General features: G+C 41.6%; 3 protein-coding genes across 5 annotated transcripts; 1 reads left to right on the top strand and 2 right to left on the bottom strand.

Annotated features, from left to right (window-relative positions):
• Positions 1-21,399: 21,399 nt before the first annotated feature.
• LOC131256132 (EG45-like domain containing protein) lies at positions 21,400-23,811 on the bottom strand. The gene is made up of 3 exons (XM_058257181.1): positions 23,676-23,811; positions 22,060-22,336; positions 21,400-21,585 (listed from the first exon to the last, which is right to left on the bottom strand). Exons 1-3 carry the CDS (start codon positions 23,788-23,790, stop codon positions 21,579-21,581), a joined length of 399 nt encoding a protein of 132 aa, XP_058113164.1. The 5' UTR covers positions 23,791-23,811; the 3' UTR covers positions 21,400-21,578.
• A 10,543-nt stretch (positions 23,812-34,354) lies between these two features.
• On the top strand, positions 34,355-36,025 carry LOC131256472 (EG45-like domain containing protein). The gene is made up of 3 exons (XM_058257353.1): positions 34,355-34,466; positions 35,657-35,936; positions 36,019-36,025. The coding sequence occupies exons 1-3, from the start codon at positions 34,355-34,357 to the stop codon at positions 36,023-36,025; spliced, it is 399 nt and encodes a 132-aa protein (XP_058113336.1).
• A 1,361-nt stretch (positions 36,026-37,386) lies between these two features.
• Positions 37,387-58,612, bottom strand: LOC131256853 (tRNA-specific adenosine deaminase TAD3). Of its 3 annotated transcripts, XM_058257908.1 has the most exons (9): positions 58,382-58,592; positions 58,233-58,284; positions 58,044-58,114; positions 51,439-51,560; positions 49,012-49,094; positions 45,444-45,549; positions 41,121-41,612; positions 38,782-38,891; positions 37,387-38,213 (listed from the first exon to the last, which is right to left on the bottom strand). In XM_058257908.1, the coding sequence occupies exons 1-9, from the start codon at positions 58,440-58,442 to the stop codon at positions 38,021-38,023; spliced, it is 1,290 nt and encodes a 429-aa protein (XP_058113891.1). In that variant the 5' UTR covers positions 58,443-58,592; the 3' UTR covers positions 37,387-38,020. The 3 variants fall into 3 exon arrangements, with proteins under 3 accessions (XP_058113891.1, XP_058113894.1, XP_058113893.1); XM_058257911.1 differs by lacking the exon at positions 38,782-38,891 and having other exon boundaries at positions 58,382-58,612; XM_058257910.1 differs by lacking the exon at positions 51,439-51,560 and having other exon boundaries at positions 45,444-45,485; positions 58,382-58,601.
• Positions 58,613-64,340: the final 5,728 nt, after the last annotated feature.

The raw sequence follows: 64,340 nt of genomic DNA, 5'->3' as shown, positions 1-64,340 counted from the left end.
ATAGCTTTCCTTTTCCAAGGATCAACCAACTGGTAGATAGCACGGTCGGACACGAACTCTTTAATTTTATGGATGCTTATTTTGAATACAATCAAATTATAATGCATCAATCTGATAAATCTAAGACCACTTTTGTCACTGACAATGGACTTCATTGTTACTGCATGATGCCGTTTGGGTTAAAGAATGCTGGGGCGACCTATCAACAATTAGTGAACAAAATGTTTGCTCGGCAGATCGGCTGAACCATGAAAGTATACATTGATGACATGCTTAACAAAAGTATACACGCGGCCGATCATATAGCCAACCTAGAAGAGATGTTCTTAATCCTTCGATAGTTCCAAATGAAGTTGAATCCGAGCAAGTATGCCTTTAGCGTAAGCTCAGAAAAGTTCATCGGATTCCTTGTCAGTCAACGAGGGATCGAGGCCAACCCAAGGAAAATTAAAGCACTGCTCGACATGGAGTCCCCGAGAACAATCAAAGACGTACAAAGACTGACCGGATGAGTAGCCGCACTCAACCGCTTCCTCTCCCGAGCTACCGACAAATGCCTCCCATTTTTCAAACAACTGAAGGGACGGCAAATGTTGGATTGGACGGAAGAATGCGAGGCAGCATTCCAGCAATTGAAGTTTTATCTCGGATCCCTACCTCTCTTATCAAAACCTGAGCCAAGAGAATCTCTGCTATTATACCTGGCAGTATCCGATACAGTTATTAGCTCGGCTTTGATACGGGAACACGAAGGAAAGTAATTGTCGGTCTATTACATTAGCAAAACACTATTACCAACAGAGACAAGATACCCGCCTCTTGAGAAGGTGGCCTTGGTCTTAGTTGTCTCTTCGAGACGACTTCGGTCATATTTCCAAGCACATACCATTATCGTTATGACCGACCTCCCACTGCGATAGATCCTTCAAAAGCCAGAGGCATCCGAGCAACTAACAAAATGGTTGATCGACTTTGAAACTTCCGATCAAATATACATGCAGTATGCCTTAAAACTTGAATTCCAAGCCTCGAACAATACAGCAGAATACGAAGCCTTGTCGCTCGGCCTCCAATTAGCAACCAGTTTGGGTGTGACTCATCTCAACGTCTTAAGCGACTCGCAATTGGTTATCAATCAGGTCATTAGTGTATATCAGACACGAAAAGAGCAGCTGAAAGCATACATGAAGAAAGCCAAAGAATTGATCGAAGGTTTTCAGCTATGTATCGTCACTCGAATACCTCGAATAAAAAATGTTAAGGCCGACTTCTTGGCAAAACTTGCCTCTGCCGACGAAGATGACATACCAAGGTCCGTCCCAATCGAGTACGTTGTTAAACCGAGTATCGATGATCCGGTTAGCTCAACCGTACATACAATCGATTCGAAACATACTTGGCTCGACCTGATCGTCTGATATCTCAATAGTGGAGGGTTGCCCGAGGATCGTACCGAGGCTTGACGTCTGAAGATCCAAGCCTCTCGTTATACCATACATAGATCCAAGCGTCTCGTTATACCATACATAACGGAGTGTTATACAAGAAAGGATTCTTTGCCCCTTTGTTACGATGCCTAAAATCCGAAGAAGCTAATTACGTACTACGAGAGATCCACGAAGGGGTCTGTGGAAATCACTCAAGAGGACGATCGCTCGCTCACAAGGCTTTCTGACAAAGGTACTACTGGCCGACTATCCAGCACGACGCTCATAAGCTCATCCAAAAATGCGACAAGTGCCAACGATTTGTGTCTATCCCAAGACAACCCCCTGAAGAGCTGACTCCAATGGCCGGTCCTTGGCCCTTTGTACCATGGGGAATCGACATCATCAGACTGCTCTCTTTGGGAAAGGGTCAGACCAAGTTCACTATCGTGGCAGTAGATTACTTCACAAAATGGGCCGAGGCTGAGCCATTGGCTAGGATCACCGAACAAAAATTCACAGACTTTGTTTAGAAAAACATTGTCTATCAATTTGGGATACCTCGAACCATTATCTCCGACAATGAGAAGTAGTTCGACAACAGACAGTACCGAGAAATGTGCGATAATCTCGGGATCAGAAATGTTTACTCATCCCCCCATCACCTTTAGACAAACGGACAGGTCGAGGTAGTCAACAAGATTATTAAACAGCATCTCCGAACCAAGCTCGATCGAACTAAGGGCGCGTGGGCTGAGGAACTTCCTAAGATCTTGTGGGCATACCGAACCACCACTCGAACAGCCACAGGGGAAACTCCCTTCTCCCTTGCTTATGGATCGAAAGCTATCACCCCAGTCGAGATAGGATTGCCCTCGGCCCGAGTCAGCTCATTCAATGAGCAAGACAATGAAGAACTCCTGGCACTCGGGCTCGACCTCTTGGAAGAACAGAGGGAAAGAGCTCGGCTGCGAATGATGGCTCGGCAGCAACAAGTGGCTCGGTTCTACAATGCCTGAGTCAAGGTCAAACGATTTCGAGTCGGGGACATGGTCTTTCGAAAAATGTTCCTAAATGTAATGTCCCGTCCAACCAGAACAGGGTCCTGAGGTGTCCACGTAGGATTTGCCGCAGGACCATCCGTTTAAACCACACGTAAGCGAGTACCATGAATAAATTAACCCAGGACTAGCCATTAGGGTGGACCAATCTGGTTATGGTCAAATCAAGTGTGGGCTGTCAAGTCAGATAGCCGTTGACACTTGGCAACAGCCCGTGCGGGCCATGCATCGACCAAGGAATGTCAGAAAAATCTAAAAATTTAGGGAACCATAGATGTCACTAGGCTTGGGGTCCATCGCGGACTGCGGACTCAGTGGACACCTAGAAATTAATTATCCACACCATTCTAGTGGCACTTGCCAAGTGCAACTCACCTGGGGCCAGAATTGAAATTTGGCACTTGTAAATAAAACTGAGATACAAAGATTTTCAGCCATCGGATCTCTTCTACATTTACAATGTAGGACTAATGTATTTTTCTACGCCCGTCCACAAAACCTGGGACCTGATCGTGAAACGGTGACCGTTGATCGCAAATCGGGCCCGTATGGTCAAATCCCATGTCCGATCGCCTCCAAAATTTGCACGACCCTTCATCGGGCTATGGGGCACCTATCCTATAAATTTGAGGGCAAGGGGGGCATCACAACCACCTCAACAACCAGAATGGATCTCGTAGGGCCATATAAAGATCGGAACCGTACGATCGAACTTCGCAACCGTTGGTTTCCAAATTTTGCATGGCCCCTCATCGAGCCATGAGACACCTACGCACCAGATTTGGTAGCCAAGGGGGTGATAAGTCTACCCCAAAGCCAATAGGGAGTCCTAGAGGGCCATTGTGGGCATTTAAGGAAACTTAAGGCCAGGGGGCCCAAATTTAGGAAATAAAAACCCTAACTCCTTATCTCATAACTGCCACCACATCTACCACCACCAAGGGAGTAAAGAGAGAGCAAATGAGTAAAGAGAGAAGAAAGAGGGAGTGAAGAAGAGAGTGGGTGAACCTTAGATCGAGGTGGGGCCCAAGGGAGCCGAATCTTGCAACTATATATCCCTTGTTCAAAGGAAAACCTCCACCAAAAACGCAAGGATCGCTCTGTTAAACATATATGTAAACCCCTTACCTCTTTTTCTTGAAACCCTTGAGTTGAGAAGGAATTTGCATGGAATTCTAACATGCAAATGTTTGCTTTAGGGATTCCGGCCGATCGACCCCAAAAATCCACATTCCTAGGCCATCTTCCAAGTCTTCAACAATCCATAGGTGCCGACTATTATCCTTAGGTGTCCTAGCACCAATTACATTATGAGTCTAATAATTTTTATTGCTTGGATGATATATTTGAAAAAGCTAGAGAAAACCTAATATTTGGACGTTGTTTGGGATTGTATGTTTTGTTTAGCTCTCATATGATGTTGTTCGTGCCTCTCACATGATTGGTTACAATGGATGATTACATGTTCATGTCTTGTATGATTTTCTCATATGGTGTTGCTTTATAACATGTATGATTCATTAACTCTTGTGTATTTTGGTTCTACGAGATGTAGGAATGCTTAACTTCCTCACTAACCCACACAACACACATGCACCTTTGTTCATGATAATGTTAGCTTTGCTTGATAGGAGAATTTAAATCGTATGTAGAGTGGTATGAAAACATGGTATTGTTTATACTTGTTGATACATTGATAGTTAGTATGTTATGGATCACCATCAAAACCCTTGGGTTGGTTAGGAACATGAGGAGGGCGAAGGTGGTCCCATCAATAGGACTACCCTGAGGCTAAACCCATGGGTTTGGGGTGAGTGCAGGTGGGCGACAGTAGTTAGACTACATGGGTCATCCATACCCAATGTCATCTATCGCGTGCTTGCCTGAACTTGTGCGGTATAGCCTATTTACTGGCCAACATTGCTGTTAACCTTTATTGCCTACATATGTATAGAACCTGGAATACCCTACAACCGTTGTAGCCCATCAATAACCAATTGAAGCTGATCGACCGACTCGTGAGCTGGGCATGATAGAATGGGACACTGTGTCCGACCTGTCGGCCTACGCTAGGGTGACGAGCCTCCCCGTAGTGACTGCGAGCGATTTCTTTTCTTAGCACTCCCCATGCACTTGAAGTCGAGGATGAAGAACCCGACGGGATCACGGATCGTGGAGCCCTAGCCTCGCACGTTGAGGTGTAAGACCCGTATCTTAGTCTGTACTGTTCCGTAGCCTTCTGCGGTCCTTCCAGTCGAATTCCAGCAACCTTCGCATTGTATCCTTGCGTGCAATCCTAAGCCGAGTCCTGCATACCGAAGACGGCTCAACCCAAAACTTGTATCTTAGCGATTGCGTCGTCGTCGTGACTCTCGCACCGAACCGATACCCAGGCTGGAAGATGTGGGCCCACGTTCATTTCGAGGAAAACGCCGTGCGTGCAAATTTCGAGAGAATCTCTATAACATGTCTCATCAATCAATCAATCAATGTCAAGTACAAGTCAAGTCACTCCATACCCCAAGTATAGCAACCCATCCTTTCCCATTCCTAAAGTCAACTCTCCCTCTCTCTCCACCCATTCTTTTCTTCAACCCATCACTCCACCCATCACCCATCACACATCACTCCATCACCTCTTATCAACCCATCACTTCTCTCTCTCCCTCATTTCTCAAAAAAATCTCTCCTAAGCAAAAAATTCCTATGTCCAAGCTCCTCTCTCCCAAGCAACAAGTGTGACCCACTTTCCCTACCCTCTCATCTCACATCTCAACCGTTCATTCATCATCTACCACCATCAAACTTGAAGGCAAAGATCTAAGGAAGTTAGGGGAGCAAGGACAAGGCCTAGAGGTGGGTGATCCACCGTTAATTCTTGTTTTAGGGCCCACTTGTTGGTGGGACCCATTTTGATGTATGTGATGTATCCATGAGGGGCCCATAGAGGCGGGGTCCCTCTATCACCTCTCTCTCTCTCTCTCTCTCTCTCTCTCTCTCTCTCTTTTATATGATGTCTTGTGGCCACTACGGTGCAAGACGATCTTGACCGTCCGATCGTGAGGCCCACCTTGCAACGGGTCCATTGGACGGCTAAGATGAAGGAAAAACACAAGTATCAGATTGATCCAAATCAGGTGGCCACATTCATGTGGGACCCACCTTGACTAAAATGTGGGCCACATACATGTGGAGCCCACCATGATGCTGAGTATATCCATGCCGTCCAGCGTCTCTGGACGCTGGATGTGAGGCAGGGGTGGCTAACATGGAGTGCGTGTATTGACATGGGTGAGTACTAACAAGCTAACAAAAATAAAAATATAATATTCATATTGCACTTTTAGGGTGGGCTACTCATATAGGCCCCACCTTGATGTATAAGTTTAATCCATGCCGTCCATTCCATTCCTCAGCTCATTTTAGGCGTTGAGCCGGAAAATGAAGCCAATTTGATTATCTAGCAAGCCATAGTATAGAAAATAGTGGTTCTTACCATTAAAACGCACTTTGAAGTCTTTTATATGCCAATATACCTTAGATATTGGGCTCATTTAGCCTATAATGAGCCTTAGGATCCAATGGCTGGAGTGGATCTGCCCGATGCAAGCCCCACCTAGGAAAATCTGCAGAAATACAGATATTTAAAAAAAAAACAAAGAAGAAGCAGCAGCAGCAGCTGCTACCGCCGCTGCCAGTCAGAGGACGCTAGCAGCGTCCTGCTGCATGACGCTGGAGGCAGCCGTGGGCCCCACTGTGATGTGCATATAACATCCACGCCGTTCATTTATTGGCTCCCCTCCCTGGATGTGGGCCACCTAAAAATCAGCCATATTCAAAGCTCAGGTGGTCCACGTCTCAGAAAACAGTAGGGAATGGACGTCTGTCATTGAAACCCCTTCTGGGTGTTACAGAAGTTTTGGATTATTATGAAATTTGTTTTCCCACTTCATCTGGGTTCGTGTGACCTCGTTAACGGTTTGGATGGCATATAAACATTATGGTGGGCCCCACATGGGACCCATTGATGTATGCATTATACCCCACACTGTGCCAAGGTGGGACGGCTAGTGTACCTCACTCTAGCTACTGGAGTAGTGTCACCAAGTTCTGTGGGTCTCACCAGTGACGTCCACGCCATCCATGGGACCCACCATGATGCATGTATTGCATCCAAACCGTCCAACCATTTGAAATAAAATTTTAAGGCTTGGGATTAAAAAAATAAGACAGATCTAGGATCAAGTGGACCACATTATAGAATATAGTGGGTTTGAACATCCACCATTAAACCCTTAGAAATTTTAATGGTGGAAATCCTTATCACCTCGTATATTTGGGTGTGGCCCATTTGATATACGCGTGGCCCGTTGTTGAGGCCCACCTTGTTTTGTATAAGGCCCATTGTTGAGGCCCATCTTGATGTGTTTGTGGGCCGTCCGTTGAGATTCACCTGGATACATATAAGGCCATGTGACGAGGCCCATTTGATGAATTTATGGCCCATCTTGATTTATTTATGGCCGTCCATTGAGGCCCACCTTAATGTGTATAAGGTATGTTGTTGAGGCCCACTTTGATATATATGAGGCCCATGTGATTAGAGGCCCATCTTGATACATTTGTGGCCCGGTGTTGAGGCCCACCTTGGTATATCAGAGACAAATGTTATGAGGCCCATTGTGATGTATGCAAGGAACATGGGTTATGGCCCATTGCAATGTACATAAGGCCCATTGATGCGGCTCATTGATATGGCCCACTTGATGAACATAAGGCCCATGCTTTGTGGCCCATTTGATGTATTTGGGCCCTTGGGTCAAGGCCCTACAGGATGTACATAAGGCCAATTGCAATGTGTGATTCATGGCAGGTCGTGCCTTGGGAGCAATGTTGGTTTGACGTCCACATTATAAGGATAATGTTGGTTAAATGTTCGCATTGTCACTCTCCCTAAGGCCCATTGATAGGCCATACTTCTAGTGTGTAGGCCATCTAGGTTCATCTTCATTATGAACAGAGCTCATCACTATATAACATGTTTAGTATAGATCCATGATTCATGATCATATGCATCATATGTATGCCTGATATGAGGAGTGACTGATCATAGCATATGCCGACGGGCGGATTGTTTATGGGCTCCCTAATAGGCAGAGTTGCCCCACATGAGAGCGTAGTACGCGCATGATTGTTGCATATTTGGTAGGGTGATTCATGCACTTGCATCGTGTGATTGTGATTATTGTATGCCCTAGCAACAACAAGGCCACAGCCTTTATAGACACATCATGGATGGCCGGATTGGATACTGAAAATATTGTTTCTAGCATCGGGGCGCCATAGATGTCCCTGGGTGAAAATTCTTAAATCCGATGGTACCAGAGGATAACTCCAACGTCGAGACTGAGTGGATACATGAGCGCGCGAGGACCGTATACCAGTAGGCCGAGTCTCCCACTGTGTCGTGGTCGGTTGGAAAGGGGTATGACCTTACCCGCCTGAGTGAGGAAAAAATTTTTAAGTTGAGTTTGACCAACTTGAGGAATCGGTCCGCTATCGATGAGCCAGGCCCGATATTAGCAAGCGGATAGTGAGGTCTCTTCTACTCTCCCAGTTGTGCGTCCGGATAGGGGCAGCAAGCTGGCGTAAAGTGTACTAGACCCCAGTGATTATCCAGACTGAGAACTGTACTGATTTGATGCTCTAGTGAGGAGCTACATTGACATGGGGATGTAAATTGGCATGCTTGACTTGCATTATGCATCGCATGGCCTTGATATGGTCGATAGCATTTATATTCTACACTGCATAGCCTTGGTACAGCTGATTACCTTCATATACCCATCGACATGACTCTGCATTACTCTGACCTTGCATTCTGAGCACGCTCATATTGCACACACACTTACACCACCCTCTAAGCTTTTTATAAGCTTATGCACAATTGATGCATGCAGGTGACGCCAGGACGCAACCATTGTCTCGTCACAGTTGGAGCGTACAACCGATCTTCTAGAGTTTTTGTTACTTTCATTATATTGTATTTTCCCTTTTATACGCCTTATACTCAAAGTTTTTTATCATAGTGGATTTTGTGATGGTGTTCTTGTGGTTATTGTTCGTGGGTTATGCTTACGGTTATACTTATAAAGAATCAAAATCATATTTGAAATCCTCCTTGTAGGATCTGGATCCCTGGATTGAAATTTGGTGTATAGATGCCGGGAGCCGAGAATGGGGTACTACGGAGGCTGTCGGCACCGGATTTGGCGATTGAAAATTTTGTGAGCCCGGTTTCCGAGTTCGAGGCATGACATGAGGGGCCTTGGCATCACAACCAGTTGAGGGCATTGAATGTGGGGTGTGTCAGTTTTTCCAACCTGCTGGATGAAAGAAATTAACTAAGAACTCAGCTAACATTATCACTTCGCATCGCACTAGTTAGGGTGGCGACTCGGTAGTCAAGTTCGCTATGAGGGAGGGTTAATATAACTGATGCTTGTTATAAGTTAAGACTAATAGCACCCACTAAGTTGATCACTCACTCCCACTCTAGGACGGTGTTTTAAAACACCAACCGGACTCTCCCGTAGCTGCAGGTGACGAGGAGTACGAGGAGCCTAGCGGCACGAACCTAGATGAGGAGGAAGAGTTGTCCTACTTTCAGTTGATGGGCAGCTCTCCATCGGCTTGACAGGTGGGATTTAGATCGCGGAGTTGTGGACTCAGCTCTATTCTTTTTTGGATATATCGTTCTTTTTTGTGGTTTTGTTGGGCAACACCTTGTGCGACCCATTTATATTTTTGGACCTGTATATATACTTGATCTCCTTCATTTCAGTAGACTTGTATGGTTGTGCTTCATGTTCCAGAAAATTTCAAGCTGCGCATTTAAACCTGATTAAACGTATATTAGTGAAAATCGGTTATAGGTGACCCTGGGAACTTGGGAGTCGAGTGTATGCACAACTCCTGATTTTCAGGGCGTTACACTAAACACCAAGGAAGTTGGTGCAGGCACACTGGGACCCAATTGGGAAGGACCCTATGTCGTCTCAAGCACCATCTGACCTGGAACGTATCGATTGGAAGACCTAACTGGACAATTACTACCTCATCCTTGGAATACCGAGCATCTAAAAATCTACTACCCTTAGGTCGGCCGGGTGAAGTGTTTGAGAAGAGTTAAAAGAGCGAAGGATGAAAAATATGTAAACTGAGTCGAGTGAATAAGAAAAAACCTAGTATATACATTCATCAGTGAAAGTGTTACTTCGGATTACATTTGATTATACTTCAGCATTACATTGAAGGAATAACAAAAATAAAGGCAAAAATAATTAGTCGCGACACGTAAGATCCTCTCTCGGTTGTAGATGCTCTGGAGCCCACCTTGAAGCTTGGTATGCTTGAAATGCTTGAAGCTTGGTGTGCTTAAAGTACTTGAGACCCAGAATGAAGCTCCAAGGTTCATCAGGAGCTAACTCAGGAGGTGGCCTGGACTCAACTGCCGCTGCTTGGAGCGACCCCTGGAGCTGCCACAGACTCAACCTCGATACCAGTCGCAGCGTCAGTAGACCCAACAGCCTCAGCTTCCAGATCCTCAGACCCAGAGGCACTTTCATTGAATCCCGAGAGATCAAGTTCGGGAAAAGATTGCCTCATCAGTCGGATACATTCAGCGTACCCTTCCTGATACAAGCGATCCCTCTCTTCCAAAAACTCTTGGGACTCAAGGAAAGCCTTTATGGCCTGGTCTTTAGCCTCATCTTTGGCCTGATCAATGGCTGCCCTGGCCTCAGCCTTGACCTGAGTTAGCCTTTCCTCGCAAGAGGCATGAGTCTGACGAAGTCGCCGACTCTCCTCTTGAGCCTCTTTCAATAACGAGGTTACGTGGGCACACTCGGCCTGAGCATCATCGGTGGCCTTCCTGGCAAACCCCAATTCGTCGGTTAATATGCTGACCTGAGTCATGGCGACTTCAAGCTGTGCCACCACTTCCGCAACTCGCTTCTCAGTGTTGATAAGATCCTGGCTGCCCCTAAGCACGCAAGGGGCAAACTGCAAAAGGAAAACTTGAAGTCAGAACTAGATCGCCGAGATAAGCGCGAGACTCGAAACAAAGCTCAAGATCAAGGACATTACTTCGAGCAACACCTTCGCCGTCTGAGCGAGAGTCCGCCTCGAGGGAGAGTTGAAGAGGCCAGTAAAGTTTTTCTCACCCCCATGAGAGATGGCCCAAGGGACCATGTCCGATACAGCCCACTGGAAGAGCGAAGGCTCCTGTTAAGTCATCTCCCCTCCTGGGGTCTCTCATCTCTGCTCCTCTCTCTGCTCTGTAAAAGGTCATGGCTCAGGAGCCACCTGGGACTCGGAGCTACCGCCTCCGCCTCTTTTGCCCTTTCCTCCAGGTTGGAGAGTACGATCACGGTCGGGTTAATTGGGGCAGCTGGCCCCTTGGCCTTTGGAGCCGCCTTCGGCCTCTTTGAAGGCCGAGTCTCCAACAGAATCGCCGACCTCGGAGGGGCCTTCATCTTGGAAGCGGGTTTAAGAAGGGGTCGAGCCTCAGCCATATCTGCATCAAAAGAAGTACAGAATTAAAAAAAGTTCAAAGAAGTACATTAAGACTCTCTGCATCAAAATACCTGTTACGGCTGAGTTCAAACCCAAGAGAAGAAGGTGCGCCAGCTGAAGGAGAACTTTCCAAGATCAACCTTCGGACTTAGTGCCTTCAGATCCTTGATCCGAGCTAAAGCTATCCCTAGCTTTGATCTTTTCTTGGGAATATCTACAAAACACATTTAGATTCAAAAGCATTATAACAAAGAAAGACAGAGAAAGGGCACACCGAGTCACCTGCTTCAAAGAACGCTTGAGGAACGCGAGGGTCGAAGAGCCCTGGCTCAGCAGTCTCCCAACAACCATATGCTCAAAACCATCTCTCTCTCCAGTGCTTGTTGGAGGTAGGGGGTCGGTTACTAAAGGACCACCCTTGTTCCGCCAAGCGCATAAAAAGTACCAGCCGAGCTGTTGTGGGTTTGGCCGTACTTGATACAGATAGAGGAACTCGTCGATAGTCAGTGGGGGTTGTTCTATCTCAGCCCACAACACCGAGCACCCGAACAAGTTCCTCCACCCATTCGGGACTATCTGCCCAGGAGCGATTCAGCGTCGGGAAAGAAAATCCCGAGCAATAGGTTAGAGAGGCAGACGTAGGCCGCACTGTAGAGCGACTTGAAAAATCGCAACCATCTCAATAGGAGGATGGTCGGGTAATTCACTCGAAAGGGGAAGACGAAGAATGACTGAGTCGGGAACATGATACCCAACTCGAATTCTGTCCAAGTCTGCTTCAGTTAAGACCAAAGGGACCAGACCCCTCTGCTTGTCTCCAGCCTCTCCTTCCTCGGTAACCTCCTCTCCCTCGGCAGCCGATTCAACAGCTTGTGCTGACCTCCTAATGGGAACAAACTCAGTGGTTCCTTCAATCTCCTTATCCTCCTCCTCCTCCATGTCATCCCTATGAGGATTAGGTCTCTTAAGGGAAGTCACCAGCGACGTGCCCCCACAAGAAGAACCTGCCGAAGCAGGACGCTCCATTGAAGCCCCAAATATTCTCTCAGAGAACTGGAAAGCTTCATTGGCACCGACCGCCATCTCCGCTAACAGCGAGGGCAATTCTAAGACATTCCAAAAATATCTTGCTTCACCCTTGTCACCGGAGGCTCCCTCCCGGGGCTTTGAGAACCTCATATTGCTGTAAAAACTAAAAATGAAGGGGAGAGAGAGAGTTAAAACTCATCGGAGAGGCGAGAAGTATTCGAACGTGGACGTAAAAAATGAAAACGAAGACGAAAATGGTAGAGGAAACGGGTGCAGCGAAGAAAAACAAAAAAGGGAAGAAGAGGGAGAGAGCGCGAAAATGAGGACGGGTTGTCCCACTCCTCCTTTTATAGCTCTGCCATGTAGCAGTAGCATTTAAGGAGGAGTCAAATCGATGCACGTTTTGACTCCCCCGCCCGACACGTGGCGCATACCGACTGACACAAGTAACGCCCTCGCCATGCGTCCAATGCTCATAAGCTGAGAAGACGCTCTGACGGCCGTCCGCTCGTGTGACCTCGATCAACGAGCCGACACGTGTTAAGGATGACATAAAGAGCATTAAATGATCCATCATAACATCGGTCTCCAGTTCAAGCTGATTCAAAAACTCTTTACTCCTTAGCATCAACATGATTGACACAAGGAGTAAGGGGGCTTACTGTTGGGGAGAAATATGACAAGTCTGGAGACTCGGTTATGGAATGGACCAACTCTACTGACACTGCCCGAGGGTCCGAAGCAACAGGTCGGACCGAGGCAAGATGACTAAACGCCGAAAGGAGAGACTTAACTCAGAGTCAAGGAAATAAATCCCGACCGAGAGGGATAGAGTCATGAGCCATAAGGCGAAAAATGTAAGACGCATGAAGTTGACTCCGCTAACGAGGCAGCAATGTCTGAAGGGACCGACCGAGGCCCGAACGCTAGAAGCCTCTTGACCGACCATAAAACCGTTCATATTAGGTCAATTACAATGTCGGCTATCAGATTAAGAAAGGATATCAGCTACGGACCGACTCTATTTCCTCTGATAGAAGGTACAAAGCCCTATCCTTGCAGCCAGCTGAGACTCATTTGTTACCAGAGTCGGCTAAGGCCGAGTCGAGCAAGGAATAGACGGTGTAAACACAAATACCGTCTCGAAAATCTTGTAAAAGGATTCCTGACCCCGAAGATCTCGGGATCGGGTAGAATCCATAAACGGATTGCAACTAAATCAAATCTCCAATATGTTAGGAAGAAAATCCCGGCACGACGGGACCTCCCATTCCTATAAAAACAGGAACTCTCTACAATGAAAGGTATGCAGAAAACTCTTCTCTTTACCCCTTCACACGATCCTGTCCCTAACTTTAGCATCGGAGGGTCCCCGGCTCTAGCTAGGGTTTCCTTTGTCTTCTCCTTGTGCAAGTGACAAGTCAGGAGGGAAGACGCACCAGTTTTTTGCATCAACAAGTTTATTGGAGAGGATTTTTCATACGTGTGACCTTTCCTCGTTTGTGCCCCAATTCACTAACTAAATCTAAGATACACAAGTAGCCACAAATTTTCTCAATTACCTTGAAAGGCATGTGGAGCGGATAAGAGTTTGACTTGGTTATGACCGGAACTAGCGATGTGGGTGGTCAGGGCCCAAATGCATGCATTGTATATTCATGTAATCGGTTTGTAATATTGGTCTGTTTTATCATAGGAGTATTGGAAAAATATAAATACAGCACCACATAAAACAATGGTTATTAGCCATTAAAAACCTTTTATTTGGTCCACTCGTTATGTTAACTACCATTAGAGTTATATACGAACCGAGTTAGCTCGGTTAGCTCGTTCTACTCGACTTGAAGAAGCTCAATTCTACTCAGTTTGAAACTGAGTTCGATCCGAGCTTGAGCTTTTATGAGCTCGACTTGACTTGGATCGAACCCCAACTCGAATTGAACTCAGATCGAACCAGTTCGGTGACTCGGTTATTTTGATGTTGATGTTGCTCATCAAGTGTTTGATGAAATGACTTAACGAAGTATCATGTGACGGTGAGGAAAGTAGATATGAAACAAATATGAAATACCTTTGGATCTTGATTTTTATGTTGCCTATTGAGTGTTTAATGAAATACATGTAAACCGATGCTGCTTTATGTTACATGAGAAATTGAAAGTGCACTCCATGTGTTTGAGAAAATGTCATGGAGGCTCGATCTTAGCTCGAACTCGGCTTAGATTGGCCCGAGCTGCTGACCGAGCCGAGCCGAGCCGAGCCGAGTTGGCCAGTCAGGCTAAAGGACTGCTCCGAGCCGAGTTCGAACTGGGTCAGCTAGTAGCCGAGCCGAGTCAAGCAGTGTTGGACTCGTGTACACCTCTAACTACCATTTGCCCACGGTGCGGTAATTCCAAAATTTTTTCAAAATGTATCGGATCATCCGTGGCATCAGTTTAAACCTTTCAATTTCCATCTGCATTAACAATAACCAAACGGTCGAACTGTCAGAACCTGTTTTCCATGGAAGACTTTTCTTTGTTTGAATTTTAACCCGTAGAAAAAGCTAAGTTACAGTGGTTGTATCATAAGCTCCAATACATATCCCGTATTTTGCAAATCCAAACCTCGAAAAAGATGGAAAATACAATATTCATTGCGTGTTATAAAAATAATACCGATCTATTTGTTTGGTAGGACACACTAGTACACTGATTTTTACTATTGGTTGTCCACTCATTTTCATGTTGTTTCTTCATCACGTATTGTGTAATTATTAATTTAATTTTAAGTGAATAATATTTTTTTAAAATTTTCTAACAGATAAGATATTCTATTTTTGGCGAGAAAAATAGAATATCCGAAATGTTGGCGAGAAAAGGGTAGATGTACTGGAACTTCCGATACAGTCGCTGTATCGATCATTTCTCATTTCTCCGCACCTTCCGTTGTTCCCTTCCCTCACTCTCACGGAAACATAAAAGCACGTGACCGTGTGGGGCCAATGTTCTGTTTCTTCTAACGTTGATGGATCATGCCCAGAAATTTCTTCTGTGAGAATACAATTCTTCGTCGATATTAATGAGAAATACATAAATGGTTCAAATTCAATTGAAAAATATCCACTCTTTGGGGCTAGAATCTTCCAGTCCTGGAGATTTTATTTTATTTTTATTTGCGTGGTCGTAGTCGTCTGTTCGTTGTGATACGTCACGGAACAATGTCGGATGACCGAAGCATGGGCCCCACTCGTGAGAAATGAAACTTGTGTAATGTATCTAGACCCTCGTATCTCTCGAAGTGGATTGCCTGTGAGTCTATGACCCGCACAGAGATATTCCGAGCCTGGGGCTATGTGGGGCCCACAGAGATGTACGTGAAAATCCACTCCGTCCATATGTTTTGCCAGAACACAGTAGGGCAGGAATATAAAAATCAGGCATATCCAAAACTAATGTAGGTTATAACACGTGAAACAGTGAGGATTGAACGCCTGGGGGTGACAGAAGTTTCGTATCAAGATGATATATGTGCCTACAGTTTATCCGGGTGGTAATAATCATATGAATGGTTTGGATGGCATATAAACATCATTTTTCGCTCCAGGAAGGTTTCAACGGTGGATGTTTCCGTTTCTACTGTTTCATTTGATGTGTCCCACTTGATCTTTGAATATTCCTGATTTTTATATTTCTGTTCTAAGTTGGTCTTTCAAAACAGATGGACAGAGTGGATTTTTTCATGGATATCTATGTGGACCCCACACAGGTCCACCTCAGGTATATCTTTGTGCTCGGGATCACATGCAATCCCCTTCCGGACGCGGATTTCCGCGCTGGGAAATTAAGCTGGGGCCACTGTAATGTCTGTAAGAAATCCTCCCCGTCCATCGGTTTCCTGAGATCATTTTAGGACATGTCTGGAAGGGATGGACCGGAAGGATTTCTCAGCTTTGGATACGGTTCATTTTTGGTAACATGTCCTAAAATAAACTCACAAAAGGGATGGACGGGGAGGATTTCTCACAGACATCACAGTGGGCCCCACCTAATTTCCCAGCGCAGGAACTTCCTGCGAAAGGCTTTCGCAGGAAATCCGCGTCCCTCCGAATCGGATTGGCTACTCCCCCTGCCAGCAGCCAATGGCTGGTGGTCGGTGCTCTGTGGGGCCACCATGATGTATGTGTTTCATCCACGCCGTCCATCTATTTTTCTAGATCATTTTATGGTAACGTAACAAAAATGAGATATATATCAATCTCAAGTGGACCGCATCACATGAAAAAGTGTTGAATGAACGTCATCCATTAAAAACTTTTTGCTGGCCATAATAGTTTTGGATCAAGCTGATATTTGTTTTTTCCCTTCATCTAGGTCTGTATGACTTAATCAACAGATTGGATGTCAAATAAACAGTACGGTGAGCCTTAGAATGATTTTAATGGTGCATATCCAATCACTATTGATTTCCTGTGGTGTGGTCCACCTGAGATTTTTATCCCTCTAATTTTTGGGATCAATGCCAAAATGATGTGTAAAAATGTATGATCGGAATGGATGAAACACATACATCATGGTGAGGCCCATAGAGCACCGACCATCAGCCGCCGGGACGGGGCCAGGGGGAGTAGCCAATCCGTTTCCGAAACGAGGAGTGTCAGGTTGCTGTGTGCTAATGGTTCCGGAGCAGTTGTGTTGCCTACACCACCACAAGCGGTGGTGTAGTGATGTGTTGGGGCCCACCTTGATTTATATGTTTTATATCCTTGCCGTCCATCCTCTTTTCCAGCTCATTTTCGGGTATGGACCCAATAAAAAAACAGATCCAAAGCTCAAGTGTACCACACCATAGGAAACAGTGATGATTGAATGCCCACCATTAAGAACCTTTTGGAGGCAACAAAAGTTTTGGATCAAGCTGCTATTTGCTTTTCTCCCTCCCTCATCTAGGTTTATGTGACCTTATCAACAGTTTTGGATGGCAAGTAAACATTGCGGTGGGCCCAACAAGGTTTCAAAGGTGGGTGTCATTATCTCCACTATTTCATGTGGTGTGGTCCACTGGAGCCATCCATTTCTTTTGTACACATGTGGTCCACCCCATGAGTAGAATGGCCTGATCTTTAAAGACACACATCCACATAGTAAGTTCCTTCTTTGAGCAGGTTAGATATCTTCTACATGTATGCTTCTTTGGTGCTCTGGCCAATATCACAAGCCCAAGCCCAAGCCCAATCCTCATCAGCTCCCGATATCCAACCATAGCTTAACATCCTGGCTGAGTCATATGCGACAAAAGTTAGTCTCCGATCTGGTTCAGCAGCACTAATAAGTATTGAGAATAGAGGGTGACCCGGCTTGACTCGTTCGAGTCTGAGTCACCTCATGAATTAAGCGAGTCATGACTCCGTAAACTATATACGGAATTGCAAAGGATCGTGCTATGTATCGAATATTGAGATCAAATAAATTGAGTGCATGATTTATTTATGACATCTTTGTATGAATTTCATTCAAGACATTGTCCGTTGATATCCTCTATAGATCTTATCTGTTATTGAACTATTTCATATAGAGTTGTACATGAGTCAAGTTAGCTTGGTCAGCTCGCTCGACTCAATTTGGAAAAGCTTGACTCGCCTTGGTTCGAAGTTGGATTCGGACCGAGTTAAACTGGTTTTTGGAGCTTGAAAAAATTTCGAGCCGAATTCGAGCTTGCTCGAGCTCGACTCAACTTGAATCAAACCTCAACTCAAATCAACTCGAATCGAATTAGCTCGGTGACTCGATTTTTTTGATATTGATGTTACTCGCTAAGTGTTTGATGAAATGACTCAACGAGATGTTGTTTCGAGGTGCATACATTCTCTACGGAATTAGTTGGTGGCGAGGAAGGAATGGATACAAAATAAATCATTACCCAAAAAGAAAAAAACCTTACATTATAAAACCACCATTATATCTTGATTTTGATTTTGCTCACCGAGTGTTTGATGAAATACTTGTAAAGAGTTGTTATTGTTTTGCATTATTTGATAAATTGAAAATGCATTCTGTGTTTGAGAAAATGTCGCGCAGGCTCGAACTCAGCTTGAATTGGCCCGCGTTGCTGACTGAACCAAATTGAGCCGAGATGGCCGGACAGGCTTGAGGACCAAGCCAAGCCAAGTTCGAGCTGGGGGTTAGCTACTAGCCGAGCCAAGCCAAGCTATGCCAAGCTCGACTCGTGTACAACTCTAGTTTCATATGAAATATCTATTGGAATTTAACTGTAGTGGATATGATCTCGCTAGGCCTCTAACCAAAGTTGATAACTCTTACAAGTTTTTAGAATGTGAAAGGAGCAAAAGATGAAGAATACTTAGATAGCTACTTTCATTAGATTTTAATTCTTTAATTTTTTTTAAAAAAATTATAATGAATTTTAAGTGAAGAGCTATGAGAGATATTTAGTGGAAATAAATGATTTGGATTATGAATTCATGAAGCCTACTTTAAAGTTTACATTTATATTACTATGGTTGGGATAATTTAATTATGGTTTAATTTGAATATATAATGAATTAAAGGAATATGCAATGAATGAATGCAAGAAATATTACTTCACACCTTAAAGCTCGAGATCATAGTAACCGTACTCAGGTTTCGATTTTTGGAGCGCGACAATGTTTCTCTTTCAGCCCTCGTGAAGGGTTTTTATAACCTTATTTAGTATCTCCAGAGTAACAATTATGAGAGGACTTAGATTGAGTTGGGTGGGTTATATGTTTATGTGGTGCTTTTATAATTGTGTTTATGGCATTACTCACTTCCAATTGTTGCATGGCTCTTGGTGAAAACCTAGTCATCAGATGTTCATCAAATGAGCTTTTAATGGATGAGATCTTGGTTTTATGATTAAATAGGATTCCACGATGTTAGATACTTGGTGAAGAAGATGGCCACATATCAAAGGCATATTTGCACCTGCAGGTTGTCTCTCCATTTCGTCGCATATGGACAGTCTAGATTAGTCTAGGGAAGCTTGCCGAAGTGAGAAATCCAAGCTCTAGAGGGATTTGGTTGGTGGTTCATGAGAGAGAACCATTCGAGTTGTCACATATTGTTTACGAGGAAGATGGCATTTCGAACATTGAATCTTGTTCTTATTGCCAGTGTTATGATATGGCAATAAGTCCTACAAACTCTACAATTTAGATTTTTAGAGGATTTTTGGAATTTTGTATTCAAAATCTCTCCTACCTGTGGCACATTTTTAAAAGAAGTGGCGAGAAAATAAAATTCCCGACGTTATGGTCTTTATTGGAATTCATCCAAGATTCAAAGATCTATCCGATATATATATCCTTTAGGGCCTGTTTGGATTCACATATTGCATTGTATTGTATTGTATTTGGGTACTATTCATGTATACATTGGACGGTTTTTAGAATACATCCAAATCAATCAGATACTAATCAATTTTTAGATAGGAGGTATTGTTTGGCATAGTATACAGTGCATAATACAGATCATTGTTTGGATAGGACGTATTATGTTTGCATATTGTACAATCATACGAATATCAGGAGTTTTGATCTTGAAGTCTCCCTCCTCCAATCTACCACTTCTGGATCCAAGCAGACCTTCATTCCAGCCACAGTGGTATTTCTCCATAGCCATCTCCCCTACTTCGAGATTTCGTTATCATTCTGTCCTTCTCTATTCATCTCCGGTTGGAACTGCTCAGGCCCCATTCCTATCACCGCCTCCATGAAAGATCTTGGCATTAATCCACCTGCCACACTCCCTCTACTAGGATTAAAGGTTACTGATCCTCTGTTTGACCTTCCTGCTCTCCCAACCCCAACCCTCTCACTCTTCGTATCTCCCTGTTCACCCACCCCTTTTCAATTCCTCCTCTTGATTAACCACTTCAGGAATGAATCTTGCTTTTTGCACCAACAGTTCCTACCCTGCAAATCTCTCTCCATTCAGCGGCTCCACCACTTTCCGCAGCTCCTCTTTCATTCCCATTCAGACGAAACTCGAAAGTAAAGCCACAAGGAGTTGCAGAAGCTTGGTAGCATGGAATCACCACCTCCATGACATCTCCTGCCCATCCAAAGACTCGAGAGAAATTTACCAGCATCCATCCCTTCAGGAACCTTGTAACAAATAGGATCGGCAGCTCCACCAGATGTGATTTGACCCCATCCTTTCGAAGGGCTTACCCAGCTTTCTTCCTACCTACCTGAACCTATTTACCCCTACCTGCCTCATTCTCACGGATGATAATACAATGCAGTGCAGTGATTCAGGAGTAATGATGGCAAGCCTGACTTCTGACAACACTATACTGCGGTTTCGATTTTTTGGAAACGGTATGAAATCGCGTGTATAGGCTACGATGCTTGCACGCTCCAATCCAAACGCTGAATAATGAGAATATTCGAAAATATTCAGTTATAATACGATACAATGCACTCTTATACGCGAATCCAAACCGGCCCTTAGATGATGGGTATACCATTCTTTTAAAATAGGAAAATAAGAATGAGTTTTTTTAGATGTGGCTTCCAATTCAATATGATCACACAAGGATATGAAATAGGGTGAATCGTTTAGATTCACAAATGGACGAAAGTAAGTGTTGTTTGGATGATCTTCTTACTATTTTTAGTAATTTTACTAATTTAAAAAAGTGTTTTAATTTGAGTCAAATTAGGAATCTAGGATTTCTCTTGCTCATATAAACACATCAATACATTGGAATCAACACTTCCATCCATAATATTAATTTTATTTTTTTGTGTTTAGAGTATTTTTCCTTATATATTTAAAGGCTATTATTGAAAAAAACTGAAAAAAGACAATGATCTCCTCTTCTATCCATGATCCCATGTTAACTGATAATCTCTTTGAAGATTCTTTCCATCGAAAAGGCGCATGAGGTGGACCGTTAATAATTTATCCATATTCATCAAATATTCATTTGTAAAGAGGTACCCCTGATGATGATGACCGCCGATTCTTGATCCAACACAAGTGTTATATAACCAGCCTGGGCCCATCTTAGCCCACTAAAAAAGCATTTAGGTCCAACCTAGCCCAGCCTACTAGCTAAGGGTCCATTCCAACGGAGTTAGAATGTGGGCCCGGCGTGGCTGTCATATTGGGCCCATAATGTCACCATCAGTATTCATTGGGCTTCAATACTCATGCCCAAGCCCAATTGCAGGCCTTTAACATCAGCCCAAAGCCGGATTGAACAATCGAACCCGTTCAAGCCCAGCCCATTTTCACCATTGGGTGATAATGATGACCCACCAAGATCATGCAAACAAGGGAGAGAATGGTGCCTTTATTTAATGTATCATACTCATATCCATTCATTTACAATCATAAGAAGCAAAAGTACATGATCTTCATGAACGTATATGAAGCATGAACCACAGCCAAGTAGAAAATAGATTAGATTGCACCCTTATTACTGCTTCTGTACTCCTCTCTCCATCTCTTGCATTTCAAACCCTACATTTCAAAACATAAGATCAACAGTTAATCAATGGTCTACGTAGACTATCTTCGAGATATATTATTTTGTACACATGCATAGTGATCCGTACAATCCAATTGATGGGCCATGTTCAAAATATCGATCTGATGATGATCTATGTGATGCAATTATCGATAACATGGTTAGGAACATCCCATCCAAGAGGTGGCCCACTGAATTTGTGGTTCAGATCAACAAGTATATGCATGGATTGCAGGTACATACATATTATCACATATTTCCTTTTACCAAAGTATTTTTCAATGCACCATCTGCATTCGGGTCGATCGATGGATCGAGTCTGGGCCGAGGAAATGTAACATTTTGAATGGGCCCGCCTGATGCCGTTCGGCCCGTACGATTCCAAATTCTCTCTAAGATTGCCCAAGGCCCGATCCATTGACATCCATACTGATTACCAAAATCCATGGACGACAGATGGGCCTTACTGTTGATAGTCGATCTTGATCTTGCCGGCTTGGAGGTTGGCGATGGCATTGAAGGCGTCTCGAGATAGATTGATGGTCCCATTGCAGCCTGGTGATGGGCAGTAATCGACGATTCTCACGACGACGCTGGTTTCTTTGCAAGGTTTAGGCAATGTGTTTACCTGACCAGTGCATTTCACTGAATAGTGCCTCCCGCAAGCGGCCCGATTACCCCAGATAGTATCACTCGCCCCAGCGATCATCACACCGTTGTCTTGGTTTCCATAGCATGATGAGGCTGTCCATCACAAATTTATGAAGCTCAGCACACACACACACACACACACACATCAGATGGAGACATCTAAGAAGTATTAGATTGCAGTGGGCCCAGCAGAATATAGTGGGCCTTAAGAGGTGTTCAGTTGGGCACAGGACTGGCCAGGCCAGACCATTGCTTGCAAACTTTCCAATTTTGGCCCAACCCAAGCGAGCTTGGGCGTAAAATCAAAGGCCCAGAAACTAAATGGGCTGGGTCTTCTCTTGGGTCTTTATAATCCAACCATCGTCTAGCCCATTGAATTATCGAGCCTAAAACTAGGGGTGTACACGAACCGAGTTAGCTCGGTTAGCTCGCTCGATTCGACTCGGTTCGAAGCTGAGTTTGAGCCGAGTCGAGTTGATTTTTTAAGCTTGAAAAAATTTCGAACTGTGTTTGAGCTTTGCCCAAGATCGACTCGATTCCAATCGAAACCCAACTCGAATCATACTCAGATAGAACTAGTTCCATGACTCGATTACTCTGATATTGATGTTGCTCACCAAGTGTTTGATGAAATGACTCAACGAAGTGTTGACTAGTGGCAAGGAAGGTATGTATAGGAAACAAACACCATTTTTCTTTGATTTTGACCTCACCTATAAGGTATTTGAGGAAATAATTGTAAACAGCTACTATTGTTTTACATACAATGAGAAATTGAAAATGCACTGTATGTGTTTATGAAAATGTCGTGGAGGCTTGATTTTGGCTCGAACTGGCCTGAGCTGCTGACTAAACAGAGCCGAAATTGCTAGTCAAGCTCAGCTCAAGGACCGAGCCAAGCTAAGTTCGAGCTAGGGTTAGCTGAGGCCAGCTCGACTCGGTTCGACTCAGTGTACACCCCTACCTAAAACTCGAGTTCTATGATGTACCTATGACCTTAAGGCTCACCCGAACCCGGCCGAAAGTGAGGTGATGCATTCAAGCCAAGCCATTTACCACCTTGGATGATGACTAACATTCTAATCAAGCCCATGGATTTAAGACTCAGCCCAACTTGTTCGTTCTTTAGTTGACTAGTGACTCAGTCAAGTTCGGGTGACTCATGGTGTCAAATCGAATTGGGTCTAACTGAGTCCAAGTGGATGAATTAGTAAGAACTCGAATCAGGATTTTTGAGCCGACTCAACAAGTCTTGTTTAGTACAAACTGAGTCAGGATCGCTGGCGAGCTACGGAGGTAGATCATACCTGATGATCTGTAAGGATGCTGTACACGTTTCCTTAGGTAGCCCATAATCAAAACATAAACTAGTATAAATAGACAAACAAACAAATAAATTTTATATATATATATATATATATAAGGTACTCACGAACATAGGGAGGGTCATAGTAAGTGGCAGTTCCTGGCACGGCAGTCACAACCGAAATGAAACCTAACACTGTTACCATCACCATCACCATCACCACCACCAGCCGCTTCTCCATTTCCTCTCTCTCTTGCTGTTGTACAATATTAGCAAATGAGAGGAAATGGTCCCATTTTATAGTGAATGATGGTGAGTTATCCTCCACTGCAGCGCAAGCGTATGACTTACGGCTATCCAAGCTGTTTGGGCCCACTTTTTTCATGTGGTGTGGTCTACTTGAGATTTGGATCTGCTTCATTTTTGGGACCATGGTCCAAAATGAGCTGGGAAAACTGATGGACGGAGTGGATATACAATACGCTGGATACAGATTAAGTGGTGTTACCAGCCAGCAAAGGTGGAACCATCTGCAACTCACGCAGCCCCGAAAATACCCATGCTCTGTTGGTCCCACAAGTTGTATATTACAATCCACTTGATTCTGAGCCCAGGGAACATGAGAATTGGATGCCTTTGCTTGTGGGGTCATCTTAGGGTATATCTTTCATCAAACCCGTTAATAAAATTCAACTGATTAGGATGAAGTGAATAAACAAAAATCAGTCTGATCTAAAACTCAGGTGGGCCACACCGCTGCTTTTAGTAGCAAGCTTACATTATTCCCATTTGTATTGCCCATAGAAGTATTTTATCAGGTTTATCTTTTTCATGTACGGTTCAAATAAGGCTTTCTACCTGATGGACGGAGTGGATTTACATACAAATATGGTGGGCCCCATGGTGCATGTGTCTTACGCAGCTGGGTAAAACATGTGTTGGAGTTGATTCCAGCCAAACGAAGCTCATCTGTACCGATGAACCACCAGGACTCTACAACATGTGAACACCATTTTTTTTCTTCAAATCATCCAGGTGGAGGGGACCACCTCGCGTACGGCTCGGATGCGTTTATACAAGCAAAGCTCATCCGTCCAATATCTCCCGAGAAACCAAATGATAAACTTGGAAATAGCGCGAGAATTGAATTAGCTCGTTAAAAAGCCCAAAGTAAGCGATTCGCGGGAGGATAGATTGATTAAAGTCACACGTGCTGAAGTATAACACGTGTGCAAGACCGGGGACCTATGAAAATAAGTATCTGTCCCGAAATCTAGGATGGACCCATCATCAGATGGGCTAAGAATAAAGACTAGCTATGATCTTTTACTAACCGTTCATTTTTGACGTTTTTCTATTTTGGGCCACCTGATTAGAGGACTAATATAAACAGGTTATATAGTAGCTTTAACTTCCTAATCATCTGATCAGATTTCATATACGTGTGACCCATCAGCAAGCATGCTGAGATTCACCTCTTATATCTTCACTCGCGCAATTAGCCATGAAGGTTCCTAGTTAGTGGACTCGTAGAAAAATCGGCCATGTGAAGAAGTCTTTTTTCTAAGTCTTTCCGAGTTAAATTTCTTTGACGAGACTGGGATTTTTATGAGCTTAGAAATTCTTTTGGCTGTCGTATATGAAACGCCGTGGAAAAACAAATGGATGGGACGCGGATTGCGTGGTGGGCCACACACCACTTAACTCGGTGGAGTGTTGACGTGGCAAAGTTATGTGGGCCCACCATAGTGTATTTCTTATATCTACACCATCCATCATGTGAGATCATTTTAGGCCCTCGGTGGAGTGTTGCGGCAAAGTTCTGTGGCCTCTACTATGATGTATTTGTTATGTCCGCACTGTATATCTATTTTGTGGGTTCATTTTAGGGCATGTGCTTAAAATTAAGATAGATTTAAATTTCAAGTGGACCACACCATAAAAAGCAGTGGGAATTAAATGCCTACTATTGAAAACTTCTTTAGGACACAAAAGTTTTGGTTCAAGCTGATATTTATGTTTTCCTCTCATCTTGGTGTGTATGACCTTATGAGCAAGTCCGATGACAAATAAACATTGCCGGCCCTACGAAGGTTTCAAAGGTGGGCATCATTATCCTCGCTGCTCTATGTGATATGGTCCACTTGAGCTTTCAAATGTGCCTTATTTTTTTGTTCATGTCGTAAAATAATCTAAAATTACATAGATTGTGTGGATATCACGTGTACATCATGGGAGGCTAATAGAACTTTGCCACATCAACACACCACACCACACAATCAGCTTGTGCAACGTATGCAACCCCCGGTTCACTCATGTGACATCCACCTAGTTTATTAATTTTTACGACTCGTCAAAAGCCCAAAATAAGACAAATCTAATATTCAAATGGGACACATTATAAAAACCCAGTATTGAAACCTTTTTTGGCCCAGCATGGTGCTTGTATGCCATCTAACCTTGGACTCCCATCAGGACGAGGAGCACAAATACGAGCCAAATCCAAAACTACTAGCTCTATTTGAAGAGTGGGTTCGAGTCCTTGCCTCAGTTATAGACTTCGAGGAGTTTCAACACGAGGTCTCGGGTTCGAGGCCCATAGGTAGTGAAATCCCACTATGGTGTGCGTGGGTGTGTCGGGTGCGTGTCTAAAAAAGAAAAAGAAAATTAAGTTTTTTTTAAAAAAAAAATACTCTATTTGAAGAGTGATATCAAATCAATCTAGTTTTTTTTTTATCCTCATGTGTATATGGATGGCGGGCCATCTCTACTACCAGGGGGCAAACATGCATGCCAAATGTGGATGTGAAGTGTGAACGCTGAGCTGTTGGTTTTGATTTTGTTTAGCCATCAATTTCTTATGTACACATGTGGTCCACCCCCATAAGTAGAATGGCGTGATCTTTAGGGCCACACATCCACATGGTAGCTTCCTTCTTTGACTTTTACATACATGCTTGTTTTGTGCTTAGGGCTTTTTACGCAACATGATATTATCTTATCTTTTCTTTTCTTTTCTTTTTTTTGTTTGGCTACTATACATCGAGTATGAATATTACACCTAACATATGAGAGAGAGTTTCAGACGTGTATAAGTATCACCACCCTCACAATTTCTAATGGGCCCATTATATGCTCAATCACAATATTCAAGATATAATTTATTTATTTTTATTAATTGGGCCCTCCTTATAGAATTCTTATATACCTGACACCATATCTACTCGATTCCATGGGTGACTTGGTTTAAAGATTTTGTAGAAATAGTGAAGTTGAACCGTCTGAGTCAGGTCGAGGTTACCCTATTCACATCATAAACTATGGTTGTAAGATTTAGATGATTCCACCCGAGTCATTTGAGTCAACTAGGACCAAGACACCACGAATCACCCCTGATTTGGGGATTCACCCTCGACTCCAGACTTGACTTGGTCCCCATCTCCTAGCTTTTTAACCATGTCATATATGGCCCTATTTTAGGGCTTGAGTCGGGTCTTAAATGAGTCTTGATGCATGGCTCAATGTTAGGATATTTCCCTTTCGGCACTGAAGTCTTGAGTTAGAGTGCCCATGTAAGGATGAAAATAATAATAATAAAAGTTAAATAAAAGACTTGGGCTAACCTTAATCAAAACATTTCCTAAGAAATAACAAGCTGCAAAATTAGGTGTTTCCCAGCCCATAGGTCAACACACAAGTCCAAGTCCAAGCTCGACCCTAACCTGGAGCTGATATCAACTATAGATTGATGTCTTAGCTGAGTCAGATGCGAGTCAGGTCAGTCAGCACCACCAATCAGCATTCAGAATAGAGGGTGACCCGGCCCTGACTCGGGTCAGTCATGACTCAACTAAAGGCTGAATGAGTCAGAACGAACCACTATCAACGAACCATGTATCCAACGGTCAATCCCAGTTCATGGCCTGCCCTAGTGCGAACTGGGAAGAGGTGCAAAGGTAGAAAGGAGAGGAAGGCTATTTATAGAGGAATGAGCGTCCATCTACTAGAGTTAGAGGTAGTTTCATTAGGGCCCATGAAAAATACACGTACTTTGGCTTCTTTGAAAATGAAAATTTGCAAAACGATACAGTGAGACGCACCAAGACGTGTCATTGACGCAGCATGATTGGTGCATTTGGTGGGCCCACCCAAAATAGAATAATAAAATCGTTGGCTTGAAGATTATGGATCATAACCTCTAGGCTAGTGAGTCATCAAAACCAAAACCATATGGTTTTGTTTACAAAAGCTATAATGGTGTAACTAGCTTGAAATTGGCTTGATCTAAACCGTTCAAATATCGGTGCACTTGGGCCTCATGCAATCACACAATGATGGGCCTCATGCAATCACAATTGGGTCTCATGCAATCACAATGAGCCTCACATGGTCACAATGGGCCTCATACAATCACAATGGGTCTCATACAATCAAGGTGGGCCTCATTTAATCACAATATTAAACTTCACAATGACCTTATACAATCATAATGCTATGCTAACACATACTCAATGTGTATACTAATATAGTCGTAATCCATAATCGGCCTATATATGACAGGGTCCTACAAGGACAATAGATCTAATCCATAATGCGAAGATCGGCCCCCAACAGTGAATATACCAAATCTGACATCGCAGATCCCACCATCTACGGTAATGACATACTCTCCCTATATCAAGGTTGGGTTTAGGAGGCCTACCTATAATCCTAAGGATCCGGAAGGGTTTCTTTTCCATACTATCAAATAGCTCGTTAGATGCCCTAGGGGGCCCAAATAAGTCCTAGATGGACTCTAAGATAAAAGAAATAATCCTACTAACAGCCAATGAGGGCCCAACATCTTTTGATGGCCCAATGTGAATAGATGGATCATACAAATGAGGCTCAATGATTAGGGTCAACTCACTTAGAGAAGGATGAGAATGGGCCTAACAAGGTCTAAGGAAAGGTCACAATGTGGACATTTAATCATCATTGCCCATCAATGTAGACATTCAACCAACATTGCTCCCAAGGAGTGGCCCTCATAGGGCCAAACACATAGTGGGGCCCATGGCCTCACTCAAGGGCCTAATATACATCGAATTGGGTCTCACATATGGACCGCATATACATCGCATCGAGCCTCATCACATGGGCCTCTCGTACATTACGTCGAGCCTCATCATATGGGCCTCTCATACATCATAATGGGCCACCCTAAATGGGCCACAAATATATCATATTGGGCCGCACATATGGGCCACACAAACATCATATTGGCCTCATCATATGGGCCTAATACACATCACAATGGGCCGCATCACATGAGCCTAATATACATCACAATAGGCCTCATCTCATGGGCCTCTCATACATCACAATGGACCTCATATACGTCACCATGGGCCGCATCACATGGGCTTCATATACAACACATCGGGCCTTATGGGGCGACCCATAATCCAACAAAATAGATGGGCCACATGTACAACATATACCTCAAGGTGAGCCTGCAAGATGTGCCTTAAATACATCACATGGACCTCATATACATCACATGGGCTTCATATACAACACATCGAGCCTTATGGGGCGGCCCATAATCCAATAAAATAGATGAGCCACATGTACAACATATACCTCAAGGTGGGCTTACAAGATGGGCCTTAAATACATCACATTGGGGTGGGCCCTACACATTTCAAATGGGCCCCACCAGATGGACAGCTTGGATTAAACACGTTCATCGCGTAGGGGTCATGTAGATGGACGGTGCAAATGTACAACACATTACAAAGTGGGCCCTACCCGTCTAGCAAATGGATGGTGATATACATCATCTAGGCCCCACGTCGTAGCCAAAATAGATGGACGGCGTGGCTGTACATACATCAGAGGTGGGTCCCACCGTCCAGCAATCTGGACGGTGTAAATAAGGCTCAATCATCATGGTTGACCCCACATAGCACCGTCTAGGGATGGACGGTGCGAATATACACACATCAACGAGGTGAGCCCCACCCCCACACGTGTAGCACGTGTGGGGTGAGTCCCACGTCCCAGAAAAAGGGACGGATAACATTGATAAAATACATATATTATGGTGGGTTCCCACCGTCCAGCAACTGGACAGTGAGGATGAAACCCATGCAACATGGTAGGCCCCACACAGATGGACGGATGGATATAACACATAACTCGTGATCAGGCCCCAGAACTTGTTGACGTCAATCTAGCAGCTATATGTTGTTGGGCCCACATAGATGAACGGTGTTGATAAAACATGTGCATCGCAGTGCAACCCACGTGATGGGCGGCTGGGTTGTCCACAGCATCAAGGTGGGTCCCACCGTCCAGCTAGAATGGACGGTGTGGATGGCCTCACCTGACTGGCCTCACATCCAGGCCTGGACGGATGGCCAAGATATAAGGCACATACATCCCTTGGGTCCCACGTGGACAGCAGGAATGAAACACATATGTTAAAGGTGGGTCCACACGTGTGGCCCACTAAAGCTTTGGATGAAGCTAATTTTTATGTTTTTCCCTTATCCATGGCTACTAGACGATACCAGCAATGTTGGACCGTTTGGCTGCCTACTGGACATCAGCAAGGTAGGCCCCACGGGTGGTCGGCATGGATATAGAATACATACATCATAACGGGGTCCATCAGGGTGGGCTACACGGCCCTGTGATCGGCCTACATTTGTGTTTTTCCTCATCCATGGTTGGCCCAAAATGGATACCAAGGTGGGCTCCATAAATTGGACGTCCAAAAATTTCTGGATAGTCCAGATTTGTTGAACACATCAAGTGGGCCATCATACAACATCGCCATCAAAAAAAGAGAAATAAAGAGAGAAAGAAAAAGAGAGAACGGTGAGGTGGAGGAGCTCCGCCACTATGAGTTCCCCTAAGTAGACCATATACAACACATACAACAAGTGGGTCCCATATTATGTGAACCCTAAATCAAAATCATGATCTAGTGCTATGAATACCCACCAATTTTCACTACTTCTAGGCTTTTTGATCTCCCGAGCTCCTACGCTTCTTCTTGGATGGAGGATGATGAGAATTGAAGGGTTCGATGGTGAGATCTTGGGGTAAGAAGTGGGCCACACTTGGCTCCTTCCTCTCCTTAGAGCTTGGACGATCATCTTTCATGGAATGGGTAGAAAATGAGAGAGAGAATATGGTTTGTTGTAAGGACGATGGGAGGAATGGGTGTTGTAAGGGAAGTGACATGAGAGGTATGGGCTTGGTTGACTTTGGGAATGGAAGAGGTATGGGTTGCCATACATTGTTGGTAAGAGAGAGATAGGTTGTAGTTGATTGATTGATGTGATGGATGGTAGAGATTCTTTACGTGATCGCAATGGTACAAGTCTCGGGTTGAGTCGACTTAGATCTACGAGATGCGACTTAAGGTCACGCGCAAACGCCGATTACAGGTCGCGGGTTGCCAGAATCTGATAGGGAGGATCGCAGGAGTCTAAAGAACGGTACAGTCTAAGATACAGGCCTTATGAGTGGTGCATGGAATTCTGGTCCTAAAATAAAGCTTCAGTACTCTTAGAGCACTATAGGTTATAATGCTCCTAGTTGCATTGGGACACTTAGATCAATCCATTGATCTAGACTGTTCATTGGGTCCAACAAATATTTCATGGACAACGATGCAAACTTCAAACCCATCTCGAAAATATTAACCATTTGATCAATGGATGGCTGTAAATAAAAAAAGTCCCAATCAAGGATGGATTGGATCATCCGATTAGTCTGATATTTAGCATGATAGCCCATGAAGTATGTCATGGACTTAATGAACAGTTCAGATCGATCGATTCAACTTTCCAAGTGAACAGATGCAACTAACAGCACTATGACTTGGTGCCTTGAGAGCACTCGAGCATGTTCTAAGGTATGATACAATGCTTGCGTCCTACTAACAGGAGAGATGCAGCTGCTACTTGAACGTACACAAATAGATGCAAGCATGCATGCTGAAATGGATCACGTGTGCAAGATCTAAGTCGTTCATCAAGCATGCCTTAACTTGAACATGAAAAGTCAGGCAGGTCTGCTCACCAGATGGGACAGAGTCGTTGGAAAATCTCCTTCATCTATCTGGTTTTTCACATGTGTATGACCCACCTGATAGCAGACCAGCCTGACCTGTTTACCAGAAAACAAAAGCATCAGCACCCACCCAATGAACGGCCTGGATCTCACACATGTGGGCCACAATGGTATAGCCGTCCACTTCAATACGTGCATGAAGATTAGCATTCTCCTAATAGAATACACAAGGAATACGCGGATGTGTTGATTTGTCATTATTCTTTTAGATTTTGGGTTGATTGAAACCATATAGCACTTCTTTTAAAAATGGTAGCATTTGTACGGTGCGATGTGGCTTTGGGATTTAGCTGGTGGGCCTGTCACTCACCAACAAAAATCAGGAAGGGCCCACCTTATGAAAATAGAATCCTACTAGACAAACTACAAGAAAATAACACATGAAGGAATATTGCTTAGCCCATGTAGGTTTTGAAACCTGCCCTTGCATGTCCAATCAAGCGTGCAAATATTGCACCCATGTGTGAGATCTGAGCTTTCAATAGGTGGGCCACACTGTTTAGATCCTCTGTCATGGCTTGCTTTTAAAAAACTCCCATTTTCTAACGCGTGCACTAGCAAGTAGCTTAAAAGCGATTGCATGCCTTACAGAAGTCATGCAGCTTCACTGCTCAAGTGGGCCACGGTGTATCAATGAATGGACGGTCAGAGAAAAAAGTTGCTTTAGCTGTTAATGCGTCGTACAATGTGGTCCACCTGGAGAGTGAAAAAGGCCTAATTTTTAGCTAGAAGATCTAAACCACGTGGGCCACCCAATAAGGGGTGCACACGGGTCGGTTCGGACCAGTTTTAGGGTGAAATCGGAACCGAACTGTTCCTAACGGTTCTAGGATATTCGGAACCGGAATCGGACTATTAGCACCCTAGAACCAAACCGGAACCGAACCGTTAAAACCGGTTCGGTTTCGGATCGGTTCCACGATTCTAGGCTTTTTATAATCCAACACAATTGCATGTTTTATTTTATTATCTAGCCTATGTCCAGTCATATTGTGATCTATTTGATAAATAGTTTAGATATTGTATAAGATGTGCAAAAATACATTTATAAAAATAATTAAAAGGTGCATTATAAACCATAAATCATGAGTCAAATATGGAAACAATCAAATGGCTCCTAGTTCGGTTCTACGAATCAGATCCATGGTTCGGTTCTACGAATTGGTTCACGGTTTGATTCTACATACCTAATGTAACCGGTTCTTTAATTTTTGAAACCGAAACCGGAACTGGTACACTCTAGAACCAGACCAAACTGAACCATTTGGTCAGTTCCGGTCCAGTTCGAGGGTTCTATCAGCTCAATGTGCACCCCTGCACCCAATGCAAAGCTCAAATATTAATTACATGCATTTGTCATATTGGCATGTATAGTTGTGTCAGTGAAAGGGGTCCACAGACGAGTGGCTTTACTGCCACATCTGCTGGAAGATCCTAGACGTCCAATATATGCTGCCACATTTTTCACTGTACGGCCTATTCCTAGCTCATTGATCAAAGGGTCAGGATCTTCCAGGTAAAGATATTTCCCCCACTCTTACTCATACCCATCATATCAATGGTTTGGATAACCTAACTACAGTTCCCACTTGCATGGACCAGACATCTGGATACTATACATGTTCTGATGCATCAGGACCTTACAATTTCTGAGTGGAAAGATATTGTGTGGCTGTAATTTTTCTTCAATAATTTAATCCCACACAAGCAATTAAGCTAGTAGCAAAATGATAAGCAAGAGTAGAGTGACTTTCCAAAAATAGATTAAGATTAGGCCACCTCAGTTCAATTGGTAACATGAGTACAAGATCCAAACCGTCCATCAGATGGGTCCGATGGTGTATATGATCTATGCTAAAATTTAGGTTGATCCAGTTAACTCATCAAATGGTCTGCAATATCGAACCAGTAGGACAGGTTAAAAAGGTAGGCCCGGTTTATCTAAACCATCCATTTGTTTCGATAACTATAGTCCGTTCCTGATGAGTTGACCAGCCTTATTTTTTGCTTAGGGCATCAATAAAGTGGGCCTCACTTGATGAACGGCTTGAATCCTGTACACGTTTGCCATGCTGGCATATACGTCGACAAGTAGATTGGCATATCTTATACGCGCGTGTGACGTCTTTGCTACTAAGAAAACGAGAGATGCGACCTCTAACTATAAATGTGTCCGTACTCAGTTGTCAACAAATACCTGTAACTACATCGCGCGTGCACATAAGGCCTGTGCACACGCAGTCATGCTATACCATCATCGGTGGTGTAGCATCCTGGTTCTTGATGAGGAAATGAACGGTGGATGATAAGGTAAAAAGGTCTTGGCTTGGCATAGCTCTAGTGTGATGTGTTCGTAACATCCAATCCGTCCATCATGTATGCCCCTGGGTGCTCAAAACTTGGGTCGATCCGAATCTCAGATGGGCGAAACCACAAGGAACATTTGAGATGGGATGCCTATCATTAAAAGGCTTGAATCCTGTACACGTTTGCCATGCTGGCAGATACGTCGACAAGTAGATTGGCATAGCTTATACGCGCGTGTGACGTCTTTGCTACTGAGAAAACGAGAGATGCGACCTCTAACTATAAATGTGTCCGTACTCAGTTGTCAATAAATAGGCCCCCATTTCAACATTTCTGTAAACTAGCTAGTCCTGGTATAACAAAGCGAAATGGCAATGGTGGGCCACCTTCTCATCCTAGCCGTAGTAGCAATGGGCCTCTCCTTCATGGGTGCTGCAGCAGATAAAGGGACTGCAACCTTTTACACTCCTCCGTATACCCGTAAGCACCATACCTTTCCCCACCACTTCAAAAGAGGACCGGATTGTGTAATGACTAGTGAGTAAACTCTGTGGGGCCCACCGTAATGTATCTGTTTTATCCACGCCGTCCACCAATTTTTACAGATCATTTTCGGGAATTATCCAAAATTTTAAGGATATCCATAGCTGGAGTGGACCACACCAGAGGAAATAGTGAAAATTGAAGGCTGACCGTTGAAATCTTCTTGGGGACAACAGAAGTATTGGATCAAGCTGATGTTTGTTTTTTTTTCCCTTCATCCATGCCTGTATGAAGATATGATCAGGTTGGATGATAAATAAACATCACTATGAGCTCAAGGAAGGTTTCAACGGTGGACGTCATTAACCCCACTGTTTTCCGTGGTGTGGTACACTTGAGCTTTGGATATGCTTCAATTTCGGGTTCATAGCCTAATATGAGATGGAAAAACGGATGGATAGCGTGGATAATGATAAATACTTCATGGTGGGCCCCACAGTTTGATTTACTCACTGCACAATCTCCATCCTTGGAAAGAAGGGAGATGATACGGTAGATTACACATGCCAGGTAGATGTACCGATCCGAACCATCCATCTAGTGGGATTTATCATGGATGTCTCACATTTCAAAAATCACACCAATTAGACTATCCTTCCCATCACGTTTTTCCAATATCCATTGATGAATGTTTGGCCATTAACTATTTTCATCTCATACCGTCGCTTTGTAGCACACATTTCAGATGGATAGGATAGTCGGGTATTTGGGTATTTAGAAACACAAACCATCCACCGTTGGGACAACTAAATGGACGGACCCGATTGATTCATTACCCTCGCCATGGGCAGTACGGCCCATGGACTTCAAGGCTGGGATACATGGGCCGGATATGGACCCAAATTTTAGGCCCATTATCAGATGGGCCTAGGCCAGGTTTTTGAACCTTTCCTGTTGTGGCTAATCACAGCCGTTCATTAACTGTAATGCTTTGGGCCTGGGCCAAAACTCCAGCCCAATCAACAAATAAGTTGGAAATGGACAGTGCTGCAAATGGGCCATCTTGGGCCATTGAAAGCCATACTTGTGGACCCATCTAATACATCCAAACCATTCCAAGCTGGGGTCCATTGCTACCCTTAATCAAAGACGTCCATTTGATGGCCATCATCTTCATCTTGGTGTAGCTTCTGCTTGTGATGGATTCGAAGAAGAGGGCGTGATGATCGCAGCTGCCAGCGATGCCTTCTGGGCCAACGGTGCAGCATGTGGACATCGCTACAAAGTCACATGCACCGGAGCAACGAACTTAGGCGATCCGCACCCTTGGCGGGGATCAAGATCGGTGGTGGTGAAGATCGTCGACTACTGCCCGGCCGGGTGCCGTGGGACCATCGACTTATCACAGGAAGCCTTTGCCTCCATTGCAGATCCAGATGCAGGGAAAATAAACATTGCTTTTAAACGGTACGCATTGGATCCTTTCATAAATACAAATAAATGTGTTTTTTTCCTAGCTACATCTAATATTTTATTTCTCTTTTTGCAGCATTTGAACGGTGTGGATTAGATGATGGACAGGACGATCATGGAAGTGTGTCCTTAAAAGCATTTGCAGTTGTGGGAAGGTTGTATTGTGTGTGTTTGTGTGTCTATATATATGTATTGAATTATAAATAAGATTGGCTTTTCATTGCCTTTCAATAACTTTTTACAAGTAAATGAAATCAGATCCGGGTCCACTACAAACTACAAAGCTTTGTGTGGGGACCACTGTCATGTGTGGATGACATCCGATCCGTCCATCATGTGCAACCCCCATGTTCTCCTTAGCGACCCAAAAATAATAGCCATCCAAAATTCAGGTGTTCCACACCGTGTTTTTCATTTGCCATTCAATTCATTCGGAATATTGGGAGCCCACTAGGATGAATGGACACTCCAGCCATTGGGCCATTCCAAAACTCAGGTGGGCCTTGAGTGGTTGATGCAATCTGGTCCAAAGATCAGACCGGATGGTTCCGTACTGCCGAATTTGATAATTGATACTAGTTGTTAGTCGAGTTCTTTTTTCTTTTCTTTTTTTTTGAAGCATCCATTTCTCATCAAATCCAATGGTCAGGATTGTCCAACACACCTGATTTTTTTTTATTGCATCACATTCATGAGTAGGATGGTTTTGGGCGTCGATATGGTGGGCCACCACACAGAAGGAACATAGAACAAGACTTGTTACTGGACAATCCAACCCGTCCAATTGGACTATACTTTTTTGTTTCGCTCGATCCTTTTTAACTGTAAATTTGCGTGGCGACTCACTAGATCAACAGCTCGACAATGTGCAGATTGAAGAGTAAGATGGTGACCGTCTGTACCAGACCTGAATCAAAGAATCAAATCCTGGCCTGTGGAGGAATACCTGTGTCCGGAGGGCTGTGGGGTCCACAGAGATGTCTGTGGCAAATCCACTCCGTCCATCTGTTTTGAAATCCCACAATAGCTCAGAATCCTAAAAATCAGGCAGATTCAAAACTCAGGTGGGCCACACCAAACAAAACAGTGGGAACAAAAACGTCCACAATTGAAACCTTCCTGGTTCTGACCATGATATTTTATATGTCATCCAAACCATTCGTAAGGTTATTACCACTCAGATAAACGGCAGGCACAAATATCATCCTGACCCAAAACTTCTATCACTCCCGGGCGTTCAATCTTCGTGTGGTATATAGCCCACATGATTTTTGGATCTGCCTGATTTTAGATTCCTATTATACTGTGTTCTTTCAAAACAGATGGATGGCGTGGATATTTCACAGACATCTCTGTGGGTCACAGGCAATTCGCTTCTGCATGTGGAGGGAGTATGATGGCATGTATATCTCAAAGCACCAAAACATGTTGCTGGTTTAGAAAATGTAGAAAAAATGTCTTTGTATTTTCCTTTTTAACTAATAATGCAGCCATGATGCTGCACGATAACATGTCAATGTTACATAGTTTTACATAACAAATGGTCCAAAATAAAAAGACCAAGACTAGCTGCTCAAAATTTCAAATGTTGAGGACTTCTCGGGTGCATTTGGATGCACTAATGAATTGAATTGACATTAGTCGTCTTAATTTCCGTCACAATAATAAACAGGACCTGGACTCCAAATTACAGTTATGTTACTTTCGAGAAACGGTAGAAAATATTATTGACTTTTTGTCAATACCACTTGAAAATGAATGTTTGCAACTCAATTCACTTGTGCATCCAAACACGGCCTAAATGTTAGTCAAGTTCAAGCTAGCATTGGCAATTAATCAAGGGCTAAAGCATTGTCCAAAACTGGTGTGTGATGCATGATGTAGACTGGTTTCAGTCATAGACACTGTATTGGTCTGATACGGCCTGAAAGGGGGTGACACGACCCAGTTTTGGTGGTGAATGATATGATATATACTTAAACCAATTTTCAATCCTTGCTGTCGCGCCCCCACTTCCTGGCATTATAATAGCCGCTTCACTGCTCCAGCACCCAAAATCCAATCTTGCTTTTGAGTGACTAAGGTTTTGAATCCATTGTGGTCAGTTCTTCAAGGACTTCCTTGGGTAACAGAACCCTGAAAACAGCGTAATGATGGTTCAAGCTTTTCTCTCCTTGCAATCTATGAACGCTGCCCAATGCACCAGCATTTGGGTTTGGAAAGGCATAAAATATGCGCCTGATTCTTTGATGAACGAGCGCCATTGCACACCTTCAGTTGTTGTGAATAATAAGCATTAGATTAACCCCCCAAAAAAATGCAGTGAATAAAATACTGGAAAACTCAAATAGACGAAATTTGAATTTTTCCGAGAGAGAGAGAGAGAGAGAGAGAGAGAGAGAGAGGACAGAATTTGAGAAAAATGGAGGCCGGAATGGCGAAAGACAGGAAGCGAAGTCCATAACTTATGATCCTCGATACAAAGTGGGCCTGTTTGGGTGTCCTCTAATCAGTAGATTGGGAATCTGCAAATCATTTCATCCGTGTTTTGAGGAAGCGAGTGTTTTCCCAACACATTTTCACCCATGTTTCATACCCCCAATTGACAAATGCAAAATCACTGGCTCCAATCAATTGCTATCACCTTTACTGTGGGGTGGGCAGCGGCCGCTAACTGAACATCAGCCAAGTGCATGGCCATCCAAACAGGTCAGCATTTGGTACACTGTCGTTCCATATTCCTTAATAGAAACCAAATTAATAGGAAAAAAATGCGAGTTGAAATAAATTATTATTATTATTTTTTTTTTAAAGTATTCCTTGATGTTCCGGAACTTACATTGTACAAGGCTCCCAGACAAGGTAGATATCATAACCAGTACATAGATAAGGCCGCATCAGTTCAGAAGGTAATTCATTCATGGAAGCATCAGAGACCATGTTATTGTCCTGTTAGAGAAAAAGACAATTTCAGGGCTATAAACTATAATCTATACATATTTTCACTGATACATGCTAACTAAACTATTGTTGCAAAGCAAGTGAAGAGGTAACCGATTCGGGTGCAGAGCGGGGAAGCTTTTGTTTCCAAATGTTATAAGCAGTGTTTTCAATAGCGAATAACATGAAGTGTGGCGTTCCCACCTCTGAAGCGTGGGGCGTAAGCTATAAAGCGTGTAGCATAAGCTACACGCTACTCGTAGATTTTTAATCAAAGTTGTGCTTGGTTGCACCAATTCATAATATTGTGAACCAAATTACACTGATTAATAATGAACTTTAACAAAATTTCATGACATTTTGTGCAACCAAACACAACCTAAAGTAATATGAAAGGGCAATGATTAAATATAAAGGTAAAGAAAGACCAACAAAACTGATTTAATATTGTTATTTATATTATTTTACTAAAAGCATTGAAAAGATTAACTAATTTTTATTGAAAAAAAAAAATGTAGCCAATTATGAAATCATTAATTATTTTAATGTTATAGTGAAAAATAACTTGTAATGTAAGCTATTTAATATGTAGCATAAGCAAATTATCATGTAGCGTAAGCTACACGCAACTTGAGTAAGTTTCATGAGTTATGTAGCATTAAAGCTAAGCTACACTACGTAACGTAAGCTACATGCTATGTACTATTTAAAACACTGGTTAAGTATAAAATGCTAGGAAGTGGGAGCTGGAGTGCGAGTCATGATTCAAAACAAGAAAAGCACCTAGTTAGAAGGATCCTGCAACTAAGAATAAAACCTTGCAAAGACATCTATCATCATCATAATCATCTCGCCTTATCTGAACTAATTGGGGTCGGCTACACAAATCATGTTCTACCATTCCACCCTATCAAAGACCGAATCCTCAAACCATAAGCCATCAAGTCTTTTCTTATTACCTTCACCCAAGTCCTTTTGGGCCTTCCCTTGCGCTATTCAAGCCTTCAACTTGAACCAATTCACTCCCTCTTAACCCATGCAATTCTTGCTCTCCGTTGTACATGGCCAAACCATCTAAGTATACTTTCCTCATTTTATTATCTACTGGTGATCTACTAAGTTCCCTCGAATGCATTCATCTCTTCTTTTATCCTGTCTTCACACCAGCATCTCAACATCCTCAATTCAGCTACATTCATCATGTGAACATGTTGCTCCTTGAACGCCCAACACTATAAAGCATGGTTGGTGTTATAATTATCCTACAAAATCTCCCCTTCAGTTTGATTGGTGCAAAATGATCACATAAAACTTCGACACAAATCTCCACTTCTTCCACCCAGCTTGAATTCTATGAGCAACATCCTCCTTGATCTCTCCACTCATGAATTATTGACCCAAGATATTAAAAATGGTCATTTTGGGGTGCTTCCTGATCGGAAATCTTAACTAATTCCTTGTTTCTACTCCTGTTGTTACTAAAACTGCATTCCATATACTCTGGTTGGTTAACCTTTAGATTCTAAAGTACCCCTCCATAGTTCTGGCTTTGTGTTTCATCTTGTCAATCAAAACTATGTCATACCTTAGGAGATGTTAGGGCAAAAAAGAAGGTAACAGAAGGATAACTTCATACAGTTAGTCATGCAAATCAATAAAGTTGTAATGGATATCATAACGCACAGATGAGCTAGAAAATGATTAACTTCTGCTAGGAGTAGAAATCCAAAAATTCTTGCTTCGGCACCCAAAGCACACCCTTTTCCGTTTCAAAAGAAAGGCAACCCACCCAGAAACCAAACAGTTGTTGATATCATGTCAAACAGATCCTAAGTGATTAAGGGAAGGGTGTATCTGGATGCTCATACCGGATCCAATTGCAAAAGTCCAATTAAATATAGAAGAAATGGCCATAACGGAGGGTGAACCATTTCAATTCATAATGAAGACCAAACTCCTAATTGCAACTCCATATGTATCAAGTTGGAACTGAAACAAATGTAATTTTATTTCAGGGGCTAGTCCCTCATAATGAACCGGGTGGGGCTAGCCCCACTTTCTCATTTCCATTTTATTGAATTGTACTATTGCAAATAGTTTTAAGGTTTACGATTCAGGGTTAGGGCCTTCTGAGAAAGAAAGAAGAAAAAATAAAAAAGATAACAAAAAGAAAAGAGAGAGCAAAAAGAAAGGAAAAAGAACTTTCCACATATGCCCAAGCAGGGAGAAGTAAATTACACTGGAGAGCTGAGTCTTCTGCCTTTTTGCCGGTAAGCTCATAGAAGAAGATTCCAAATGGTCATCCATCTGACTGGACTGACTTTCTGAAGGTTCCAAACTGGGGAATAGCTGCATGTCCCTAGCAGCAGCATACTCAATCGCAACTAAAGCAGCATGTCGTAAAGGATGCCATGAGAAAGAATTCCCGCATTTTACGAGGGTATTCTTAGTATATGGCAATTGTCCGGCCCATCCCCAAGGATGTAGACAAGAAACACTAGAATATGCACCTGTTTGATCGTCATTCATGCAATTTAAGTGAGGAGGACCATTGCTGGTTGCTTCTGTTGCATCAGAGTGATGGGAGGGAATGATTTCAGCACATCTGATGCAGTTAAAATTTTCTAAGCTGCTTTTGTTTGGGGGACCGGGCCATAAACATGTTTGGTCACTCGCACTTGCAATCACCTGCCTAATTGAAGGATCCACTATTACTGCTGCATTGACTACCTGCAAATTGAGGAATCCAAAACATTGTTTATCAAGGAGAAATAGCAAAAACTATGCACAAGACAATCAGAAGCAGTAGCCTAAAGTCATGATAATGCAAGACATTTAGCAAATTGGTCCAATGTAACATATTGCAAACGGGCATATCTAAACTGAGACACTTAAATTGCATGCATGGCACAACAGTCCATAATTTAGACTGCTCATTCGATGGTCCCATCATGAATGGACCACTCTCCGCAAGTTGCATAAATAGTACAATCCTACCAAAGAATCAATGTACATTTTCCCATTCAATACCAGTTCCTAAGATTTCATTTCCACATCCATTTGTACACTACTAAAGAGATAATTAAAGATCATTCGATCAGTGAAACTTTTCAACCATAGCCAATTCCGGATGCCAATGACCTGTCAGGATCTCTGTCAGTTGTCTCCATGTCAAATTTTTGTAGAAGTTCACAATAAGCACCCATGAATGGCGATCAAATGACCTAATCTTTTGACAGTTGAGTAAGATATTAGCAGTGTCTTCCAATTCTAAGCTATGATTCTTTTCACACAGAGCTCTCACAAGGACCCAATTTGTTTCTTTTCACGCTAGAATGTGTTTCCAAACCTGTCAGCAGTGATTCTAATAGTGGGCTATTGGACCCCCAGGATATCAATGCCATGCTTTTCTGTGTTAAAGAAAGAATCCATTTATCTTCCGAAGGGCATGTTTGGACTGAGGAATCCTCGGTGTGGGATTGGAATGCTCAAATCATTATGTAACGATTATTCCCCAACAGAGATTCCATATTTAGGGGCCTTACTCAGAGATGAAGTGAAAACCTCATATTCCTTACACAATGGTCACCATGTGTCTTATGCTTGGGAATCCCATAGTATAGAAAAGGCTAATGATTGCTTGGTGGATCCATTACTTTCTTTGCTATCCAAACAATACAAAAGGTCACATTGATGAAAAGCCTTTTCCATTTCCCTGGATTTTGAGGCTTTTCGCATATCCAAAAATGCCGAGGGGAAACATTGTACGCAGCACATATAGAACTGCTTTTTTTATTGGTAATAAGATTGTATTCGAAAGGAACAATATACAATGCATCTTACAATTGAAAATAGCTCTCTTGGAACCAACTCTCATCTATACCAAGGTATTCAATAGTAGCAGTAAGTTACTAACCATGTGGCGCATGCTAGAATACCCTTTTTCTCTCTTATACAGTTGCCTATAGACTCCTGAAATAATGTGCAACTGGACCACTTGTCTATAAGAGCCCCCTGATTAAGTTTGATGGAGCTACAGTCCAATCAAACCATTGACATGACCCAAAATAGCCATTAGGACCTTTGATCTGTTTCAGATGCGGTCCAAACCTTCAATTTGGACAGTTGGATGGTCTTGATATTCAATCTGGGGCGGTATAAGCCAGATCAGTAGCTTGAACCCTTGGATAGGCCCATCAGTAATCTGAATCCTTAAATGGGTTTACCAAACAATTAGCCATGGGCATCAATCAGATGATTGGGTAGCCTAGCTACATTAATCTCTAAGGCACGTTATGCAACAGTTGCTAATAATCTTCCTCCTGTTCCATATACGACCAACTATTAGCAAGGTTCTAACTTCTAAGACTCGGTTTCTACAACCAACTTGTTCAGTATTGAGTTGATTCGCAGCAGAAGAGTTGGGATGACTTGGCTGAGTTTGATTGAGTCAACCCCTATGTCTCATTTTATAAGGAAAAAGAAAATATGTGTAGAAATTTATTTATTTTTAATGTTAAAAATGATACCTAGGTTAATACATGACCTAAAGATATAATAAATGTCAACTTATTGTGTTGAATAGGTGTCTGATTAATAAAATCTAATATAGTCTCACAATACAGTATTTTAAAGCATTTTTTAATAAAATAATTTTTATTATATTAATAAATTTATGGGACTTAGAAAGGGAACCCCTTGATCTCTTTTTTCAGAAAATTAAATAAGTAAACCCCTTGAAGATGGAGTTGCATAGTTTTTTAATAGGTGAGTGGGGTTGCATAAAATGATTTGACTACGAAGGTACATGTTTCTTCTGGCCATCTATAGTAGCTACCCTCTCTCAGACTACGAAGGAACTTGTTTCTTCTGGCCACTACATCTATAATCACCACCCTCTCTCAGACTACAAAGGAACCTGTTTCTTCTGGCCACTAGACTCCATAGCAGTCACTATCCCTCTCAATATGAAAACATCTTCAAATGCAGAGAGACAAGCAATCAATCTCCTCCTCCCTCAGATTGGCCACCACACCAGTCTCTCCTCCTCGTGGCTGAAACACTGATTAACTCCTTTAAGTTGAGACATGTGAATTAATCATGGGTCCAACAAGATGGTTTTTTGTTCATTACAAAAATTGGAAATAACAAACATGAACAAATAGTATAGCATCATGCATTAATATAAATCACAAGTTACCCCGTGTTTTAAATAGTGAACAGCATGTAGCGTAGCATTCACCCCTCTGAAGAGTGAGGCGAAAGCTACACGCTCCTAAATTTTTAATCAAGGTTGCGCTTAGTTGCACCAATTTTATAATATTCTGCACCAAATTAGACTGATTAATAATGAAATTTAACAAAATTTCATGATGTTTGGTGCAACCAAACGCAACCTAAAATAATATGAAAGGGCAATGATTTAAGTATAAAGGTAAAGAAAGAGCAATGAAAATAATTTAGTATTCTTAATTATATTATTTACTAAAAGCATTGAAAAGATTAACTAATTTTTATTAAAAATAGAAAATTGTAATAAATCATTGAAAATATTAATTGATTTTGATATTGTAGTGAAAAATAACTTGTAATATGAGCTAAATAGTGTTTTGCGTAGTCTATGTAATTCATGAAAGGGGAGAGATTGAGATGGATGGTGCCCATAGAATTCAAGCAGGGTGCAAGAAATGGAGATGTGCCTCTAGAGTATAATGTGATCATCATGTACCACTAAAACTGAAAGGGAAATTTTATAGGATGGCTATAAGACCAGCCATACTTTACGAGACAGAATGTTGGGCACTTAAGGGAGAACATGTTCATAAGACGCGTGTAGATGAAATGAAGATGTCGAGATGGATGAGTGGCAAGATAAAGAAGGATAGAATTAGAAATGAATGCATTAGAAGGAATTTACAAGTAGCACTAATACGTAACAAGATGGGAGGAAGTAGATTAGATGGTTTGATCATGTGCAGTACAAACCAAGAACTGTGCCAGTTAGAAGTGAGTCAGTACAAGTTGAAGGCTCCAAAAGGGCAAGGGGAAGGCCTAAAAGGATGTGAGTCAGTAGATTAGATGGTTTGATCATGTGCAGTACAGACCAAGAATGGCGTCAGTTAGAAGTGAGTCAGTACAAGTTGAAGGCTCTAAAAGGGCAAGGGGAAGGCCCAAAAGGATGTGGGTGGAGGTTGTAAGAAAAGACTTGGGCCCTTGAAGTGGCTGACCCCAATTAGTTGGGATAAGGCCTAGATGATGGTGATGATGGCCTCACTAAAATCGGGATTGCAAAAAAAACCCCCACTAAGAGTTTGTTTCTGCAACTCAAGCTTTGTAAAAGAAAATTAGTCAAAATAAAAAAGGATGCCAACACGTTATCAGTGAGTACCGTGAAAACCAGATTTCCTTGAAACCAAGTTTTGTAGTCCAAACTAGGCATTGGAGATTGCAATAACATCAACTGTGCAAGGAAACAAAATCTCTCTGGTAAACAATAAATATTAAAGGATGCCAAAGTAAAAGAATGCATGACGCATGCGCATAATCATTAGAGAAACATACCTGACCACCAAGATGACCAGACTTGGTTAATTTGATTGCAACCTTCATAAAATTGAAGATTGATTGTGAGTCCTCTTCGCTAAATCCAGTAATGCCATCAATATTGCTGCAGTTGCAATAAAGCACTAATTTAAAATGTACCAAGAAAAGAATTAGCGTATGTGTAGAATTCAATTTACCATTTCAATAACAACAAGATATCGAAAGATCCTTAAGATTGCTTTGTTATCTCAATGGTGTTTCTTTGAATTTTTCGGAACCTTCGAACAAATTGATAGACATTTCAATGACAATTTTGGTTTCGGAAAATTCCTTTTTCCGTACTTTAGTACTTAATCTTAGGGCCTGTTTGTTTTTCAAAGAGATGGTAAATACACGGTAAACAGTAATTCCCCCTATTTCACGTGTTTGAAAATTCATAGGAATTCGTGTCTTTGAAATTGGTTCAAAAGAGGTAACTTTAATTTTTGAACCACATGATAATGCATATGATATATCCATTCCATCCATCTGTTTTACTACAATATTTTGAAGCATGAGACAAAAAATGAAGTAGATCCAATACTTAAGTGGCCCACGCCAAAAGAAACAGTAGCCCCACAAAGTTTTTAACGGTCAGTATTCAATTTCCTTTTTCGTATGACGTGGTCCACCTGAGTTTTGGATATGCCTCATTTTTTTAGTCATGCTATAAATTCAACTGGAATAATGGATGAATGGTGTGGATAAGCAAAATGCATCACAGTGGGACCCACGGATATTTTGCAATATTCTTGGTTTTTGTGTCAAAAAGTACGAGTCAAATCAGGTATGATATAAATGCACAGGGAAATAATAATTATTTTTTTACACGGTATTTACCATTTCACCTGGAAATCAAACAGGCCCTTAAGGGGGGTATGTCACAGATGCCATGGATAAGAGGAAAACTTGAGAAGCTCACGGACTCTTGGAGATGGAGATCCACACTCCGTCATCTCCAACTTAAATGTATGGCACATGTCCAGGGCAATAAAAAAGTGTTGATCTGGTGCAGCAAAGGCAGACCATAGCCTTTTCTTATTGATAACAAAAGCTTTATTCAGTAAGAGAGTGTACCGGATCAAACATGGATCAAAGACTCTCCTACACAAATATCCAATTTAAAATAACCTTTTTGGGCAAGAGTGGTTGTGATGCCATGCTTCTCTAAAAGTCACAATCATTGTCGCAAATATACTGATATTTTAAAATTCTCGCGATATTTCCACAAAAATTTGAAAAAACGATATTGCTGTGATAGCATCGCGATATTTTCAAAATGTCTCCAGTTTTTTGTGATTTTATCACGAAATTATGCTAATTTAACAAGACAATATATTTAAATGTTAAAAAATCCATTTTGAACTTATATGTTTAAAATTGTTAAATTATTTATTAATTTATAATAAATATTCTTTAATATTTTATGTTCAGCAAGATTTTCCCGATATTATCATAAGAAAAACATCCAAATAGGAATATCTCCTGAGATAATCCCATCAGAGAAATTGCCAAGAATGACATTTGTCACTATTGTAACAATGATGGGTAATCTTAGCCATTCGATCAACACCATAGCTCTTTTCTTGTTCTGGCTCAACTTTTCTGCCATCCATATCCTGACATCAATGGCCAAGATTGATAGGTAAAATTTTATTATTTAGAGTCATTTCTAGTGGTGATCCACTAGATCAATGGTCCCTATTTCCCTAGAAGTGCCACATGCTAGTGGAGATGCTATTCACCAGCTAGCCTCCATCTCCAACAGGCACTTGCAAACCTCTCAACAAATCCTCCATATATAAATAGGATTTGTTGGGATCCAAGTTCGCAACATGGATTGCACAAGGGCCAAACAGTTGAGATCTGAATTAGTTATTGAATGTCACTGCAACAGTACTAGTAAGATGCACAGGTTTCATGCAGAAGTGTTACTAAAGGAAGGTTTTGTTTCCTTTTCCATCATTTTTGGCTACTCCTTACTCTACTCTTCCAATTTTGGAAAAAAAAAAAGATTCTAATGATATATATTTGAGAAATGTTTTACCAAAAAAAAATGAGAAACATCATTTGTGGCCCTCCACCTTAGTGAGAGGACCAAGGTATGCAAACCTCTCAACAAAGCCTCCAAATGTAAATAGGATTTGTTGGGATCCAAGTTCGCAACATGGATTGCACAAGGGCCAAGCAGTTGAGATCTGAATTACTTATTGAATGTCACTGCAACAGTACTAGTAAGATGCACAGGTTTCATGCAGAAGTGTTACTAAAGGAAGGTTTTGTTTCCTTTTCCATCATTTTTGGCCACTCCTTACTCTGCCCTTCCAATTTTGGGGAAAAAAAAAAAGATTCTAATGATATATATATTTGAGAAATGTTTTACCAAAAAAAAATGAGAAACATCATTTGTGGCCCTCCACCTTAGTGACAGGACCAAGGTATGCAAAAACGGTTATGTAATGGCTGTTACAGTCTTACGCAAAGGTAAATGTGGCCACTGTTACGCATTATGGGGTCATAACGGCCGTAATGGACATGTTATGGCCCGTTACGGGCCCGTAACACCCCATTATGGGGCCGATACAGAATTTTTTTTCCAGAAAAAAAAAAAGTCATAACAACTGTTAGAGCCCGTACCATAACGGTAACGGTGGTGCCCATTATGGCCACCATTACCATTACAGAATACCATGGAGAGGACTCTTCCATCCAACATGTCACTCCCACATTCAGACCTCCTCTCGCTCCAAAGTCCTACCACCAACTGCCCCAGCACGATTCCATCAAGACTACCTTTAACTAAATCAATTCTCTTCTATTTATAGCTATTTGAATTAAGGTTTTTTAATTGGCAGTGTTCTAAATTTTTATCAACGCAACAAGGAGTTTGGTTTTCTATTTTAGCAAGCACAAATATTTTAAAATCTTTAGTTACTATCATTTTACAACATAGCTTCTAATATGCTTCCATCCTGAATTTTCCCAGAAGCATTGCTTCCCCAGGCCCAGTCCTACTTCATGCAACTAAGCTCCCCACCACGACTCCTGTCTACACCTTACATATGAAGTGTCAGGACAGCTTCCTAGGTGGGCTGCCACGTGTGCAGCATAGCCGTAAAAAGTGGCATCTGTATATCCTGATTCCCGTGTAACCAGTTCATTTTTTTCCATTTGAAATGGGGAACATTGATCACTGTTGTAACCATACATACATAGGCCACTTACCTAGAAGCTAGGATCATCTGATGCCGAAACATATCAGATATAGTCCATCCATGTGGTGGCTCACAACATCATTCAACACAATAATAATACATGTGCAGGGCAAGTCGTGTGGAGAGTCACAATCTCATCAAAGAACTGGTAGTCAGTAACAGTAACAAGTCATGCCAGCACACCCCACAAAAATTAAAATATAACACTGTTTTACTAATGAAACATGATGGCCCCATAAATGCAACAGAAAATCCAATGGAACTGTATAACATTTTGTATGAAAGTAAACAAAATTCTTCGCAGAAATAGAAAAAACGGAAGTTGAAATTACTATGTCGGTGGGTGATAAGAAGTTGGCCAAAGCTTGCACTGTTCTTCCCATTCCTCCTTTGATGAAGCTGCATACTTTGCGACCTGGGAGCAATTATTTCCACAATCATCAAAACACAGCAATTTATTTGATAGATAATATGAAGCCGGTTATATATATGTTTATATATATATATATATATATATATATATATAGAGAGAGAGAGAGAGAGAGAGAGAGAGAGAGAGAGAGAACATGAGAATAACACAAGAAAATCTAACGTTTGAATTATACACACACACACACAGAGAAGATGAGAATAACACAAGAAAATTTAACGTTTGAATTATGTAGGTAGGCACTGTAAGGTTCAATCTTCATAATAGGCACACTATAGACAACATGGTTTTCAATGAAACATCAGTGACAATCATGTTCATTATCTCAAGGAATGATGGATTCAGGATTCCAGTTCAAGATATTAAGAATAACCACTCCCAACTCCATCCCAATAGAATATGGAAGTTTCAATTTAATCAACAAAATATCAGAATGGATATAGAAAATGTGAGGAATTACAGGCAAGGTATTCAATAATGGTAACGGTAGCTGTAATAGTCACAACAGTGGCCATTACAATACGGGCCATAACAGCCATTATAGCCCTGTAACATTCAAACAAATTTTAAAGGAATAAACTGTAATGGCCCCGTAACGGACCATTATGTGGCTGTAACAACCTTTTTTACTTTTTCTTTTTTTTGAAGACACAGGATGTCCCCGCCCCTTTTGAGGCGAGACTATTCCCTGCGGATACACGCAATCACCCACAACCATGTGTATCAGATAATGCCAAGGAGGGGAATTGAACCCACACCTGTAGGGAGCAAACCCACAGTGATGGCCGCTCGCCCAAACCTTGTTGGGTAGCTGTAACGACCATTATGAGCCTTCCAAAATAGGCATTACAGCCCCTTAGTGCATAATGGTTCCCGCCATTACCCTTATGTAACGGCCGTCACGTAACCTTCTTTAGTGCCTTGATTATGGGAGCTCCAACGAATGTACAGTTTTCGGAGGCTCCTAATTCCATACGTGTGGAGCCCATTGTTCAATGATTCAAATCATTATCTGATGGGCTCCACCATGTGTGAGGGATGCCCCAAAAAGCTCCCAGATGGGAAGATCCTATGCCTTCAACTGATAGCCTACAAATAGAAGATAAAGAAAAAATACAGCATCCACATCGAAGGGAAATGAAGGCTAAAAGAATAAAATTTTCCAATGTGGGAGATTTTGGCCAACCTCCACCCACAGTGGGGCCCATCTGATTTCCTTTTACCAAACAGGGGGGGACCCATCTGATCAACAGTATGGATCACAGAACCATGGGCCCACAATGTACAGGATTGGGAACCTCAGCAAACTCTAGATTTCCTGAGGCTCAGTATCCTATGGTTCTTCATAGACAGAACTAATCAACAATCCAAATAACAAAAGCAAAAAACCATGTGAAAGATTGCTCATTCTAAGGATCAAATCTTAAAGCAACATAGCATCATTGGAATCTTAAAGCAACATAGCATCATTGGAGTGGGTTGCTTTGAAACTTAAACTAATGCATGCTCCCATCTACAAATTCACATTCAAAGAGTACGAACTGGGTATATTCATCTTGAGCAAATTTCATGGAAATGTTCAAGCAGTACTGCTCCAACGCAGAAGAAACCTAAATAGCAGATTTCATATGGAAGTGGGTGACCCTGCTGTAGAAGGACAACAAGAGATTCATGCATTGCTAGCTATGTATCCCTATACAATTTGCCATATACCTTTTCAATCAGAGATGGTGTTTTTAACACTGATTAAAGATAAGGTTTCTCTACTTCCATCACCCATAATTGTTTGTAGGATGGTGGAAGATGCGCTTCAACAACAAAAATGGGAACCTGCAGCTTTCTGTTGCCTCAATTAACTTTCCTTGAGGTAATGAACAGAATAAAAAAAAAAAAAAAAGGTATGAAAAATAATCTTCCCTTCTCCTGGGCAAGCAATCAAATGAATTGCACATCCCAAGCATGTAATTAATTTGCACCATTCATATACACATACACAGTATTAGTGTCGTTGCATAGCAAACAGGCTAGAATGAGCACGAAACCATGATCTCCTGTTACAAGAACATAAATACAGTAGTCTGTCCTCATTCAAAATGATCACAAAAAAAAGTGGGACTAGATAATCATATTTGAAACAATTCATAACCTCGCTAGAAATGGCAAATATACAAGGCATGTTATTGAAAGAAACCACAAGATAGAGAATTTAAAACTAACAGATAGGAACAGACACCAACATGTCATATCCTATCATAAACATCGGTATTATGCATATTGATATAATTGATGATTCCAGTACAAGATTTATGAGAGAAGGAAGGCGACCCACTTTTGTGACAAAGGGATGTAATTTGTATTCTTTTATCAGCTCAAGTACATCATTCGGTATGTTGTCCAACTGATTATCTTGTCCAAGGGAAAGACATAAAACCACTGATAACTGAGCTTTCCCTGCCAAACAATAAAAGTGTGATGATATTCCAGAAAGGTAATTACGATAGACTCAACCATTTGTAAAACAAAATCACGGATGCATGCAACAACCAAAACTGTCGTCTTGATTTCGTCCTGATACATGATTCCGTTTCTACACTATGTTAATAAACGCCATAAAGTCGCTGCATAGTGTCTGTCATAGTGCAAGAAATTCAAGATCAAATGATTATAAACAAAAAAGAAGATCACTTTAGGTAAAGAAATTTTCAAGATCAAACGATACCCAAAAAAAAAAAAAGAAAGAAAGAAAGAAAGAAAGAAAGATCACTCTATGTTTCACCAGCTTCCATCATTTATTAACTGCACAGGCTCTACTCGGTAGGGCCATCAATGGGTCTGGCTCAGGCTGGGTTGAGCTGTTCGAGCCCGCCCATAAAGTAAAACCCATGCCAAGCCCAGCCCGGGCCATGATGGACCAAAACAAATAGGCCTGAGCCCAGCCCATGATGATTCTGCACTGGCTCTTCTCAGTAGGGCCATAAATGGGACAGGCTTTGGCTCAGTTGAGCTGTTCAAGCCTGCCCATAAAGTAAAGCGCATGCCCTAGCCCAGCCTGGGCCATGATGGGCCAAAAGAAATAGGCCCTAGCCCAGCCCATGATTATTATATGCATGGCCAGAGCCTGAGCAGCCACCCACTTTTGTGTTATAGTGTACAGAATGCCAAACTCTTATTCCTAGCCTATACCAACAGTAAGATCTCGACAAATCTATAGGACTCGAGCTGCACACAAAATAGTCCACAAATCCTGCTCTTTCGGGATTAGTAATGTTGGCGACTATATTCATGCCATATTCCAAAACCAATACATGTAAATCTGCAACATAGGCATAATGTATTCCCCTCTTTTGGTCTTTGTTCCCACATCATTGCTTCTACAAGTATTATTTCTTGAGCTTTCTAATTTTGTGGTTTTTTTTCTTCGTTAAACATCCAATCCAGGTGGCTTTCTTTAGCAATCCCACTCTGCATTCATTTTTGGACCTATGTCCATTTTATCATTTCTTTTATAGTTCATTCCAGGTTGTTTTACCTTGGGAAAGAAGAATCCAGCAGGCAACTCCAGTGCAAGAGGAAGATCTCCTGCATGCATGATAGATGCCCTTTGAAAGCATAGTTCAAAAACCAAAAAACTAGACTAAACTCAATGTTCAGCCAGGTCGGGTGGACTCGAATACTCGACTCAACCCAACTTGACTCAATATTTAATCATTATAATTCAAATTTATTAGTAATAGTGATTTATATTCCATATAGAAATAGTATATGTAATATAAAATAGTTTTTTTTTTTTGTCAAATGACTATATAATGCACTAGTTAAGTGCATCTCTGACTATTGCTGAGGTCAAGGGTTCAATCAATTACTTCCCTCCCCCTTCACGTTTTATTAATGTCTACCTGTGACTCACCACATAACTCAGTTGAGTCGATGAGAGAGAGACATGTCGAGTCGACTGAGAGGTCAAGCCAACTCAACAAGTCTTCTCGAGTCGGGATCAAGTCAGACCCAGTTCTGCGTTCTCAGCAACTTGCCTCGAAATCTCTCTGAGTTGAGTCAACTCAGCTAATTTCAAGTCGACTCAGTGAGTTTTAGATCTATGTTTGAAAGTCCCTTTTAAGTTGTGTGAAAGCATAAATGATGCCCTGGCCATCTGCCTTTCGTTCTATGATCTAGTAATTTCAATTAGATGATGTGTTGATGTCCCATTTCTTTGCTGCACATTGCTTTAGTTCAACAGAACTTAGTCGCGTATTTGAAATTTTCCGATGAACAAGATTAATAGTAAAAAAGTTCGGCTCTTGTGAGTTGCAAAATTTTCCTGATAGGAATGAATTTTCAAATTATCAATGGTTTCTAAATATTTCTAGCTGATAGAGTGCCATTTCTGTCTAATGTTAATTAGGTAACCACTTCTAACAGTAGCAAGATTTTTTTTTTTATTTTATTTTATTTAGGTATTGTTATGTTTTAAAACAATTTTCAGGCCGATGGCTTAGGCACAGTATGCCAATCCTTTCAATTTGTGCAGGTGGGCCCATGGTTCAATGATCCAAATCATTGGCATGATGGGCCTCACTGTAAATAGCCCATGCACCAAAAAACCCCATATTGAAAGATACTAGCTGAGGAATTTTTTGCCTTCTTTCAGTTGAATCTTGAATGTGAATCTTTGCTGCATTTTCTTTCCCAATCATATGTTTTTTGGTCAACTATAGAAGGTATGGGATTTTCCATCAGGAAATTTGTCATACATTAGTCATCTAAGGTGACACCGATCATATCAATTGTTTGAATCTCTGAACCATGGCCCCAACATGTACAATGAAAGCCAGAAAGGTACTGTACAATCTCTCAGCCAAGTATTGTATAATTCCTTTACTAATATATCTAAGTGTGCATGTAAGTGTGTGTGTGTGTGTGTGTGTGTGTGTGTGTGTGTGTGTGAGCACATGTAGCCATTGCACCTCTGTCCCATTGACTATCAACATTATCAATCTCCCAAGTAAATCTACTGAAATCAGGACTCAAAACATGACTGAGTTAATAAATTTGGCTAGGATTCGAGCACCACGTCCCAAAAATTTGCTCACTTTCTGATTTTATTTCGTTTTATTATTTTCCATGAGGTAGTTGTTTGACTCGATAATCAGCATATCGAATATGTCACCAATTCAGCTAGGTATCTAAACAGAGTAAAAACCAGGCAACGAAAATACATACATTCAATTCAATAAATTCTGCAAAGAGGAATTCAGAATACACATCCTGCACCTTCCACAATATATGCGAGATTTCATTCTGGCAAGCAGCGCACATGGTTTGGCAATCCATACTCTGCTGCATCCTTCCGTGGATAGACCACGGCCCAATAATCTCCCAACTGAGCTACTAATCTGGGGACCTTTTCAGCTGAATATGGACTGTTGCTGTATTTCTCTTATCAACCATGTATTTGTACGCCAAAAATTAAAAAATTGAAATTGTCCTATCAATGGGATTTTGGGGCATGGTGATGAGATTTTAAGCCCCTCAACATCATGCAGTGAATAGTCTGGAATTTGATGCAATCAATTCCAAGCACAGCAAGATGAATAACAGTCATATAATTTTTGTATTTAAGAGTATAAACGTGAAAAATGTAAAAATATACATTTGAATGTAAAAATATGCCTTTGAATCAAGGAAGGAGGAGAGTAGGAGGAAGATCAAGCTACAACCTTTTGCAGAGCTCTAGCCTCCAAGGAGAATTCACCCCCAATCACTAGTTGCCCACACTTCTACGTTTGACTACCTTAAAACCCTAAAGAGAGAAGGAGAGAAGTGAGAGAGTGGAAAGCATCACCCGCCTTGCACAGGAGATCCCTTTGGATACATATATATAGGTATCCCAAGGGGCACAGACCCATGGGCCTCTTATTGGTCGTTTGCATGTGGGTCATCACCAACCACTTAGCACACATCCATTCGCATAGGTGGGCATAGGTGGGCTCACATTATTGTTAGGCCCTACAGTGGGCGTAGGTGGGCATAAGTGGGCTGTGGGCCTAGGTGCGCCATGAGCCTACATTAGTTTTGCCCAGGTTTGAAAGAACTCGTCCTTGAGTTGGAAACCAATTTTAACCCTTGGACTTGTAATACCTCTACGACAAATCTTGTTATTCTTTGGTGGAAGTTGATGGTACAGTCCTAAACATTGCCTTGGCATAACCTTTGTTGGAGTCTATTATAGATGGTGTCTCTTTCGCTTGCACTTTTGTGGATGCCAAGTTGTTTATTGTAACTTTAAAATTCTTCATGGATCTTGAAACATTTACCTCATATTTTGTGCACTGTCATCTTTTGAAAAGGTGGTTCAATTTGAGGGTTGAGGCCCATTGGCATGTCTATAAATGTGACTACCACTATCAGCGGATCCCTCAATTAATCCATTGGTGAATTCAAGTGTAGGTCCAACTTTAACGCATCGATCACTTAATATATCAACTATTCCTAGGACTTTGTGGGTCTCTTTATCATTTCCGGAATTTCTACCTCAATTCCGGGTTTCTTGTCACATTCCAACAATTAAAGGATTCAATCATTGGTATCTTCATAAGATGAGGTTGCCCGTTGTTTGTTAGGACCTTGGTGGGGACCTTCTCCTATGTGTCCTTATGCTCCAACTTTAGTCTCCGGTTTTCCTCCTCACTAAAGCTCCCCCACTTGATTAGTGAGATTGCCTACCGCATGCATGACCTGATCTCCCTGTTATGCGAGTGCATAGATCAATTGGATTAGTTGCATAAACTCTTCTTGTGCCACCCCCTTCAAAGCCCTTAGGAGATGATGTAAAGTCGGCAATTCTCCAATGATCACCCGCTCTGATACGAAAATGATTTAACCCGGTTATAGAGTCAATGTGTTCACGACCCCCGAATCGCAAAGAAAAGGATAAGAGTACACCCACTAGAATGATGGAGTAGAGAAAGGAGAAATAACATTATTAATATGAAACTTCTTTTACAATATCTAAGAAAAACTCACACTTAGAAAAGTATTGGAATGACTACTTCCTAAACCCTCCTTTTATAGACTCTAAGGGCCCATTTGGATGGCACCAAATAAGTTACTTTTTCTACTTACAGCAGTAGATAAATAACTTATTTCAGATAAGTTTGGTTTATGATTAGATATAAGTAACTTTTTTACTTAAAATTACTTAATCAGTTCAGTTTTTAAAAAAATAGCTTTTCTACTTTTCATGAGTTGTTGAAGAGAAGCATAAGGAGAGACAAAAGAGAGGAGAAGCTAAATAAGTATGTTGTTTACCAAACATAGTTATCTACTTAATAACTAGAAACTAAGATAAGCTACTTGAGGCATAAGTAGCTTCTCTTAACTAACTTACAATCCAAATGCTCCCCAAGTGAATCTCTAATGAGAATCCCCACAACTAACGGATTCATTTCAAATCAATCATAAGTTATTCAAATCAATCTAATCTACCTAAGATGGTAAAGCCTAACAATAATAAAAGCAAATATAGAAAATCCTAACTATATCTCTAAACTAGGCCCATATCTTCAATCACATCCCCCTTATATCTTCAATCCTTAAGTTATGCTCCCAAATCTATAATAAACAGTCTATGGGCCAACATTATTGTTAGATCCAGCAGTGAGCCATCGACCTAGGTGGGCTATAGGTGTAGGCAGGTCATGGGCCTGCATCAAGGACTCACCCCACTTAATGATCTTAAAACTCTACCGTTGAATCTGTGACGGGTCACTACCAAGAGAGAACACGTTTACTTCAAACCATAAAACACATGTTTGCTTTTATAAAATCATTTTAACAAAACTTTTGGATCCAAAAGACTGCATGAACTCATGACTAGCTGGGCCTGACAATCAAAGATCCCAACCAAGTGGTATTTCATGTTGAAATGGTCTGCAACCAAGACTTCATATTGTGGATCCTTTATTGAACTATCACAGGGCTACACGTTTCCCCTCAGGTGACCCAATTCACATGCATAAGCTATCCCCAGCTAGAGAATCACAGCATGTGCCAAAGCCACCCCTGATAAGTCTCCATTACTACCCAGGTCTAAGGATACATGGATAGGCTGCTTGAAAGTGTCTGCTCCAATAATAGGACCTAGGAGCATTCCTTATATAATCACATGTTCAATATGCCAACTACCGATATTGTGCATGGGTGTGGATTAGGTGTTACCCCACCGTGGCGCCATTTCATTTTTGTGTAGATGCTTGTCAGAGAAGGGCCGAGTACGTACTCGACCTAACAATCTTTTTTGAAAGTTGGTGGGCCCCTTCTGACAAGCTTCAGTAGGCGAATGAAATGATGCCACGTGAGGGTAACACCGAGTTCAATGTTACCCAGTAAACATCGAATCCATTCCCATTGTGCACACTTGTGCTAATATGAGTACCCAACTCAAGTTGCCGAGATAAGGCCAACACTGCTTATGCGGGCATCCAGTCACACAAAAGTTTTGCACATGTACTACCTAAGCACATGAACACTATTTTCATGTTGTGACATTGGCATAACTACATGCACAGGACCTGAAACACCACTCATGAGGGACTACATGGATCTAGCCATGATATGAATTCGAGCACATCCAAAAAGATGCAATTTGAGTACATATGCTCCCAGATAGTAACTGTGTTGCATTGATCAATAGAACAGTAATGCACATCATGGCTTAAGTGGGAGGCTTTCAAGGGCAGAAAACAAAGACATAGTTCATCAACAGTGGGATGCAATGGACCAATGGTCTGGATTACCAGGCAATGGACCCCACTCATCAGAATTGAAAACCCGCATATATCGCGGAAAGATGCAGGTTATGTATCAGATAATTCCTCTTCTCTAAAACCCAAGTTAAAAAATCAATCAAATGCTTTAAAAAAAAAAAAATCAGACCTTCGGCAGCCACCTTCCGTACCCGCTTAACATGCCGAAGATTTTCAAGTGGAGATACTTGATTCAACTTCCTATCAATTCACAAAAAGACCGAAGAAAAAAATCCAATCGAGAACATTCTGAGCTCGAAGCAGATTGAATGTTGATAAAATCAAAATAAATAAATCCACGTTTGAAGCAAAAGCTGACCTCACCAGAGTGTTGGCAAGCTTAGGCTCAATTTGCGAAGCAAAGATATCAACTGATACAGATACAAAGGGAGAGTGTGAATGGACGATCAGGATTCCGTCTGAAGTTCGTAAGATGAGAGAGAGAAAGAGATGGGATGAGATTGAAACCTGTCGATTGCTGTTTTGAGTGCTCTGCCTTTTCTGGGATGTGAAGGATTTGCCAGTTCATGGTTTTGGGATTTCACAGAGAGAGAGAGAGAGAGAATCCGTTGAAGTTGGGATCTGTATTGGATCCGGCAGAATGGACGGTTAGGATTTGTCGACCGTTGATGAGGTTTGCGAAGGGGCTTAGGAAGAAGAAGAAGTAAAAGTCGTATATGCTCGTCCTCAAGAAGGGTGAAATTTGGGCGGGTCGGGTCGGGTCGGGTTGAGGGTCAACCGGAATCAACCCGTGACCCGATCCGACCGAGTTTTCGAACCTAACTCGTTTCGGGTTGGATCGATTTAGGTCGGGTTGCGCTGGGTTGACAACGAAGGTCGCATTGTCTGGATTGCTGGCAAGAGATGGACCCGTCACGCAAATCTGCTGGACCCACAGACGTCAGTGGGCCTTGGCCGATTAGCGTACGTTTGGATCGCGCAATGTCGACTTGGATAGAAACCCGAGTTTTGATCCGAAACCCTTTTTGCGGCCCGGTTGGATTGCCATTCGCAAAACCCGAAACCCCTTACACGAAAACACCCACTTGGACTGAATCGTCTGCAACCTGTTTTACCGAGTGCGTAAGACGGACGCGGATTAGATACTGACAGGTTGAGTAGCGAGTCGGCTACTGTAGTGACGTCACCAAGTTCTGTGGGCCCCACTATAATGTATTGGTTATATCCACACCGTCCATCCATTTTTAGATATCATTTTAAGTCATAGCCAAAGAATGAGGCAGATAAAAATCTGTAGTGGACCCCTCCACAGAAAACAGTGAGGAGAGTGATTCACACCGTTGAAACTATCTAAAGGTCCGCCATAATGTTTATTTGAAATCCAAACTGTTCAAAAGTTAAAAAAGACATGAAATTAGATAAAACACAAATACCAGCTTGATCTAAAACTTTTGTGGCCTTTAGAAGTTTTTAATGGTGGGCGTCATTGTCCCCACTGTTTTCTGTGCTGGGGTCCACTGGAGCTTTGGATTTAACTCATTCTTTAGATATTGCCCTAAAATGATCTCTCCAAATGGATGGAAGGTGTGGATACAAAACATATATCATGGTGGGGTCCACGGAACTTGGTGACATCACTTCAGTGGCCAGTCTGGCTACTCAACCTGTCAGTAGCTAATCCGCGCCCGCGTAAGACACCTAAGTCTGTGGGGGCCACCGTGTCCTGTATGTAAACTCCACTCCGTCTATCATGTTTTACCCACGATGTTAGAATCTAGCGCCAGAAATCATCTGGATCCACAACTTAAATGGGCTACACCACGTGGAACAATGTGGATGGGTTGTCAACCATGTGTTTGCATGTGGGGTGTCGATGGTGCATATATTTCATCAAACCCGTTAATCAGTTGTAACTCACCGGGTTGAAGAGAACATACAATGAGGGCCGGTTTCGATACTGCCAAATAAGTTACCTTTTAACTTATATGGGATAATTAAGTTTGTTTTATGATTAGCTATATGCGTTGCTGCTATTTTAATATCAATCATGTGATTAGTGCACGTGTGCTAGATTTGAATGTATAGCTAAAATCAAACCACACAGTTATGACTGCAAGTGTCAGGATAAACAAATACATTAGAAATCCATGATTAGAAATACCTATAAGCACATGCGAAGAAGGGAACAAGGGTGCATATAAACATTAGAAATGTGGAGCATGCAGGTCATGGTCATTTAAAAAACATACCCGTCAAGCAACCTGACCAAAAATAGTTTAGCAAAACATATATAAAAGGTGAAGTAACCTAAACTAAACTATCAAAGTGAAAATGAGGTTACAATCCTCGTATTTACGTATAAGCTCACATCAATTTTCTAAGGTCAATTATCCATCTTCACGACCCATTCGGATGTGAATTTTTTAGGACCTGGACTATGTTTAGGAGAAAGACTTTCTTCCCTAAGTTCTTCTCTCTTAGGTGAATTTTTATTTGGAGATTTATGTTTGTTATGAGACTTTCCTTTGTTGTTCGTACTTTTGTTGTTGTCGTCCCAAGTAAGCATTTTCTTAGTTTTTTCTTTTAAAAGAGTGACCTGTCTTAATAACTCCCTCATACAGTTATTTATTTTTTTGAGAGGTTGGCAACTTCTTCTTTTTCGACAATCCTTTAGGGAAGCTCCTCTATTGGTATGCTGACTTTTCAGTCATGATATATTTATCTATTCGATTCTAGACTAAGGTGGAGCGGAACCTTTTAAAGAGCAAACATTCAAATTTCAGGTGTCATGCATCTCTACAAGCATGGCTCATAGGAGAGTCTCTCGATCTACTTCCTGAAGCAGGTAAGTCCTTTTGGATTACCGAAGGGGTAGGAGTTGTTATATGAGTTTTCCTATTATGTTCAAAACCTCCATTATTCCCTAAAGGGTTACCAACAATAATAAAATTTCCTAATTTATCTTTTTGGGTAACATTAGCGTTGGTATTGGAAAAAAGATATTCAAGCTAGCAAACATCTTGCCTCAGACATTGATTTACAAACTTAACTGTTTCAAACCCACATTTAAGGCCTGCATATCTCCCTAAAGTCTTATTTAAATCAGACTTGAGATTTTCTTCTTCTTTTTTTTCTTTTTTTTGCACTAGGGAGACATAATCAAATTTTACTTTTTATAAATCATTAACCAATTGATTCTTTTATTCCTTAACCCAACCTAACTTTTTAAGAATCACAAAACTTTTGATGTACAGCTAATCGTAGGCTTCTTATAAGTCTGCATCTCCTCCATTTTTATCTTCTTCATTAGAGGATGATTCTTCTTCTTCATCTTCTTCCAAGGTATTATGGTTGAAATCTTCTTCCAAGTCTCTAGGGAGAAAGGCGGTGGTGGAAGCCATTAGAACTCTAAGAGATCCAAGATCTTCATCATTGTGGGAGTCCTCACAATCTGAATTGGACTCCTCAGTATCATCCCATGTTGCTGAATAACATTGTATTTTGATCTTACTTTGCTCGTGCATTCAGAGACAATATGTCCATAACCCTCACAGTTGTAACATCGAATTTCTCTCGATTTATTTACAATTTACCTATACACTTAAGTTTGAGAGATTTTTCATTTTTTTCATATTTCTTCCTTCTATTCTTCTTAGAGATTTTCGTAAAGGTTTTTTTTTTTTTTCTTTTATAATTTTCTTCGTATCTTTCTCATCATCATCATTGTTATCTTTAAATTAGTTTTTCTTGTGTTTGCGTGAAGTCCTTAAGACAATGTGTTTCTTTTTAAAGAGTGTTTCTTTAAAATGCAATTCAAATGTACATAGGGAACCTATAATTTCTTATACTTTCATCTCATTTATGTCTCTACACTTTTCTATAGAGGTTACTTTAGAGGTGAACCTATCCAGAATAGATGTAAGTATTTTCATTTATATATAGCCTCCGAAATTCTCTCATAAACCCTACATGAAGTTACAAATATTGTTAAATTTATTATAAAACTTCATGAAAGTTATAAACTCTTTCATCTTAATGTTCTCAAATTGTATGGTAAAGAGCTGAAGCTTGGAACATTTTACTGTGCTAGTTCCCCTATGGGTGGATTATAGAATGTCACACGCTTCCTTTTTCATTTCACATGTACAAATACATTTAGGGGCTATTTGATTTCCATTTCCAAGTGGTAAATACATGTAAATGTATGTCATCATTAATTACATTTCCACCTGCAACACTATCGGTTGAAATTGTACTTGAATGATGGTGTTTAGTGGCATTCCATGAGCACTGTAAATGACAATCGTTGTTTCCTGCATAGTGTTTGTTTTTCAACGTGGAAATTTGTTGCATCCACACTAGTCATTACAGGACTACGGAAGTAACATCACCAAGTGTTGTGGGGCCACAATGAAGTATATGTTGCATCCACACCATCCATACATTCAGATGGATGAATTTAGGGCATGATTGAAAGAATGAGGCAAATCCAAGGTTCTAGTGGACCCCACCACAGAAAAAGGAAGGGAGATTGATGTCACCATTGGAACCTCTTGAAGGTCCACCATGATGTTTATCAAAGATCCAAACTATTCATCTGTTAACACAAACTATTCATATGTAAACGCACACATGAAAGAAGGGAAAACCCTTACATCACAGTGGGAGAAAATCTTTTGTGGCCCTTAGAACTTTTTAATGATGGGAGTCATTCTCCCCACTGTTTTCTGTTGTGGGGTCCACTACAGGCTTGGATCTGCCTCATTCTTTGGATCATTCCCTAATATGATATCTCCAAATGGATGGACAGTGAAGATAAAAAAGCATACGTCACTGTGGGACCCCTATAACTTGGTGACGTCACTTTGAGACTAGCTACTTAACATGTCAGACGCTAATCCATGTCTGCACCGTCTTTGGTGAAACCGAAGCGACACCTAATCCTCTTCTGCTTAATCTGGAGTACTTAGAAAGGACACTAGTGTAAGGCCTCCTCCCACACGCTTGAAAAACCCACAAGTGTGATAACTCCGGACTAACCATCTTGTAAGGTGGGCCACAAGTATTCTGTGGTACAAGCTGCAGGCAGTTCTTCATACATGGTACAAGTATTCTATGGTATTTGTGGTCCAGATCCCATGTAAATATCCTAAATATAGTTGCTATAACGGTCCACATACCAGGTAAATTAATACACATGCATCAATTGGTTTTCACATAGCTTTGGGTAAACATTTATGCCAAAGACACGAATCGGGCCCATCATCACTTGCATGTTTTATCCAACATCCTGCAAAACATCATATATCAATTTACCAAATAAGATATTGCAAAGTAAAAAGCCATGAACGGTCGCAAGAACATCATATAATGCTTTACATCAACATGATACAAGACATGCATCTAAATAACATCTAACAAAAAGTTATCTACGGTTGGACATCTACCACTGCAACTTTAATGATTCATAGAGATGAGCTAAACCGCCATAATGATAAGCAATATGCCTAGTAGGAACAACAATGCAGTACTGTCGTCTTCGTTGGATCTGATCTCCGCCTTCAAATGTGGGGGGTTTGAAGTTGAGGCCCCATAATCTGAGGTATTTTGATAGCTAATATGATTAATTTGAAATTCCTGGCCATGTAAGGTCTGATGTATAACCCCAGTGTTATCATCACCACCAACATGTGGAAATTCACCATTTGGCATGTTTGAATGTTGTGGTATCGCACTAAAAGCCTCCAATGCACAGATCATCGTTTCCCATGACTTGTACGATTTAAATAGCGCCATGCGAAACCTATCTACCTCAGCATTACATTCCTCCTATATAAAGTAAATATCAAACCATCTTCCCCTGAATACAACGTAGACCTTTTCCATCTAAAATGAAAAAACAACTTTCATTAGAAAATAAATATATATTTGAATATTACCATAAATAGAGACATTAGAGGGGGGAAAAAAATATATTAAGAACGGTCAAAACATAAATGCTTTTTGAAAGTAAATATAGCATAAAAACTTTCAATAGCTATCACAAATAGACAAGAGTACTATTTCTATCAAATATTAAACAAGCAAAGCAAAGTATTCAAAATAGATCAAGCATCATAACATAACGTCGAATCATCTAAAAAGAAAAAATAAACTATGTATCAAATGTTTGTGATAGGTGCATCCAGCAAAAACTATTAAATTTCTACTATGGCGGCCCAAGTGCGTCACTGATTGGACTTCATTAACATCTGGAGAAATTTCAGCCTCCTATGAATAGAAAGTTTAAGAAAAGCGGCACCATATTCTTCCTCACTGGAAAATAGTTTTGTTGCGTAAAGTACTTCTTACCTGCTCAACCCATCCAACTGCTCTAGCTCTGAAATGATAACAGTCATTATTGCAAAATTCTTTCCCTTTGACATATTTGTCGCAATCGATTGCAGAACTTCAATCATGTCTGTCA

Source organism: Magnolia sinica, chromosome 9 (genome assembly GCF_029962835.1).
Source record: "Magnolia sinica isolate HGM2019 chromosome 9, MsV1, whole genome shotgun sequence".
In the NCBI taxonomy this organism is placed as follows: domain Eukaryota; kingdom Viridiplantae; phylum Streptophyta; class Magnoliopsida; order Magnoliales; family Magnoliaceae; genus Magnolia; species Magnolia sinica.
This window is presented reverse-complemented; position numbering and strand designations above follow the sequence as displayed.

Coding starts and splice junctions, on each gene's coding strand:
- LOC131256472 (XM_058257353.1), top strand. CDS start 34,355: ATGGCAATGGTGGGCCACCTTCTCATCCTAGCCGTAGTAGCAATGGGC. Junction 34,467..35,656: donor TTACACTCCTCCGTATACCC/GTAAGCACCATA, acceptor ATCTTGGTGTAG/CTTCTGCTTGTGATGGATTC.
- LOC131256132 (XM_058257181.1), bottom strand. CDS start 23,790: ATGGAGAAGCGGCTGGTGGTGGTGATGGTGATGGTGATGGTAACAGTG. Junction 22,337..23,675: donor CTATGACCCTCCCTATGTTC/GTGAGTACCTTA, acceptor TGTGATGGACAG/CCTCATCATGCTATGGAAAC.
- LOC131256853 (XM_058257908.1), bottom strand. CDS start 58,442: ATGAACTGGCAAATCCTTCACATCCCAGAAAAGGCAGAGCACTCAAAA. Junction 51,561..58,043: donor ACGGAAGGTGGCTGCCGAAG/GTCTGATTTTTT, acceptor ATTGTTTGGCAG/GGAAAGCTCAGTTATCAGTG. Junction 38,214..38,781: donor GTCTGGGAGCCTTGTACAAT/GTAAGTTCCGGA, acceptor CAACAACTGAAG/GTGTGCAATGGCGCTCGTTC.